Source organism: Phyllostomus discolor, chromosome X (genome assembly GCF_004126475.2).
Source record: "Phyllostomus discolor isolate MPI-MPIP mPhyDis1 chromosome X, mPhyDis1.pri.v3, whole genome shotgun sequence".
In the NCBI taxonomy this organism is placed as follows: Eukaryota; Metazoa; Chordata; class Mammalia; order Chiroptera; family Phyllostomidae; genus Phyllostomus; species Phyllostomus discolor.
This window is the reverse complement of record NC_050198.1, coordinates 61039820-61111908: the sequence shown is the minus strand read 5'-3', so window position 1 is coordinate 61111908 and position 72089 is coordinate 61039820. Positions and strand designations below refer to the sequence as shown.

At 37.7% G+C, this 72089-nt stretch overlaps 1 protein-coding gene across 1 annotated transcript; it reads left to right on the top strand.

Annotated features, from left to right (window-relative positions):
* Positions 1-53111: 53111 nt before the first annotated feature.
* Positions 53112-68624, top strand: TNMD (tenomodulin). The gene is made up of 7 exons (XM_028523229.2): positions 53112-53238; positions 53407-53538; positions 62456-62596; positions 62801-62902; positions 66256-66409; positions 67772-67938; positions 68245-68624. Exons 1-7 carry the CDS (start codon positions 53191-53193, stop codon positions 68452-68454), a joined length of 954 nt encoding a protein of 317 aa, XP_028379030.1. The 5' UTR covers positions 53112-53190; the 3' UTR covers positions 68455-68624.
* The last annotated feature ends 3465 nt before the right edge of the window (positions 68625-72089 follow it).

Sequence of the window (72089 nt, the reverse complement as noted above, 5' to 3'; positions counted from 1 at the left end):
TCTTCTTTGCTTGGCTGGTTATACTATTGTTTGATAGGTTCCCCCTGTTATCTCATTCACAGTGTGTTAATAATTTACTGTCCTTCATTTGTGTTCCATTAGTACACCACTGAAGGTTCTATACTCCTTATTCTTATTATCTACATCTCATAGATTCTGCCACATGATTGTTCCTATAATGTTACTGTAAATAAGACTTAGTTCATACAGTTGTAAATACTACACAACACTCCTCCCAGATCTCAGCCCACTTTGAAATTTCCTGAACTCTATTACTGTGGGGATTGTCCCTATTCTTTTACACACTACTCCTATTTACTAATAATTTATTCCCACCCTACCTCAGAATCTGACCTCCCACAGACTCACAGCTTTCTAAATCCAACTAACAATACTTTGGTCCCCAGTAAGAGTCTTCTTCCATTTCTTTCTAAATTGTGGCTAGTAGGGTAGAAGATCACGGTTAACACAATATGTAACCAAAGGATCTCCCACCTCTTCTCTACTGGCTGGAGTGTGAATATCATAGAATACTGTTTTGCTGCCTTAAAACATTTTGCCGTACTCCTCCAACTGATCACAAAAAAAGAGTAGGGGGAAACTGTGAACACCAGGATACATGAATAAGACTGCATCAGTGAATCTCACAGGTATTCGATCATACAAGTTCACAGCATAATCACAGGGAACTAGAACAGATCAATTTAAGAAACAGAGGCTAACAAGAAGAGTCTCACGAACAAAGAGAAGACAAAGAAAGAATCTCCAAATGAAGGGAAAGGAGGAAGCCTCAGAAAAAATGCTAAATGAAATAGAGACAACTCAACTATCAGATATTGAGTTCAAAACAATGATTATCAGGAAGCTCAATGAACCCACAATGAGCTATGAGAAACTGCAGGGAAGCTACAATGATCTCGCTGAAAATTATATCAACATGAAAAAGGAAATAGAAACTATCAACAAGGGCCAGAGGAGATGAAGAATACAATTTCTGAACTGAAGAACACAGTAGAAGGAATGAAAAGCAGGATTGATGAAGCAGAAGACCGGATTAGCAAATTGGAGGACAAAGTAGAAAAAAACACCCAGAAAGAGCAAGAAAAGGAAAAGAGGCTCAGAAAGAATGAAGAGGGATTAAGAAAAATGAAACACAATATGAACCGTAATGATATCCATATAATAGGGATACCACAAGGAGGAGAAGAAGAAGAACAAAGGATAGAAAACCTATTTCAAAAAGTAATGATGGAAAACTTCCCTAATTTGATGAGAGAAAAAGTCACACAAATCCAGAAACACAGAGAGTCCCAATCAAGAGGAACCCAAAGACACCCACCTCAAGACACATCATCATTAAAATGGCAAAATTTCAACACAAAGAGAGAATCTTAAAGGTAGCAAGGGAGAAAAAGGAAGTAACATACAACGGAGCCACAATAAAGCTAACAGCTGACTTCGCAATGGAAACACTCCAAGCCAGAAGAGAGTGGCAAGAAATATTCCAAGTAATGAGAACCAGAAGTCTGCAACCAAGGCTACTTTACCCAGCAAGGCTCTCAATCAAGATAGAAAGCCAAATAAGAAGCTTCCCACACAAAAGAAGTCTAAAAGAATACACCTCCACTAAACCACCTCTGCAAGAGATGCTACAGGGACTGCTTTCAGGAAAGGAAGAAAAAGAGAGAGAGAGAGGAACACATGTACGTAAATGGCACTGAATAAGTACCTACCAATAATAACCTTAAACATAAATGGATTAAATGCTCCACTCAAAAGATATAAAATAGCTGAATGGATAAGAAAACATGACCCACACATGTTGCCTACAAGAGACCCACCTCAGGATAAAAGACCCGCACAGGCTGAAAGCGAAGGGCTGGAAACAAAATTTCCAAGCAAATGGACAGGAAAAAAAAGGTGGGGTGGCAATACTCATATCAGACAAAACAGACTTCCAAAAAGGGGCCCTAAAGAGAGACCCAGAATGTCACTTCATAATACTCAAGGGAAGAATCCACCAAGAAAACATAAATATTGTAAATACATATGTACCCAACATAGGAGCACCCAAATACATAAAGAAAATCTTAGAGGACTTCAAGAAAGATATTGACAACAACACAATTATAGCGGGTGATTTTAACACCCCACTGTCAAAAATGGATGGATCTTCGAAACAAAACTTCAATGAAGATATTATGGCATTGAACAATGCCCTACATGAAATGGACTTAACTGATATATACAGAGCCCTCCATCCCAAACTAGCTAAATACATATTCTTTTTAAATGTACACGGAACATTTTCAAAGATTGACCACATGATAGGACACAAAACAAGCCTCAACAATTTCAAGAAAATTGAAATCATACCAAGCATTTTCTCGGATCACAAGGGACTGAAGCTAGAAACCAACCCAAAGGAAAAAAAAAAAAACCCAAACACTCAAAATCCTGGAGATTAAATAGCATGCTATTAAACAATGAATGGGTCAAGAATGAAATTAGGGAAGAAATCAAAAGGTTTCTGGAAACAAATGAAAATGAGCTCACAACAACCCAAAACTTATGGGACACAGTGAAGACAGTCCTGACAGGGGAGTTCATAGCAATACAGGCATACCTAAAAAGGACAGAAATATTTCAAACAAACAACCTAACGCTACACCTACAAGAACATGAAGAACAACAACAAAGACAGCCCAGAGCAAGCAGAAGGAAGTAAATAACCAAGGTCAGAGCAGAATTAAATGGCATAGAAACTAAAAGCACAATTTTAAAGATCAATGAATCCAAGAGCTGGTTCTTTGAAAAGATAAACAAAATCGACAAGCCTTTAAGCAGACTCATCAAGAAAAAAAGAGAGAAGACCCAAATAAACACAATCAGAAATGAAAGAGGAGAGATTAAAACTGATACTACAGAAATACAAAGGATGGTAAGAAATTACCAGGAAAAACTGTATGCCAACAAATTTGAAAACCTAGGTGAAATGGACAAATTTCTAGAAAAATATAATATTCCAAAACTCAATGAAAAAGAAGCAGAAAGCCTGAGTAGGCCAATAACAGCAAAATAAATTGAAGCCGTAATCAAAAAACTCCCAAAACACAAAGCCCTTGGGCTAGATGGTTTCACAGGAGAATTCTACAAAACATTTAAGCAAGAGCTAACCCCTATCCTTCACAGACTATTCCAAAAAATCCGAAAAGATGGAAGACTCCCAAACTCTTTTTATGAGGCCAACATCGTCCTAATTCCAAAAACAGATAAAGACACGACAAAGAAAGAAAACTTCAGGCCAATATATCTGATGAACATTGACACTAAAATCTTCAACAAAATACTGTCAAACTGCATCCAACAATACATTAAAAAGATCATATACCTTGACGAACTGGGATTCATTCCAGGGATGTAAGGATGGTACAATATTCGCAAATCAGTAAATGTAATACATCACATAAACAAAAGCAAAGACAAAAACCACATGATCATATCAATAGATGTAGAAAAAGCATTTGATAAGGTACAGCACCCATTTATGATAAAACACTCTGCAAAGTGGGAATAGAGGGAGCATTCCTCAACATAATAAAGGCTATATATGAGAGACCTACAGCCAACATCATACTCCATGGGCAAAAATTAAAATCTTTTCCACTAAGATCAGGAACAAGATAAGGCTGTCCACTTTCACCACTTCCATTCAATATAGTACCGGAAGTTTTAGCCACAGCAATCAGACAAGAAAAAGAAATAAAAGGCATCCAAATCGGAAAGGAAGAAACAAAACTGTCACTGTTTGCAGATGACATGAGAGTGTATGTGGAAAATCCTATAGACTTGGGAAAAAAGCTGATTGACCTAACACACGAATTTGGCAAAACACTGGGATACAAAGTCAATATCCAGAAATCAAAGGCATTTCTGTACACCAACAATGAAACAGCAGAAGCAGAGATCAAGAAAAAAATCCCATTTGAAATAGTGAAAAGAAAAATAAAATACCTAGGAATAAACCTAACAAAGAGGTAAAAGACTTGTATTCAGAAAACTACATAACACTGAGGAAAGAAATCAAGGAAGACACAAACAAATGCAAATATATACCATGTTCATGGATTGGAAGAATTAATATCACCAAAATGTCCATACTACCCAAAGTGATTTACACATTCAATGCAAACCTATTAGGTTACCAATGGCTTTTTTCACAGACATAGAACAAACAGTTTGAAAATTTATATGGAACCATAAACAACCCCAAATAGCTTCTGCAATTTTGAGAAAAAAGAGTAAAGTAGGAAAGATCACGATGCCTGGCACTAAACTATACTACAAGGCCACTGTAATCAACACAGCCTTGTACTGGCATAAAAACAGGTACATGGACCAATGGCACAGAATAGAGAGCCCAGAAATAAACCCAAGTCGGCATGGTCAATTAATATTTGACAAAGGAGGCAGCAACATAAAATGGAGTAAAAATAGCCTCTTCAACAAATGGTGTTGGGAGCTACGTGCAAAAAAATGAAACTCGAGCACCAACTTACACCTTATACAAAAATAAATTCAAGGTGGGTAAAAGACTTAAATGTAAACCATGACACCATTAAAGTCCTAGAGGAGAACATAGGTAAGAAAATCTCAGATATTTCATGCCGAAACATTTTTACTGACATGTCCCCTTGAGCAAGAAACATAAAGGAAAGAATAAACAAACGGGACCTCATCAAAACAAAAAGCTTCTGCACAGCTAAAGAAAGCAGTATCGAAATAAAATGAGAACCAACTTTATGGGAAAACATGTTTGCCAATGATACCTCAGGCAAGGGTTTAATCTCCAAAATATATAAAGAACTTACACGACTCCACCCTAAGAAGACAAGCAACCCAATTAAAAAATTAGCAAAGGACTTGAACAGACACTTCTCCAAGGAGGCCATACAGAGGATCCAAAGACACATGAAATGATGTTCGATATCACTAGCTATCAGAGAGTTGCAAATTAAAACCACAATGAAATAACACTTCACACCAGTCAGAATGGCCATCATAAACAGCTACAAACAACAAGTGTTGGAGAGGTTGTTGAGAAAAGAGGACCCTAGTGCACTGTTGGTGGGACTGCAGACTGGTACAACCACTATGGGAAATAGTATGGAACTTCCTCAGAAAACTAAAAATGGATCTCCCTTTTGACCCAGCAATTCCACTGCTCGGACTATATCCTAAGAACCCTAAAACACCAATGCAAAAGTACCTTTGCACCCAAAGTTCATAGCAGCACAATTTACAATAGCCAAGTGCTGAAAGCAACCTAGATGCCCATCAGCAAATTAGTGGATCAAAAAAACTATGGTACATTTACACAATGGAATTCTATGCAGCAGAAAAAAGGAAGGACCCCCTACCCTTTGTGACAGCATGAATTGAACTGGAAAGTACTATGCTAAGAAAATAAGCCAGGCAGTGAAAGACAAATACCATATGTTCTCACCTTTGGCAGGAACCTAAAGAACAAAACAAAGAAACATGCAAAATACAGTCAAAGACACTGAAATAGAGGGCAGGCTGACAGTGACCAGAGGGAAGAGAAGAGGGAATTTCAGGGGAGAATGGGAAGGATTTACAGGAATAAATTTAAAGGACACATGAACAAAAACTAGTGGGAGGGTGGTAATGGGACGGAAGTGGTGAGGGATGGGGGAGCTGGAATGGGAGTAAAAGGGAGAAAACTGTACTTGAACAATGATTAAAATAAAATTTTTAAAAAAGATCCACAGTGGGCCCAAGCCCTCAGTATCCATCTGGGAGGTATTGAAAAGCCAAAGAAAAATCCTAACTGCCAATTCCTTATTGGTAAGAGGAGTGGATAAACACTCATCACATAAACAAATCCTCATTGAACTGCTACGAGTTGTGCCAGCACTGTGTTAAGTATTGCAGGTTGTACAATCATCCATCAGTTGCCGAGATGCCAAAGGTTCATTTAGCCAAAAATCTACCTTCCCCCAAGCTTGCTGATGCATACAATCCCCTTAAATAAGGAACAAAGGCTTTCATTCCATAGTTGGAGATAAAGCTTAAAGAAAGGTTCCCTGTGAAGGTAAGGAAGTTGATTTAAATCCATTCTGATTTGTAAATGACTGGTATTAGAGCCACTCCTCAGAGCAGATATTAATAGGAAGAAAGAAAGAGAACAGGCAGCGTTGAAGCTTGAAAGGGGGGGAAGGGTAGCACAGATTGAATTGAGGTGGTAGGGAGTGCGGGGAAAGGCAGATAACACATAGGGATAAGCAGACAGAATAAGGAAACCAGGGGCTCCAAAAATCAACTTTGCCAACTGCACCATCTTACCTAAGGCAATCTAGTCTGCACCTCAAGTAAACAATGGTGGAGTCTAAAAGAAAAGATGCTGAATGCAGCTGGTGCCAGACAGACTCTGCAAGAGTTGTATATTTTCTTTTGAATTTACTAACAAATTAAATACCTGAAAGGTCCTGGTTGAAATAAAAATACTGCTTCAAGTGTTAAAGCAGAGTAAAATTCAAATCTTAAAATTGCAAAGAGCATTAAGATATAAATTATGACAAACAAAATAGAAACAGGAGCAGAAACATGGAAACATGGAACAGACTGACAGGTGTCAGAGGGGAGGGGAGAGGTGGGGACTGGATGAAAAATGGTGAAGCGATTGGCAGAAGAACTATATGCATGACACATAGACACAGACAACAGCATGGTGATGGCCAGAGGGAAAAGGGGAGGCAAGGGATGGGTGGAGGCAAGCATAGGGTGGGAGGGACTTCTGTAATAGTGTAAACAATCAAAGTAAAGTAAAAAAAAAAAAATATATATATATATATATATATAAATTATCTATTATTAAAAGTTTTTCAGCCCTGGCTAGTATGGCTTAATGGATTGAATGCCTACCTGTGAACCAACGGGTTGCTTGTTTGATTTTCAGTCAGGGCACATGCCTAGGTTGTAGGCAGGGTACCCAGTGTGGGGCATGCAAGAGGCAACCACACAACTCCTTCTCTTTCTCCTTCCCTTCCCCTCTCTCTGAAAATAAATAAATAAAGTCTTTTTTTAAAAAGTTTTTCAAACTCACCTATACAAATGGTTTATTTTCCCTGGCCCACATCCATCACCTTTTATATTTGTAGCTCCATTTTAGAGTTCATTATCAGATCAGGTTTTGTATTTGTTTTGTTTACAATTTTGATATGTGAGGTTTTGACATTTCCTAACATAGAGTTCAGGCCCCATCCATTCTTGTTACTATGTTAAATTTTAATAGACTATGCAAGGGTTGTGCTTTCACAGCATGAAGCTTCTGCTAGAGAGGGTATATTTGATGTGTGTGTGTGTGTGTGTGTGTGTGTACATTTAGTTAAGGTTTGTCAAGGAACATGTTTAAAGGACACATGGACAAAGTCAAAGTGGGGAAGGATTGAGGGTGGGAGGTGGGGATGGGTGGGGTTGGGGAAGTACTGGGGGGAACCTGGAGAGAATTGTACTTGAACAACAATTAAAATGCAAGAAAAGAGACAAGGACTTTCAGGTTATAAAAGAATAAATTTTTCAAGTGGACACACAAATAAAAGCATAGTAACAGGGCAGAAGACCACATTCTGCATTAACAGAGCAAGTTGTCTGAGGCCCAACACCCTGCCAAAGGGGAGACTGCCCATGGGCCTGACATGTTGCAGCATTCATGATTTCATTCCCCTCTAATCAGGAGGTATTGGGATTATAGTATTCAGCCAGTTTCTTAGAATTATTATGCTCTTTTTTTATTCCTTACTGAGACTTTTACAGCATAGGGTACTTGGTAAAATGAATGTTCATATATAGCTGACAACATGAAGGGTCTTTATGAGCTCCTTGGGAAAGAGACACTTCATATTTAGCAAAGGAAAAATTAGATGAGGTGTTTTTCACTCTTTATTATTTCTCTGACAGTAATGTCTCTCCTGCTGGTGGCTTTCAGGGCAAGGAGATTGAAATGAAATTTAATGAAACTCATTATCATACAGTTATGCTGTAAAATGCAATTGGAGCCATTCTACATGTGTCCCAAATTTACAATAATTATCCTTATAAAATATTATCCATGTAGATGATTAACAAGGACTCCAAGTTGGAAAAGGAATTGTTTTTTCATTATTGGATCATATCTCAGAGCTGAAAACAATCCTGATACAAAAGCCAAATACAGCAGAACTCAGCCTTCTCATCAATAGCACATTTCCCTCTTCACTTAATAATGCCCACCCCTAGCCAAAAGGCATTTCCAAGTAATGTCCATTTGACAAATCAGTTCATAATCCACCCAGAATGCCAACCTTTCATGGTCTTTCACTATGCTGAAGAAACAGCAGAAATGTGGGAGCTAGAGACAAGATCTGTCTCTGTCACCAAAAATGGCATGACCTTAAGGAGTCAGCTTTCTTGTCTGTACAATGAGAAAAACATCACCACTTGAACACAATAGTACTTGAGCTTCTTCTTCCACAGAAGTTCAAATGTGGTAATGAATATTACCAAGCAACTTGAAATGTATAAAATATAATACAAATGCAAGATGGTATTATTTTAACTCTATAGGAGAACGAGGATTCAGTGGGGAAAATCATGCCTAACTTTCTGCCCTAGAAGAAATGCGCAAGACCTTTTATATCATTAAAGTATGGCTGTGGAGGCTTTTGATCAATTCATTTCTCTCTCTGGTTTTCCCTTCTTCCCAGGCTTTTTCTCTGTGAAGGTCTATTCCTCTCACCAAAGATACCCTATTTCTTATATCTAATGTTGACATTGAGAGGTCTGAGATCAACCTGACACTTTTTCCTTTGTAGATGTGTTGTGTGTTTTCTCAAGATGCTTTTAGAATTCTGTCAGTTGATACACTTAATGTTCACTATAAAATATCTAGTATAGGTTTGCCTTACCTCTCCTGTTTGGCACTCTATGACTCTGTTAAACATAAAGTCTTTTATTATCTCAATTCCAGAAAAGTTGTCTTCATTATTTCTTTTATTTTAACTTTCTATCATATTTTTCCATTACCATTTAGTCCCCTTATGCCCCCATCTCCTTAAAATAGCCTCATTGTTGTCCATGTCCATGAGTCCCTTTTACTTTTTGCTCAATCTCTCCACCCCCTAATCTCTCCTGCCTTTAGCTGTCATTTCTTAAAAAAGTTATATTTCTCTACTTTTTAAATTTTTTGTATTTCTTGATCTCATTTTATTTTATGTTGGAATTTTTATTTCCATCTTTCATATCCCATAGCTTTTCTTTTATAGTTTCTATCTCTTTATTTTTCCCTGCTGCCTTTTTGGAAAGTTTCTCATTTTTTTAACTTAATAATTTATTTGTTAGCTATATTCATCCTGCTGTTGATTCCATCAGTCATATTTTTCATTTCAACTATTATATTTTTAACAATTTTCTAAAAGTATTTTATTGATTATACTATTACAGTTGTCCCATATGCCCCCTTCACTCTTTTCCACCCTGCACACCCTCTCCCACCCACATTCCCCACTTTAGTTGATGTCCATGGGTCGTACTTATAAGTTCTTTAGCTTCCACATTTCTCATACTATTCTTGCACTCCCCCTATTTTCTACATACCATCTATGCTATTTATTCTCTGTAACTTTTCCCCCTCTCTCCTCCTCCCACTCCCCTGTTGCTAACCCTCCATGTGATCTCCATTTCTGTGGTTCTGTTCCTGTTCTAGTTGATTGTTTAGTTTGTTTTTATTTTAAGTGTGGTTGTTAATAATTGTGAGTTTTCTGTCATTTATACTGTACATGTTTTTTATCTTCTTTTTCTTAGATGAATCCCTTTAACATGTCATATAATAAGGGCTTGGTGATGATGAACTCCTTTAATTTGACCTTATCTGGGAAGCACTTTATCTGCCCTTCCATTCTATTTTTTAAAGATTTATTTATTTATTTATTCTTAGAAAGGGAAGGGAGGGAGATAGAGAGAGAGAGAGAGAGAAACATCAATGTGTGGTTGCTGGGGGTTATGGCCTGCAACCCAGGCATGTATCCTGGCTGGGAATTGAACCTGCGGCACTTTGGTTCGCAGCCTGCGCTCAATCCACTGAGCTATGCCAGCCAGGGCAGCCCTTCCATTCTAAATGAAAGCTTTGCTGGACAGAGCAATCTTGGATGTAGCTTTTTGCCTTTCATGACTTGGAATACTTCTTTCCAGCCCTTCTTGCCTATAAGGTCTCTTTTGAGATATCAGCTGACAGTCTTATGGGCACTCCTTTGTAGGTAACTGTCTCCTTATCTCTTGCTGCTTCTAGGATTCTCTCCTCCATTTTAATCTTGGGTGGTGTAATTATGATGTGCCTTGGTGTGTTCCTCCTTGGGTCCAACTTCTTTGGGACTCTCTGAGCTTCCTGGACTTCTTGGAAGTCCATTTCCTTTGCCAGATTGGGGAAGTTCTCCTTTATTATTTGTTCAAATAACTTTTCCACGTTTTGCTCTTCCTCTTCCCCTTTTAGCACCCCTACAATTTGGATTTTGGAACATTTAAAGATGTCCTGGAGGTTCCCAAGCCTCTCCTCATTTTTTTGAATTCTTGTTTCTTCATTCTTTTCTGTTTGATTGTTTCTTTCTTCCTTCTGGTCCACTCCATTGATTTGAATCCCAGTTTCCTTCCCCTCACTCTTGGTTCCCTGTACATTTTCCTTTATTTCACTTAGCATAGCCTTCACTATTTCATCTAATTTGCGACCAAATTCAACCAATTCTGTGAGCATCCTGATCACCAGTGCTTTGTGCATCTGATAGGTTGTCTATCTCTTCGACACTTAGTTGTATTTTTTTTCTGGAGCTTTGATCTGTTCTTTCATTTGGGCCATTTTTTTTTTGTCTTGCATGCCTGTTACATATGAGGGGTGGAGTCTTAGGTATTCACCAGGGTGGGGCAACCCACATCATTGCAGTGTGATGCTGTTTGTGGGGAACAGGTCTGAGAGGGAACAATGACACCTGCTCCTCTCCCTGCAAGAACCCAGTCTCTTCCATTGCTTCCCACAAGCAAACTGGGCCCTTCTGGAGCTGATTCTTGGGTGGGTGGGCTTGTGCATGTTCTAGGATCCTGTCAGTCTCTCCTATGATCTCTCCTGTGAGTCTGGGAGTATCTCCCAGCACCTCAACCCCCACAGGTGTTTTCAATTGTTATTTTGATGCTTTATTTCTCAGTGCTGGAGCCCTGGGTTGTGCGATCTGTCTTGCTCCCCAGTTTCATGAGGTTAATCTGCATGTGAATGTGGGACTGCCCAGTTTGCCAGCTGCCTTGTGTGACACACCCATCCACAATTCGCCACCTCTTTGGGTTTTACTGCTGCCACCCTGAACCTGGGGTCTGCCAGCTGCTGCTTTTTTTGCCTCTATTCCTCCCCACCTAGCCACCCGACTATGCCCCTCCTACTGGTCTGAATGAATGTTTCAACTCCTTGGTTGTCAGACTTCCAAACAGTTCAATCTTCTGTCAGTACTGGTTGTTTTTTTTTTCTAAATTGTTGTTGCCCTGATGTTGGTTGTGCAAGGAGGCACAGTGTGTCTACCTACACCTCCATCTTGGCCAGAAGTCCTCAACTATTATATTTTTTAGTAGAATTTTCATGTCCAAACATAAAAAATGTAACTGGCAGCAGACTTGTACTCTTACCTTAAATAAGTAGAAAAGTGGGAGCATATAGAAAACAATTGTTTCCAGACAATAGGGAATAGGCAGTGCAGAACTGTGATCTTTGAAAGAAGGAAAACACCCATGGCTGTTGTGGCTCAGTGGATTCAGTGCTGGCCTGCAAACCAATGGGTTGCTGGTTCAATTCCCAGTCTGGGCACATGCCTGGGTTGTGGGCCAGGTCCCCCAGTAGGGGGCACATGAAAGGCAACCACACATTGATGTTTCTTTCCCTCTCTTCCTCCCTCCCTTCCCCTCTCTATAAATAAAAATTTTTTTAAGGAGAAAAACAAATGAGGTTATCTCTGTTATTGTACAAGTTTTCTGCCTGGATACAATTTCTGGACCACAACATGGAATGGAAAGCCCAAGCAGAGCACAGTGATCTTTCTGAATTGAGGAGAAACAGATCAGAGTGGGAGGCCAAGACAGTTGTAATTAGTGTAGCAGAGTATTAGAGAGGAAAGAGGTATGCAAAGAAAGAACTCTAGAAATTGGTGTAAAGGTTCCCTTGAGTCTCTAATGCAAACTGTGCATGCATACAGTGAAACTTTAATGAAGATGAGCAAAGAGCTACTGCTGGGGTACTGCAAGCTAAACAATTCCCAGAGCTCATCCAGGGCTAGGAATGCTTGAATTCCAATCAACCAAAGTAGAAAAATGTTGGTGAGTACTCAGGAATTTAAATAAAGACTCCAGAATGATCACACCTTTGTAATAGTGCTAACCTAGCCCTTCAGCAAAGTCTATCCTAGAATTATCATAACAAAACTTATAAACAAGATTTGAAAGTGTGAAGCTGATCAGAAAGTGACTTAACAGACTGCCCAAACAAAATTCAACATTCTTTAAACTAAGACAGCAAAATCCAGACACTCAACAAGAAAATATTCACAATGTTCAGGATACAATAAAGAAATTACTAGACAAGTGAAGAAGTAAAATATGATACATAACAAGGGGAACTATCAGAAAAGGAAAAGACACAGAAATGACAAGATGGAATAACAGATAAAATTTTAGAATTGGCCCTGAGGTGTGGCTCAGTGGATTGAGTGCCAGCCTGCAAACCAAAGTGTCACAGGTTTGATTCCCAGTCAGGGTACATGCCTGGGTTATAGGCCTGGTCCCCAGTTGGGGGCACACAAGAGGTATCCATACATCGCTGTTTCTCTGCCTCTCTTTCTCCCCCACTTTCTCTAAAAATAAATAAATAAAATCTTTAAAAAAGAAAAAGAAAGAATAGCTATTAAAATATGTCTGTGGGCTTAAAAGAAAAAAATGGCATGATGAGGAAAGAAGTGAAAACTATAAGAAAGAACCAAATGAAACTACTAGAGTTGAAAAATGTATTTGAAATAAAAATTTTACTGGATGAGTTTGAAAGCATATTGGACACTATAAAAATGAGTAAATTTGAAGACATAGCAAAGGAAACTATCCAAATTAAAGCACAAAGAAAAGGGAAGTGTCAAATAAGATAACTAGAGTATCAATGACATGTGAGTTGATACCAAGTGGTTTAACCCATAGGTAACTAGAGTACAGTATGAAGGTTCAGAGAAAATACTAGAAGAAATAAAGACTCAAAGTTTTCCAATTTGATAACTATGAATTCACAGATCCAAAACACTGTACAAACCCCAAGCAGTATATACAGAGAGAAAACCACATCAGGCACATCATAATCAAGGTGCTGAAAACTAATTACACAGGACAAAAAAACTTAAATATACCCAGAGGAAGAAAAACACCACCTTACATATCAGGGAATAAAGATAAGGATGAATACTGACTTCTTGTCCAAAATAATGTAATACTTTGAAATAAGCATTCAAATACTTTGAAAATAAATGTTAAATATATACTTTATCAAGAAAATCAAAGCTGAGAGAATTAGTCACCAGCAAACCTGCACAAGAAGAAATGTTTCACGCAAGAGCATGATAGCAAGCAAGTGAATGGAAGCCACACTAGCCTCTTCTCAGGACCAATTTGGAATTACAACTACATTGTGGAGAAATCATCTGGAACAAACAACTGAATAATAATAAGACAGAGAAGCCTTATAAACCTCAGACAGACAGAAGAATCAGCTTCAGCATGACCTGACTGGTAAGGAGTGCAGTGGAGACTCTAGAAGGCTGGCTGCACACCCACAAAGGGCAATGGTGGAAAGATAATTAAGCAACCAGTCGGATCTCTGTGAGAAGTGTGGGACTAAATCCTAAGATGGGATCCCCAGGCTAGAGCACTAGAGCCCAAAAAGTACACAGAAAACAACCAGTGGGGAAAAGTGGCAGCATTGGCCTCTGTCAGAGATGGATAGCTGGAGATGCAAAGAGACATTTAAAGGGCCAACACACAAATTTTCTTTCATAGCCCCATACCCTAGGCTTCCACAAAGGTGGGGAAACAGTGTGCTAAAGACGCCTAAGGAGAGACTGGGATGGAAGCTTTGGGGAGAGAGCTGAGAGTAGACACCGGCATCCCAGTGCTGAGTCATCTCCTATTCAGCAGCAGCCATCCTGCTCAGGATGTCTACTCCCCTCTGAGGGAGTATTATTTCCCCTGAGACCACTCTCCTCTGAGGGGCAGCAGCCTGAGGGGAAACAATAGTCCCTACCCCAGGAGGGACTCTCTCCTGGTTCTGTGATGCTTAAGCCTGATTGCTGAGTGCAGAGTGACTAGATTAACAACCAAAGGAGACAGCCACAGACAGTAAAACCCTGTAAGTCTCAGAACAGGCTGCCTAAGGTCAGATGGGGTCAACACCTGACATCACCAGAGGTGAATCCAGAAAGAAAAAACAGTGATAAATACTACACTACACAGATGAAATCCACTCTGGTCTTCTCCATGATTTGTGATATTTTCTTTTTTTATTTTCATATTTTAGATAATATTTTGTTGACTATGCTATTACAGTTGTCCCATATTCTGTGCTTTATCCCCTCTGTCATGCATCCCCATCCTACCCACATTCACCCCTTAGTTCATGTCCATGGGTCATACATATAAGTTCTTTGGCTTCTCCATTTCCCATACTATTCTTAACTTCCCCCAGTCTATTTTGTACCTACTATATATGCTTCTTATTCCCTGTACCTTTTCTCCCATTCTCCACCTTCCACCTCCCAGCTGATAACCCTCCATGTGGTCTCCATTTCTGTGATTCTATTCCTGTTCTAGTTTTTTACTTAGTTTGTTTTTGTTTTTTGTTTTTCAGTTGTTGATAGGTGTGAGTTTGTTGTCATTTTACTGTTTATAGTTTTGATATTCTTTTTTAGATAAGTCCCTTCAACATTTCATATAATAAGGACTTGGTGAAGATAAACTCCTTTAACTTGACCTTATCTGGGAAGCACTTTATCTGCCCTTCCATTCCAAATGATAGCTTTGCTGGATAGAGCAATCTTGGATGTAGGTCCTTGCCTTTCATGACCTTGAATACTTCTTTCTATCCCCTTCTAGTCTGTAAGGTTTCTTTTGAGAAATCAGCTGGTAGTCTTATGGTAACTGTTTTGTGGGTAACTGTCTCTTTCTCTTTTGCTGCTTTTAAGATTCTCTCCTTACCTTTAACCTTGGGGAATGTAATTATGATGTGCCTTGGTGTGTCCTTCCTTGGGTCTAACTTCTTTGAGACTCTCTGAGCTTCCTGGACTTCCTGGAAGTCTATTTCCTTTGCCAGATTAAGGAAGTTCTCGTTTATTATGTTTTCAAGTAAGTTTTCAATTTCTTGCTCTTTCTCTTCTCCTTCTGTCACCCCTATGATTCAGATGTTGGAATGTTTAAAGTTGTCCTGGAGGTTCATAACCGTCTCCTTATTTTTTTTTCCTATTTTTTTTTTCATTCTGTTCTGGTTTAATGTTTACTTCTTCCTTCTGCAGCAAACCATTGATTTGAGTCCTGGTTTCCTTCCCTTCACTCTTGGTTCCCTGTGTATTTTCCTTTATTTCACTTTTCATAGCCTTCATTTTTTCCCTCTATTTTGGGACCATACTCAACCAATTCTGTGATCATCCTGTTTCCCAGTGTTTTGAACTCTGCATCTAATAGGTTGGCTATCTCTTCATTGCTGATTTGTATTTTTTCTGGAGCTTTGATCTGTTCTTTCACTTGGGCCATTTTTTTTTTTGTCCCAGCACAATTGTTACTTTGTAAAGGTCAGAGCCTTAGGTATTCTCCAGGGACGGGCAATCCATCTCGCTACATTGTGGCACTGTCTGTGGGGGAACAATCATGTTTGGTTAGCTGTCAGCCGGCTTTCAGTCACTTCCTCTACTACCCACAAGCAAATTTGGCCCCGCTGGTGCTGATTCTCAGGTGGCTGGGTTTGTGTACATTCTAGGACCATGTGGGTCTCTCCAACGAACCCTCCTATGACACTGGAAATTTCTCCTGCTGCCACAGCACCCACATGTTTTTTTCAGTCAGAGGTTTTGAGGCTTTATTTCCCTGTGCTGGATACCTGGGTTGCCCAGTCTGTCTCACTCTCCAGTTGTTCCTGGTTTATCCACACATAAATGAGGTACCACCAGCTGTGCCAGCTACTATCCACCCCAGTCCTCCAGCTGCTGCCTTTCCATGAGTCCTCTCTGCCCTGCCTGCCCATCTCCGTCCCTCCTATGAATCTGGATGAATGTTTTTTCTATAACCCCTTGGTCGTCAGACTTTCATACAGTTTGATTTTATGCTAGTTCTGGTTGTTTCTTGTTTTGAAATTTGTTGTTGTCCTCCTTTTGGACATGCAAGGAGGCACAGTGTAAGTCTTATGTCTCCATCTTGGCTGGAAGTCCCAATACACCTTTCCTACCTTCTCTCCCATTCTTTGTCCTATGTATCTCATACTCTAGCCACAAGTGGACTGATTCCATTTCTCCAAAGGTGTCCTGTGCTTTTATGCCTGTGTTTTCAATATTCTCTCTGCCTGGAACTTTTGCCCTCCACTCTCATCTTTGACTGTTGAAATCCTGCACACTGTTGAAAGCCAGCTCCTTCCTACCTTAAATCACTCTGTCTAACATTCCTTGAGCATGAGTTCCCACATGTGCACCTTCACCATTATCCAATAACACTCAGCTTCAGACTAATTATGAAGATTTATGAAGCTTTCTAAACCAAAAAAATTTCAAGTGTAATTTCACCTTTCTCCTAGATAAACACAATAACATCTTAATTATTGTACTCAGGGTTGTTTTTGACATCCCATTATCCTCTTAAAGGTTTCAGTTTCATTTCAAAAGCAATTTTGAGGTAAAGCATTGACAAAATATCTATTCTAGTTTGAAATCAAATTTTAGAACTTTATAGAATTTTTAAATATTCCACTCAAGAACCAAATTATCCATCCCCCCAACAGTGAGCTTCCCCAAGAATATTGCTCATCTTCTACATGACTGACACAAAGCAGCAACAGACACATAAAACCAGAAGCCAGAAACTAGTCTCAACAAGTTGCCTAAATTGACAGCAACCTTGTGTGTAATTTTCAGTGGATACTCTAGGTGGTAGCATTGTGCATATTATTCTTTTACTGGTTTGTTTTTTTTTTTTGTTGTTGTTTTTTTGTTTTTTTTTTTTTTGGTTTCCTAATTCATCATCACAGGAAAGGCATGTGAGTGGAGACGAGATAGAAGGTCAAATATTAATTTTACATTAATAAGAATCCATCATGATGTAAGAAGCAATAACAATGTTTTCCAAAATTCTATTGTTTCTCAAGCAAATGTCTCATCTTTTGTTTTTTCTATCACTCGAATTCTCAGAATTGCAGTCCACACCATTTACTAAATTGCTTCAACTCCCATTCATTTGCCAACCAACTTTGCAATCTGATATTACCCCTCTCTCCACCTGGCCCTTCTGAAGTCATTATTTCTTTAAAATATCCATTGGTCTCCTGTTGCCTAGACTCAACTGCCTCTTATTAGGGCTCATTTTAATTAATTTCTCCAGAACATTAGCAAGGTGATTACCACTGTTTTTCAACTTATTCATTTTGAAAAATTTTAAACCCATTAAAACTTGAAAGAATATTACAATGAAGAGCCACACTTAGCTTCATCAGTTAATATTTTACATTTCCTTTATTATCCCTCCTTTGCTATGCCTCACTCTCTATGTTCCCTTTTCTCCCTCTCCCTTTTCTCTTCTATCTCTCTCCAGATATGATGCCACTCTAAATAGTTCAGTACACATTTCCTGTTACAGATATTATTACACTTGAACTCTGAGTTTTTCAGTATGCGTCTCCTACAAATAAGGTTGTTCTTCTACAACATTCTTCTTAAAACCTTTTGCTCTCCTTGCCTTTTCTCGGTTCTCCTTCTATCTCTGACTACAGCATTCCAGATGCATAAGGCAAAGGGGTGGGTGGGAGTAGGGGAGCCATTGAAGAGTCTGATCCTGCTTCTACCACAAATTACCTTCGTGCTTTGGAAAAAAATTGCTTTATTATACAAGTAATATATGCCAATAATAGAAAACAGGGAAATACACAATTTAAAGAAAAGAAAAACTATCTAAACCTACTGTAGGGTAAACAGAGGCAGTCTGGCTCCCTCACCCAGATGTCTAGGCAACTAAGATAAGCAGTGTTCTCATAGCCTTGAAACTGGGTCCAATAGATGTTTCCCATAACCTTGAGTGGGCTCGCATGTGCAAAATCAGTCTGTGTTACACAGAATGTTGGCTCCCTGACAGCTTTGTTTGCGTTTAGTATATAAGGGAGTTAGGGGCCTCCAGATGGAAACAGGTGACATGCAGTGGCACTTAGTGAGACACACAGTTTGCAGTGTGCATGGATTGCCCACCCTTGAATAAATCCATGTGAACATCCCAACAGCTCCACAAATATTCTTTTGTCTGCCTGAATCCCGTGAACCTGTCCAGCCTTGAACAGTCACAACACACCTACCAACCAGAGGCGAATATTCTGCATTTCTTAGTGTTTCCAATACACAGTATATTTTACATAATTGAGTTGATAGGATAGCTACAATAGTCTACCTTGTATTTTTTTTCACTTAACATTGAAAACAAGCACTAAAAATTCTTCACAAAACATTTTTATTGGCTTCATATAATTCCACTGAATATAGTCTTGAAAAAATGAACAAAGGGCTTAAGTAGGAAATTCATAAAGCAGTACAAATAACCAAAATTTCATGAAAAAAATGTGATGAACTTACCTAGTAATCAAAAATAATTTTTAATTAAAATAGGGCACCACTTCACCTACCAAACTAGCAAAGATGTTTAAGGAAAAAAAGGCTGTAAAAAGATAAAGGACAACAGATACTCTGCAAACACTGCTGATTAGAGTACAAATTAGCATATTTTAAGATAAAATTTAGCACTATATAATTTTATTTTATTGTTTCAGAGCTATTTTATTTTAATTACATTTTTGTTGTCTTTTTCCATTATCATTTACTTCCCCATACCCTGTTCTACTTCCACCCACCTTCCTCTTCCTCACAATCACCAAACTGTTCTCCATGTTCATGAGTTCTTTCTCTCTTTTTTCTTTTTTGCTCAATCCCTTCACTCCCTAAACTGCTACCTTAGCTGTCAGCCTGTTCTTCATCTACGAGTCTGTCTCTGTTTTGCTTCTTAGTGCAGTTTGTTCATTAGATTCCACATATGAGTGAAATCATATGGTATTTGTCTTGCTCTGACTGGATTATTTTACCTAGCAAAATGTTCTCCAGGCCCATTCATACTGTCACAAAGGGTAAAATTTTCTTTTTTTATTCCCCAGTAGTATTCCACTGTGTAAATATACCATAGTTGTTTTATCCACTCATCTACTTATAACAGTGGAAAATTGTAATAGTGGGAAATTGTAACCCACACCACTGTTCTTTTGTTGTTGTTTCTGTAAGTGCTGACTATTATTTAGCTTGTAGTTGAACAGCATGTTTGTATAAGAATTCTGGGAATGAACTTCAAAAGATACAGACATCAACCTTCAAACATTTTGGCTCTAGATTTGCTGACCTTCAACCTAGCAGCCAGAATGACATAAACCAGGATGATGCATACTGGACCATCACTTGCCTTATTGGAATGGACTCATCTGCACATAGAGAACTTTGCAAACCCCTCACTTGATCTCTTTGTTCTGTCCACTCTCCCTCTTTATAAAAATCTCTGCCTCCACTGGGAGATAGAGATGGACATTAAGACATGAGTCTTCCATCTTCCAGGTTGCCAGCATCAGGAAATAAACCACTTTCTTTTACATTGGCACCTACCTCTCAAGTATTCACTTTTATAGCTGCAGGCAGCCACACTTATTTGTGATTACATGTGGATGAACACTTGGGCTGTTTCTAGATCTTGGCTATTGTAAATAATGCTGCAATGAACATAGGGATGCATATAGTTTTTGAATCAGTGTTTTGGGTTATTTTTTTATCAATTCCCAGAAGTGGAATCACTGGATCATAAGGCAGTACCCCTTTTAATTTTTTTGAGGTAACTTCAAACTGCTTTCTACAGTGTCTTCACCAATCTGCATTCCCAAAAACACTGTATGAGGGTTTTCCCTTTTTCCACATCCTTGCCAACACATGTTGCTTACTAAATTATTGATGATAGCCCTTCTGACATGTGTGAGGTTATAGTTCATAGTGGCTTTAATTTTCATTTCTCTGATGATTAGCAACAATGAGTAACTTTTCTTTTTTAATATATTTTATTGATTATGCTATTACAGTTGTCCCATTTTTTCCTCCTCTTTATACCCTTCTACCTGCAACCCTCTCCCACTAGCATTTCCCTACCATAGTTCATGTCTGTGGGTCATACATGTATGTTTTGGGGGTTCTCCATTTCCCATACTATTCTTGACCTCTCCCTGTCTATTTTGTACCTCTAATATATGCTTATCATTCCCTGTACCTTTTCCCCATTCTCTTCCTCCCCCTCCCCACTGATAACCCTCCATACAATCTCCAATTCTGTGATGGTGTTCTTGTTGTAGTCATTTGCTTTGTTTGTTTTTATTTTTGTTTTTTTTTTAGGTTCAGTTGTTGAGAGTTTGTTGTCATTTTACTGTTCATATTTTTTATCTTCTTCTTTTTCTAAGATAAGTCCCTTTAACATTTCATATAATAATGACTTGGTGATGATGAACTCCTTTAACTTGACCTTATCTGGAAAGCACTTTATCTGCCCTCCCATTCTGGATAGAGTAATCTTGGAAAGGCATGTACTTGCCTTTCATGACTTTGAATACTTCTTTCCAGCCCCTTTTTGTCTGCAAGGATTCTTTTGAGAAGTCAGCTGATAGTCTTATGGAAACTCCTTTGTCGGAAACTGTCTCCTTTTCTTTTACTGCTTTTAAGATTCTCTCCTCATCTTTAATCAGGGGGAATGTAATTATGATGTGCTTTGATGTGTGCTTCCTTGGGTCCAACTTCCTTGGGACTCTCTATGTTTCCTGGAATTCCTGGAAGTCTGTTGCTTTCCCCACATTTTCTCCTTCATTATTTTTTTTAAATAAGTTTTCAATTCTTTGCTATTCCTGCTCTCTTTATGGTACCCCTATGATTCAGATATTGGAACTTTAAAGTTGTTCTGGAGGTTCTTAAGTGTCTCCTCATTTTTTGAATTCTTATCTTCATCCTGTCCTAGTTGAATGTTTATTTATTCCTTCTGCTCCAAACCATTGATTTGAGTCCCAGTTTCCTTCCTTTCACTGTTGGTTCCATGTCTATTTTTCTTTATTTCACTTATCATAGCCTTCACTTTTTTCTCTATTTTTTGACCATACTCAACCATTTCTGTGAGCATAATGATTATCAGTGTTTTCAAGTCTGCATCTGATCAGTTGGCTAATTCTTCATCGCTTAGTTGTATTTTTTCTGGAGCTTTAATCTGTTCTTTCATTTGGGCCATTTTTTTTTTTTGTCTTGGCACACCTGTTACTTTGTAAGGGTTGGAGTCTTAGGTAATATCATGGTAGGGCAACTCACTTACCTGCATTGTGGCACTTATGTGGGGGAGAGGTCTGAAAGGGAACAATTCCACATGTTTGAGCTTTCAGTCACTTTCCCTGCTTTCCAAATGGAAATTGGCCCTTCTGGTGCTGATTCCCCTGTGTGTGGGCTAGTGTCCATTCTAGGACCCTGTGGGTCTCCCCAACAAGCTCTTCTTTGAGGCTTGGAGTTTCTCTCACTGCCATGGTTCCCACAAGTTTTTTTAGTCACAGGTTTTATGCTTTATTTCTCCACTCCAGAACCCTGGTTCATGCAGTCTGTCTTGCTTCCCAGTTGTTCCTCCCAGTTTATCTGCACATAAAAGTGGGACTGCCCAGTCCACCATCTGCAACCTTGCCATGTGCCCATCTGCCCTGGCTGCCTGTCTTCACCACTCCTACCAATCTGGATAAATGTTTCTTCTTTAATTCCTTGGTTGTCAGACTTCAATACAGTTCAATTTTCTGGCAGTTCTGGTTGTTCTTTGTTTTTAAATATGTTGTCCTTGTTTTGGTTGTGTGAAGAGGCAAAGTATATCTACCTACCCCTCCATCTCAGCCAGAAGTTGAACACCTACTTCTTATAGAGAAATGTGAGAGATGAAAAAATGAAAGTAAATAAAAATAAAATCAAAAGTAAATAAAATAATGCATTTTTGAAATGAAAATTTATTGACCAAATTGTAAGCTACTTGGAGGCAGAAACCATACCTGATAGAGAATACAAGAAAACTATTGTAACACAAGGGAATTTCATAGGTACTCTCATAAAAATTACAAAGGCAGTCCTTTTAATTCACAAACATGAGGAGAATAATTTTAGATGGGAAAATGAACAAGATATCTCAAAATAGGTAGTACTGAGCTAGCAATAAAAATTGGATGAGGGTTCTCATTTTGGGTTCTCTTGCTCCATTCAAAACACATTTCTGCAGATGTTTCTGGTGCTTATTTTATTTCTGATTCTATTTTTATTTGTTTTTCTTATTCTTTTTTTCCCCACAGGGTTAAGATGTTACTCACCTAACTAAACAGTCAGAGTTAGATAGGGAGTAAATGGTGGCTATGTAGGAAAGAGCAGACTCCACTTCCCTTCCCCCTACACACGGGAGAAAAACCTAGCTGATCTATGGAGGAACAGAGCAAACAGCCAACAGTACCTCAGCATATATGAAAATAGGAAGCCAAATATTGTAGCAGACATTGCAAAACCAGATGGTAAGGAAAGTGCTTCAGGACAATAAGGTCCCAGGGACCAGCACAGAGACCAGGGCAGCTGCAGCCCAGGCCCAGCGCTTATGGGATCTGCCACAGGGATCTTTGGAGAGAGCTGGGTCAACTGCTATCTCCCCAGTCAAACAAGGTTTGAGCTGCACCGGGAGAGACTTGGTTGCTTGAAGTCGCAGAGAGGAGGAAAAGGTAAAAGTGGGAAACACACAGGGGCTGTGAGCACCCACAGAGTGTGTGGTTGCTCACTGGGGAGAGTTTAGACTCATGCCATGATGGGCACTGACTCCAATAGTCCCCGGTCTGCCTGGAGAATAGGGCTCGGCAAGAGGCCAGGCCATGGTACAGAGTGTCAGGCTTGAGCAGGAGGAATTTCTGAAAAAGAGAAAGTGGAAAAAGAGACACTGTTTGGAGAATTCTCCTGCAGCAATCACTCCAGCCTCTTCCCCACCCAGCAGGGCATTGTTCCTGAGGTACTGCAGGAAGCCCTGTGCACCCCTATAGCACTGGTAAGGGTGCACGCCCGAACCATGGGGCTGGAGGCAGTCTGGCCAATGCATGCATGCCCACAACCCAGGGAGAGTGTGTTCTGCAGAAGGCCCAGAGCCCACAGTGGTAACCCCGGGGACAGTGTACTCTGAGGAAGGCCTGGGTCCTGCACCCAACACCCCATGGACAGGCACCAGGCTAGCCCTGAAGAGAGTGTGAATGAAGCTGACTAAATGCATATTGGAAAGGGAAAAAGGTTCCTCAGCCTGCTGCAGCCAGAAAGACCAAAAAAACTGGTGTGGCCAGTTTGAAACAAGCAACAGGCTTTTTTTTTTTTAAAGTTATTTTTTATTTTAAAATTTCTATTATTTTTATCTCTCATTTTTTTCCACTCTCTCCTTCTTTGTTTTATTCCTTCTTCCTTTCTTTCTGATTTTATTTTGTCTTCCTTCCTTCTTCTGTTTCTTTTTTATTAAATACCCACAAATGAGACAAAAAAAAAAAAAAAAAAACCTGAAACTGTAAAAACACGAGAGTTGGACTCAAAGGGGGGGGGATCCCAACAGCTGAGACAGTAAGACAAATTTCACTTTGCTGTTACAGAGAACCCACAAGTTATTGCATATTTGTATTATTATTTTTCATTATACTTACATCTTTTATTTTGACACTATTTTTGTATTTCTTCTTTGTGTATAGTCTTCTTTGCTTGGCTGGTTATATTGTAGCATTTGACAGGTTTCTCCTGTTCTCTCCTTCATAATGTATTGCTAATTTACTGTCCTTCACTACACATGTTCCATCAGCACACTATTCAAGGACCTATGTTCCCTACTCTTGTTATCCAGATCACAAAGATTTTGTCATATGATTGTTGCTCTAATATTACTTTAAATAATAGCTGTTCCATACAATTATAAATACTACACAACACCCCTCCCAGATCTTAGCCCACATCACAATTTCCTGAACTCTATTACCGTACTAGTTAACTCTATTTTCTCACACAGTACACATATTTACTATCCTTTACTCTCACCTTACCACAGAATCTGACCTCCCACAACCTTGCGGCTTTCTAGATCCAACTCATAATCCTTCCCTCCCCAACAAGAGTCTTATGTTCTTTCCAACCTTTCTAACAAGTGGCTTGTTGAATGGAATATCCTGGTTAACACTATACATAGCCAAAGGATATCTCTTCTCTACCAGCTGCTACTGTAAATATGATAGATTATTCTCTTGTTGTCTTAAACCATTTGGCTTCCCCCTCCAACTGATCACAAAAATAGTAGGTGGAACCTGTGAACACCAGGATACCCAATGGAAGAAGAAACTGAACAATAAAGAAAGCACCAAAAGAAAACATCAGAAGATGAGGGAGGGAGTGGAAGCCCCACTAACCTCAATCCAAGACCTATCTGGAAATACAACTAAATAGTGGAGAAATTACCCAGAACAAACAACTGAAGAAGAGCAAGAGAGAATCCTTAAAACCATGACACATGGAAGAACCAGCTTTAATACAACATGTCCTCACCAGCACAACAAAATACAAGAGGTGCTGGACAGAGTGACCCTCAGTTAACCAGCTGGTGGGAAGGAGCCAACAACAATCAAAACCCAAAGACAAACACAGAGCAAATTTAAATAACAGCCTAAGACTAGTGAGCTTGGGAGATCCAAGAGACTGCACAACTGAATCTCACAGGTATTCTACCACAGAAGTTCACACCATAAACCCAGGGAGACAGAACAGATCAATTTAAGAAGCAGAGGCTAACAAGAAGAGTCAGAAAAACTATGGGAAGACAAATAACAACCACCAGATGAAAGGAGAGAAGGAAGCCTCAAAAAGAATGGTAAATGAAATAGAGGCAACTCAACTATCAGATATTGAGTTCAAAGCAATGGTATTCAAGAAGTTCAATGAGCTCACAATGAATTACCAGAAACTACAGGGAAACTACAATGAACTCACTGCAAACTATATAAATATGGAAAAATAATTAGAAACTATCAACAAGGACCAAAAGAAAATGAAGAATACAATTTCTGAACTGAAGAACACAGTAGAAGGTTTCAAAACTGGGATCAACTAAGCACAAGATCAGATCAGCAAGCTAGAGGACAAAGTAGAAAAAACACCCAGAAAGAGCAAGAAAAAGAAAAGAGGCTCAGAAAGAATGAAGAGGGATTAAGAGAAATGCAAGACAATATGAAACATAATAATATCCATATGATAGGGATACCAGAAGGAGAAGAAGAGCAAGGGATAGAAAACCTATTTGAAAAAGTCATGATGGAAAACTTCCCAAATTTGATAAGAGAAAAAGTCATACAAATCCAGGAAACACAGAGTCCCAATTGGGAGGAACCCAGAGAGGTCCACTTCAAGACACATCATAATTAAAATGGCAAAATCCCAAGATAAAGAGAGAATCTTTAAGGCAGCAAGGGAGAAACAGGAGGTAACATACAAGGGAGCCCAATAAGGCTAACAGCTGACTTCTCAATGGAAACGCTTCAAGCCAAAAGAGAATAGCAAGAAATATTCCAAGTAATGAGAACCAGGTGCCTGCAGCCAAGACTAGTTTACCCAGAAAGACTCTCAATCAAGAAAGAAGGCCAAATAAGAAGCTTCCAAGACAAAAGAAGTCTCAAAGAATGCAGCTCTACCAAACGAGCTCTGCAAGAGATGCTAATGGGACTGATCTAAGGAAAGAAAGGAAAAGATAGAGACAGAGAGGAACACAGGTATGAAAATGGCAATGAATAAGTACCTATCAATAATGACTTTAAACATAAATGGCTTAAATGCTTCAATCAAAAGAGATAGAATAGCTGAATGGATAAGAAAGCATGACCCACACATATGCTGGCTACAAGAGACCCACCTCAGGACAAAACACCTGCACAGACTGAAAGTGAAGGGCTGGAAACAAATTTTCCAAGCAAACAGACAAGAAAAAAAAAAAGCCAGGGTAGCAATCCTCATATCAGACAAAATAGACTTAAAAAAAGGGGCCATAAAGAGAAACCCAGAAGGTCACTTCATAATACCCAAGGGAAGAGACCACTAAGAAGATATAAAAATTGTAAATATACATGCACCCAACATAGGAGCACCCAAACACATGAAGAAAATCTTAGAGGACTTCAAGAAAGATATTGACAGCAACACAATTAGAGTAGGGGATTTTGACACCCCACTGTAAAAAAATGAACAGAACTTCCAAACAAAATACAAACAAAGATATTGTGACATTGAACAACGGCCAGATGAAATGGACTTAACTGATATTCATAGAGCCCTTTATCCCAAACAAGCTAAATACACATTCTTTTCAAATGCACATGAAACATTTTCAAAGATAGACCACATGATAGGACACAAAAAAGCCTCAACAAATTTAAGAAAATTGAAATCATACCAAGCCTTTTTTCTCACCAAAAAGGACTAAAACTAGAAACCAAACCCAAGGAAAAAAACCCCCAAACACACAAAATCATGGAGATTGAATATCATGCTATTAAATAATGAATGGGTCAAGAATGAAATTAGGGAAGAAATCAAAAAGTTTCTGGAAACAAATGAAAATGAACTCACAACAACCCAAAACTTACCGGACATGGCTTTATGAAGGCAGTCCTGAGAGGGAAGTTCATAATGATACAGGCCCACCTAAAAAAGATAGAAACATTTCAAACAAGCAACCTAACCCTACGTCTACAAGAACACAAGGAACAACAACAAAGACAGCCCAGAGCAAACAGAAGGAAGGAAATAACCAAGATCAGAGCAGAATTAAATGACATAAAGACTAAAATCACAATTCTAAGGATCAATGATTCCAAGAACTGGTTCTTTGAAAAGATAAACAAAATCGACAAGCCTTTAAGCAGACTCATCAAGAAAAAAAGAGAGAAGACCCAAATGAACACAATCAGAAATGAAAGAGGAGAGATTACAGCAGATACCAGAGAAATACAAAGGATTGTAAGAAATTGCTACAAAGAACTGTATGCCAACAAATTTGAAAACCTAGATGAAATAGACAAATTTTTAGAAAAATATAATCTTCCAAAACTCAATGAAGAAGAAGCAGAAAGCCTGAACAGACCAACAACAGCAGATGAAATTGAAAAAGTAATAGAAAAAAACTCCCCCCACACAAAAGCCCTGGACTGTGTGGTTTCACAGGAGAATTCTACAAAACATTTAAGCAAGAGCTAACCCCTATCCTTCACAGATTATTCAAAAAAATCCAAAAAGATGGAAGACTCCCAAACTCTTTTTATGAAGCCAACATCATCCCAATCCCAAAACCGAATAAATACACAACAAAGGAAAACTTCGGGCCAATATCGCTGGTGAACATAGACACTGAAATCCTCAACAAAATACTGGCAAACCTCATCTACCAATACATTAAAAAGATCATACACCATGACCAAGTGGGATTCATCCCAGGGATGCAAGGATTGTACAATATTAACAAAACAGTAAATGTAATACATCACATAAACAAAATGAAAGACAAAAATCACATGATCATATTAATAATGTGGAAAAAGTATTTGATAAGGTACAGCACCCATTTATGATAAAAAACACTCAGCAAAGTGGGAATAGGGGGAGCATTCCTCAACATAATAAAGGCCATATATGAGAAACCTACAGCCAACATCATACTCAATGGGCAAAAACTAACATATTTTCCACTAAGATCAGGAACAAGACAAGGTTGTTCACTTTCACCACTTCTATTTAACATAGTATTGGAAGTTTTAGCCAGAGTGAGCAGACAAGAAAGGGAAATAAAAGGCATCTGAATCAGAAAGGAGAAAACAAAACTGTCATTGTTTGCAGATGACATGATAATGTACAGAGAAAATCCTACACACTCCATCAAAAAACTTCTCAATCTAATAAATGAATTTGGCAAAACACTGGGATACAAAGTCAATATCCAGAAATCAAAGGCATTCCTGTACACCAACAATGAAACAGCAGAAGCAGAAATCAAGAAAAAAATCCCATTTGAAATAGCAACAAGAAAAATTAAATACCTGGGAATAAACCTAACCAATGAGGTAAAACACCTGTATGCAGAAAACTACACAACACTGAAGAAAGAGATCAAGGAAGACACAAACAAATGTAAACATACACCGTGTTCATGGATTGGAAGAATTAACATCATCAAAATGTCTATGCTATTCAAAGCAATTTATAGATTCAATGCAATACCTATTAAAGTACCAATGGCATATTTCACAGACATAGAACAAACACTTGAAAAATTTATACGGAATCATACATGACCCCGAATAGCTGCTGCAATTTTGAGAAAGAAGAGCAAAATAGGAGGGATCACAATACCTGATACCAAATTCTATTACAAGGCCACTGTAATCAAAACAGCCTGGTACTGACATAAAAACAGGCACATGGAGCAGTGGAACAGAACAGAGCACCCAGAAATAAACCCAACTCTCTAGGGTCAATTAATATTCAACAAAGGAGGCAGCAGCATAAAATGGGGTAAAAATAGCCTCTTCAACAAATGGTGTTGGGAAAAGTGGACAGCTACGTGCAAAAAAAAAAAAAAAAAAAAAAGAAAGTCAAGCACCAACTTACACCATACACAAAAATAAATTCAAGGTGGATAAAAGATTTAAATATAAACCATTAAAGTCCTAGAGGAGAACATAGGCAGGAAAATCTCAGATATTTCATGCAGCAACATTTTTTACTGATATGTCCCCTAGAGCAAGGGACATAAAGGAAAGAATAAACAAATGGGATCTCATCAAAATAAAAAGCTTCTTCACAGCTAAAGAAAACAGTCTTAAAATAAAAAAAGAACCAACTTTATGGGAAAACATATTTGCCAATGATACCTCAGACAAGGTTTTAATCTCCAAAATATACAAAGAGCTTACATGACTCCACTCTTAGAAGACAAGCAACCCATTTACAAAATGGGCAAAGGACTTGAACAGACACTTCTCCAAGGAGGACTTAGAGACAATCCAGAGACACACGAAAAGATGCTCATATCGCTAGCTATCAGAGAAATGCAAATTAAAACCACAAGGAGATACCACTTCATACCAGTGAGAATGGCCATCATAAACGAAGCAACAAACAACAAGTGTTGGAGAGATTGTGAAGAAAAGAGGACCCTAGTACATTGTTGGTGGGATTGCAGACTGGTACAACCACTACAGAAAACAGTATGGAATTTTCTAAGAAAACTAAAAATGGATCTGCCTTTTGACCCAGCAATTCCACTGCTGGGATTATATCCTAAGCACCCTGAAACACCAGTTTAAAAGAACCTGTGTACCCCGATGCTCGTAGTAGCACAATTTACAACAGCCAAGTGCTGGAAGTAACCTAAGTGCCCATCAGTAAATGAGTGGATCAAAAAACTATGGCACATTTACACAATTGAATTCTATGCAGCAGAGAGAAAGAAGGAGCTCCTGCCCTTTGGGACAGCATGGATGTAACTGGAGAGCATTATGCTAAATGAAATAAGCCAGGTAGTGAAGGACAAATACCATATGATCTCAGCTTTAACTGGAACATAATCAACAAAAGAAAAAACAAACAAAGTATAACCAGAGTCATTGAAAATAAGAACAATTTAACAATAGCCAGAGGGAAGGGGGAAGGGGACAGAAGGGAGAAGGGTTTTCAGGAACTGCTATAAAGGACCCATGAAAAAAACCTAGGGGGAAGCTGGAAGCCAGGGAGGGAGGTGGGTTTGGATGGGATGTGGGGAGGGGTGGGGAGAAAATACAGACAATTTTAGTTGAACAACAATAAAATAATTTTAAAAAACATAAATAAATAAATATACTTTTACCATACAATTCAGCAACAGTACTCCTTGGTATTTACCCAAAGTCATTGAAAACTCATGTCCACACAAAATCCTGTACACAGATGTTTTTGGCAGTGTTATTCATAATTATCAAAAATCTAGAAGCAACTAAGATATTGTTCAGTACCTGAATGAATTAACTAAACTGTGTTCCATCCAGACAGTAAAATATTACTCAACACTGAATAGAAATGAGCCACTATCTATGCAAAGACATGGAAGGATCTTAAATGCGTATTATTAAGTGAAGGAAACCAAACTGAAAATGGTATGTATTATATGGTGCCAAATATATGATACTCTCAAAAGGCAAAAGTACAGAGCCAGCAAAATATCAGTGATTGAAATGGTTTAGTGAGGAGAGAGTAATAAACAGGTGCAGCAGAGAATATTTTTAGGGCAGTGAAAATCTGTGTGATATGATAATGGTGGGTATATATCACTCTACATACATTTGTCCAAACCTGTAATATCTGAAACACCAAGAACATACCCTAATGTAAACTATGAACTTTGGGTAATTATGATGTGTCCATGTAAGTTCATCAATTATAACAAATGTGTCACTCTGGTGGGGGATTTTGTGAGTGGGTGAGGCTATGTGTGAGGACAAAGGGATATGGGAACTCTCTTTTTCTTCCCACTCAATTTTGCTGTGAACCTAAAACTGCTCTGAAAAACAAAGTGTGTGTGTGTGTGTGTGTGTGTGTGTGTGTGTGTGTGTATTATAATATGTCTTATAAAATAATATATACTATTTTTAAAGCAAAATCAAAAGGTAAAGATACAATAAATGGAAGTGAAAAGATAATAAAATTAGATCCAGAATTGATCTGGGGTGAGGGAGGGCATCTATTATCCACTTGAGTTCAGAAAGAGAGAAAATGTAGGGGATGAAATTACCAAATAAATGATACAAGAAACTTTTTCAGAATTAAGAGATACAAGGGATACCTAGAGTATTTGGTGAACCTACCAATGTCCAGCAAAATGCACAAAAATAGACTCACCACTCTGAAGTGATTTGCTTACTATCAGTGGGAGATGTTCTGTAGTAAGGTCATGTGAAATATATTACTTTTTTTCAGTACCTCTCATTTAAGGCTTGGAAATCCCATCACAGCCACTTCAGTGGAGCTTTCATTAAAATCAGTTCACTGAGCTACGATGCTAATGAGGCACCAGTCATGGGCGTAACCCCTGGGTAAGACATTTAATTTATCTTGTTCCCTGGCCAGCCTCTTAGCATTGAACATGATGGAGGTAGGGTTCAGAATTACAGTATGATATTTTGAAAAAAACATTCCAAGTACCTGTTCAAGTGGAAATTCTGTATCTTTATATATAACAGGAACCCTTCTCATTTTGCATAACCAAAATTTACAAATTTTTATATAGTTGATTACTATCCACACACTAGGCTGAATCTGTGCCTTGAAATATTCTCTGCAGAAGAAAATAATTGGTTTCTCTGTGTTTTTGGTGGCTTGTTAGTTTTATTTATTCACATAAAAATTCAAGCAAGAGTCCAAAAGTAATTTTTCAGGCTACTATTTGCAGACACACGAATTTTATATGCCAGTCAGATTTATTGTAATAGGAATAGAATGAATTAAGCCAGATGTCTCTAGATGTTTGTGATTGATTTTCCAGAGCACTTTGGAGACTGCCCGTTTATCTCTTACTGTTCTGAATTTTTTAAAAATTAAAAAGCTCTTTGGCCAGGCACATACTATTTTCCACCTATCCTACTGGGTTCCTAATACTACTGCACAGCACCACCTGTTCTTTTCACCCAAACTGCTTAATTTTACCACATCTGTCTAAAGGTGTTTTTTACCTCTCTATAGCCACTGTTCTTTTGTCAAATTCTCTTTGAATGATTTTATTGTTTTCTGGATTTCCCTTTCATGTTCACTTTCTAATGACTCTTTTGGTAATATGCAAAAAGCTTATTTAGAAAGAAAAAAGATCAGTAGGAAGAAAAACATCTCTTACTCCAGCTTTTCCCCCATTTTAAACTACGATATTCTATTCATCTTGGAGATTTTTTTAAGTTTTCAAAAGTGAATATTAATCAAGTCACAAGATGAGGCAGTGAAGAATCCAGCCACCTAGCTATGCCTCAACCTTATCCTTTGTAAAAAGCAGTCATTAAGTTGCCTAGAGATAATACCTCTCGAATATAAATAACTTCTGTTTCCTTAAACCACTGCTTTCTCATTGGTTTCTACCTAAGCATTCTGAGTAGAGTCCTCCCTGTAAAATAAAGAAACTGAGTGACAGAGCCTCATCATGATTTGATGAGGGTCACATGGCTAATCTGTGGCATTCAAAAATAGCCTGGTACATACAGTACACCAGTCTTCCCACTCAACCGTAAATCATTTAAATTCAGATTTAAGTATAATACCTTCCCTCGGTCTCATTGCCACGGCAGTCATTTTATTGTTTCTGGCAGGGAAGAAGGAAAAAATGAAAACTAACACAGTGGTTGAAAGAAATCTCTTTAACAGACTAACCTTAAAAAGAAGCTCACAATTTTCCTTCAGTTCTTCCTTTTCCACCACAGATTTGGTCCTGCTTAAAGAATGTATGACAAATTATTAGTTTATCTTCTCTGAGGATAACTATCCTTGTTATAGTGGACAGATGCCTGCAAAAGGAATCAGAAGTCCCAGAGGCTAGTCCTACCTGGGTCATTAACCAGCTACCTGTGTTATTTTAGTCAGTTTTTTCATGGCTCAGGTCTTCAGTTCTCCTATCTGTAAAAATAAGGGCTCTAGCAGAAAATCTCTGTGGTAATTTTAGTCCCAACTTTTCTGTATGCTATGATCAATAAAAGAAAACATACTCTGTGAATGAGCACATGAAGTAAATAAGGATGCAAAAAAGAGACTAACTGGTTGGTCAAGACAGAAGACAGTACACAAAGAAAAATTGAAAGAAGCATGAAGCTAAAAAGTATGAGATGCAGTTATCAACCTAGGAATAGATTTAGATATTGTTAAACATAGGTCAGTCATTTTACAAAAGACCTGAAAACTTGGATTAAATGGTCAATTTCCACCCTTGAACTGTCTTTTTTTCAGGTCAATATATAGTTACTGATCAAAGGGGGTACAGAATGGGCTGCAAGGAGTCTTTTTCATTAAATATTTTATTGTTTATGCTTATAGTTGTCCCAAACTTTCCCCTTTACCTCCCTCCATCCAGCCAAACTCCCACTTCTATAGTCCATCACCACACCATTTTCCATGTACATGGGTCATTCATATATGTTCTTTGACTAATCCCTTCACCTTCTTTCAATTGGTTCTCCCCTCTCTCCACCCCTCTTACAACTGTCAGTCTGTTCCGTGATTCTGTATCCTCTGATTCTATTTTGATCATTAGTTCATTTTGTCCATTACATCCCACTTATAAGTGAGGTCATATGGTATTTGTCTTTCACCAACTGGCTTATTTCACTTAGCATAATAGCCTCTAGTTTCATACCTACTGTCACAAAAGGTAAGAATTCCTTAGAATTCCTTCTTTTGCTGCTTCATAGTATTCCACTGTGTAAGTGTATCACAGTTTTTTTACCCACTCATCTACTGATGAATACTTAGGCTGTTTCCAAATCTTGGCTATTGTAAATAGCACTGCTATAAACAGAAGGGTGCATCACTTCTTTTGAATTGGTGTTTCAAGATTCTTAGGGTATATTCCCAGCAATGGAATCACTGGATCAAAAGGCAGTTTCACTTTTATTTTTTTAAGGAAATTTCAAAGCAAGGAGTCTTAACCTTAATGGATGAAAAATATAAAAAGGTGTAATCTCACCAATGAAAGACCTTAACACCATGCAGCAACCTACACAGGATAGGCACCATTGTTTCAGCCAAACACTGATGATATCATTGGTAACATAGCAGAATGTTTGACACTTAGCAAACATTTTATAAGGGCCTGCACCCATCCATATACACAAAGATAGCCAAATAAACTCATTTTGCTATAACCAGCATCTCTTTTGGGAAGGTCTGTTCTCTGTTACATTGTAGTAAATGAGCCAGGTTAACTAAGTATTAAAAGATGACTCTTTCATAACCAAGCTTCTCAAATTTAGGTATGCATAAGAATTATCTGAGGGAAGTTGTTAAAATGCGGTTCCCACAGTACCATTCCTGGGGTTGTGATCCAGTAGATCTGTGATTACACCTAGTAATCTGTATTTTTTTAAAGTATTGATGGTGATTCTAATGCAAATCAAAGCATCCTTTGAGAAACTCTGGGGTAGAGAGAATAGATCAAGCCTCTTTTATGACCCATTAGAACAAAGTCCTTCAATCAAAAACTCACCTACAGCAAGTTTTCTACCACATCAAAAGGACATAAACAATATACAGAGAAAATCCAGGTATAATCCAAATCCAAAGATACAATTTATTGACCAAAATAAATATAAACTTCTGATTATTCCCTCTGTCTTTAGTATCCTCACCATCAATTTTATTTATTTGGTTCCTTGAGCATTTGAACATGCTCTAATCTACCCCAGGCATTATTTTACTAAACCTTTCAGTAACATTTAAAACATTTTATATCCTCCACACTAGCGACCACTTTTACTTTTTTGAAACTTTTTCCCTTGATTTCCATGACATCATGTTATCATGATGTAACTCTTCATTTTTCTGGCACTGACTACTCAGTTTCCTCTCTGATTTCTTCTTCCTATCCCTATTACTTATGGGGTATTAATTTCTGTTCCAGGCCCTCTTTTCATTCTAAACACTCTTCTTGAGCAAGGTCATCTTTTCAAAAGGCTTCAACTAACATCTCTATGTTAATATCTACTAAATCTCAATCTCCAGATCAGATTTCTCTTCTGACCTGAATAATCAATCATCTACTTGACTTCTCCATTGAAATGGTACCCAATCACCTATAAATCATTATGTCCCAAGCTGAATTTGCAAACCTAATAGATCTACTGGAAGATCTAGCCAGGAATATTAGGCAAAGAAAAAAAATAACAGGAATCATAATTGAAAAGGAAGACTTTAGACTATATTTGCAGGTGACATGATCTTATAATGGAAAAACTTTAAATGTCCATTAAAATTATTGGAAATAATTAACAAGATTAACAAAGTTTCAGGATATAAAATAAATGTACAAAAACCACTTGTGTTTCTATACTGGCAATGAATGATCTAAAAATGAAATTAAGAAAACAATTTCATTTACAATAGCATCAAAAAGAATAAAATCCTAGGAATAAATTTAACCAATGAAATGTAAAATTGTAGGCTGGAAACTAGAAAATTATAATTGAAGGCTTTAAAGAAGACCTAATTATATGTTCATGAATTGGAAAAGTTAATATTAAGAAGGCAATACTACCCACATTGATCTATTGATTCAAAGAAACCCCTATCAAAGTCCCAACTGCCTCTGTGGCAGATATTGTAAGACTGATCCTAAAATTTATATGTAAATTCAAGGAACCCATAACAGACAAAACAATCTTTAAAAACAAGAACAAAGTTGAAGTACTCACACTTTCTGGTTTAAAAATTACTACAAAGTTACAGTAGTCAAAACAGTGTGATACTGGCATAAAGAATGGGCATAGAGGCCAAAGGAATAAAATTGAGAGTGCAGAAATAGACCCAGACCTGTATGGTTTATTGATTTTTGACAAGGGTGCTAAGTCCATTCAATGGGAAAGAACAGTCTATTCAACAAATGGTGATGTGAAAATTCCCTATCTACAAGCACAAGTAATAATTTGGATCCCTTCTTCACACCATATACAATACTAACTCAAAATAGATCCAAGGCCTCAATGTAATAGCTAAAACTATAAAAATTTTAGAAGAAAACATAAAGATAAATCTTTAAGACCTTGGATTTGGCAATAGAATTTTAAGGGGGACACAAAAAGCATATGCAATATATATATATATATATGTGTGTGTGTGTGTGTGTGTGTGTGTGTGTGTGTTGGAATTCATAAAAATTAAATATTTTAATTTCTTTTTATTTTATTTGAAGTATATTTTATTGATTATGCTATTGTAGTTGTCCCATTTTTTTCCTCCTCTTTATTCCCCTCCACGCTGTAGCCCCCCTCCCACCAGCATTCCCCCACCTTAGTTCATGTCCATGGGTCATATATATATGTTCTTTGGCTTCTCCATTTCCCATACTATTCTTGGCTTTCCCCTATTTTGTACCTAAAATTTATGCTTCTTATTCCATGTACCTTTTCCCCCATTTCCCCCTACCCTTCCCCAATGATAACCCTCCATGTGATCTCAATTTCTGTTACTCAGATCCTATTCTAGTTGTTTCTGAAGTTTGTTTGTTTGTTTGGGTTTGTTTGTTTGTTTGTTTGTTTTTTAGGTTTAGCTGTTGATAGTTATGAGTTTGTTGTCATTTTGCTGTTCATATTTTAGATCTTCTTTTTCTTAGATAAGTCCCTTTAACATTTCATAAAATAAGGGCTTGGTGATGATGAACTCCTTTAACTTGACCTTATCTGAGAAGCACTTTATCTGCCCTTCCATTCTAAATGATAGCTTTGCTGGATAGAGTAATCTTGGATGTGGGTCCTTGCCTTTCATGACTTTGAATACTTCTTTCCGACTCCTTCTTGCCCATAAGGTTTCTTTTGAGAAATCAGCTGATAGTATTATGGGAACTCCTTTGTAGGTAACTGTCTCCTTTTCTTTTGGTTCTTTTAAGATTCTCTCCTTATCTTTAATCTTGGGTAATTTAACTATGATGTGCCTCGGTGTGTTCCTCTTTGGGTCCAACTTCTTTGGAATCCTCTGTGCTTCCTGGACTTCCTGGAAGTGTATTTCCTTTGCCATATTAGGGAAAACTTCTTTCATTATTTGCTCAGATAAGTTTTCAATTCCTTGCTCTTCCTTTTCTCCTTCAGACACCCCTATGATTTGGATGCTGAATACTTAAAGTTATCCCAGAAGTTCCTAAGCCTCTACTCATTTTTTTTCAATTCTTGTTTCCTCATTCTGTTCAGGTTGAATGTTTTCTTCCTTTTGTTCCAAATCATTGATTTGAGTAACGGTTTTCTTCCCTTCACTGTTGGTTCCTTGTATATTTTTCTTTATTTCATTTTGCATAGCCTTCACTTCTTCCTTTATTTTGCTACCATACTCCAACACTTCTTTGACCATGGTGATTCCCAGTGTTCTGAACTCAGCATCTGATAGATTGGCTATCTCCTCATGACTTAGTTCTTCTTCTGGGGTTTTTATATGTTCTTTCACTTGTGCCATATTTCATTGTCTTAGTGTACTTGTTACATTGTAAAGGGAAGAGCCTTAAGTATTTGAAAAATTGGGGCAACTCACTTCACTCTCTGTGGGGCAGGATTCAGAGAGGGAACAATGCCACTTGCTCAGCTCTTGCCCCACTTCCAGTCACTTCTTCCACTACCCACAAACAAATTGCACTGTTCCAGTGCTAGTTTCTGAGTGGGTGGGCTTGTGTACATTCTAGGTCCCAATGGGCTCTTCCAATAAACTCTCCTGTAAGACTGGCAGGTTTTCCCACTGCCACAAACCATGGAGATTTTTACAGACAGACATTTTGAAGATTTCTTTTCCCACTCCAGAACCCTGGGTTGTTCAGTCTGTCTCACTCACCAATTGTTCTTCCCCATTTATCTTCATGCAAAGGTGGGGCTGCATGGCCCTCAAGCCACCACCTTGCCTGCCCCGGTCAGCCAGCCACTGCCACAACTGCTTGGTCCTCCTGCTGCTGCCTTGCCATGTGTCATCTCTGTCCCAGCTGCTCATCTCTGCTCCTCCTATCAGTCTGGATGAATATTTCTTCCTTAACTCCTTGGTTGTTGGAATTTCTCATATAGTCAATTTTCTGGCAGTTCTAGTTGTTTTTTTGCTTTTAAATTGGTTGTTATCCTTCTTTTGGCTATGTGAGCAAAATGTATGTACCTACACTTCCATCTTGGCCAGAATCAAAATTAAAATTTTTGTGTAACAAAGGATATTATCAAAAAAATAATAAAGCTAGCCATAAAATGGGAAAAATATTTATGAATCATATGCCTATTAAAGTATTTGTATTCAGAATATATACAAAAATCACTTAAAACTAATCGAGCTCTGCCCGAGGATGGTTAGGGGATTTTGCTGTAACTGGGTTGTTCTTCTCTTTTCACCTGCTGTGGTTAAATACAGTGCCATCGCTATTCTTATGAGGCCAAGCCTGAGAATGAAAAGCAGAGTGTCATTATGAACATTGAGTTTCCTAATGTAGAGGTAATGTAGGAGCTGTTGGTATGGTCAGGCATAAGTATGTGATCCCAAAGAGGCATAAATGAGTCTAATAGGAGAAGGTGTCAACTTTTAATTCAACAGACACTATTTTTTGCAAGACCCTTTGAAACAATGATGGAATTAAGGAAATAAGCATACAAGGCTCAAGATAATGATTCGAACATTTTCAAGCAATATTGCTTCTTTCTCCTCTTTTTGTTTACTTTGTCCAGATTCCAGCCAAAAAGACTCAGCTCAAGGAATTACATTCTTGGAGATGTCAGAAAAGGATTTCTGGGTCTTGGAAAATGACTCAAAATATGCAGAGGAGGAATAAAATTGTAGGGTGTTTTTCTTAATAAAAACATTTGTCTGCTCTATTTGATCAGGAATCAAAGATTTATTTAATAAGTGATAAACCTGTATGACATTTTATAAAAATGGATAATCAAAAGAGGGAATTGGTCAACAAAGGTGACAGCAGTAAGGAAGCAAAAAGTGACAACACTGGAAGTGAAAGTGAATGTAGTTAGATTTGGAAATGGTGATAGCAAAGCAAAGGGCAAGGAGAGACCTAGGCCTACATGAAGCTACAATACAAACCATATTTTAAAAGCCTGATGAATATAACACATAAGGCAAAGCTTCTTTTAGTATAAGTTGCACTAGGAAGAGAAAGCTGCTTATGGTTGAATTGGAGCATTTTCTTCTACTTTAGATTGAGGACAGTAATGAAAAACAAATCCCAACTGGTTTCACTAGCATTCAGGTCAAAGTATCTTAGTGCTACATTGAAGGAGATGGTAATTACAAGGAGACAAAAAGAACATTGTACTGCCAGTAAAGGTTGGTTGTATCCTTTCAGAAATCTCCATGAATTCATTAACCTTAAAGCATCTGGTGAAACTGCAAACTCAGGTTAAGGGGGCTGCTACTGTCAAATTTGCACCCAGATTCCAAGAATTACAGATAGTCCTGGCCTGCACAGTAGTGCAAGACAACTGTGCAAAAAAAAAAAAAAAAAAGCTGCAGGATGTGGATGGTATGTAAATGGAATTCTAGAAGATGTAGATGACTATTGGAATTTGACACTGCCTCTATTCAAGAAGTAGTGCTGGATATGCAGCCAGAGGAACTAAGTGAGGAAAGTGGTTGTGTCATGAAGGATGAATGTGCCTCAGAGGAAGTGATGCAGATGAAAAACTTCACTAAAGTAACTCTCAGATTTTCTGGCCATTGAAAGCACAAATAAAACTTCAGAAGCTGGTCCACACCTGCCATGACATAAAAATGATGCTCATAAGGAAATAAAACACTATAATTTTAAAAGAAAATTCATTGAAATAAAGATAGCCCAATTTAACAATGGGTGGGATATTTGAATAGACTTTGAAAAGGATATACAAATGGCCAATAAGCACATGAAAAAATGTTCAACATCAATAATAATTAGGGAAATGCAAATCAAAACCACAATGAAATACCATTTCACAACCCTATGATGGCTGTGATAATAATAATGAAAAAGACAATAACAATTTTTAGTAATGATGTGGAGAAATTGGAACCCTCGTACATTGCTGGTGAGAATGTAAATGGTGCAACCACTGTGGAAAACAGTTTGGTGGTTCCTCAGAAAGTTAAACATAGAGTTACCAAATGACCCAAATTCCATTCCCACATATATACCCAAGGTAATTTTAAAACATATATTCATACAAAATCTTGTACATGAACATTCATAGCAATATTATTCAAAATAACCAAATAGTAGAAACAAAACAAATGTCCATCTACTGATGAATGATTAAACAAGATGTAGTATTTTCATGCAATGGAATATTGTTAGGCAATAAAGAAGCATGAAATGCTTATACATGCTACAATATGAATGAAACTTCAAAACATTATGCTAAATGAACAAGTCAAACACAAAAGGTCACTTAACATATACTTTCATTTATATGAAACATCTAGAATAGGCAAAGTCATAAAGACAAAAAGTAGATTACTGGTTGTTAGGGGCAGGGAGAACTGGAAAGTGATTGGTAATAGATATAGGGTTTCTTTTGAGGGTGATAAAGATGTTCTGGAATTAATGATGATAGCTGTACAACTCTTGAATATACTAAAATCACTAAATTATACTATTTTAACTGCTATACTTTTATGGTCTGTGAATTATATTTCAATAAAAAGATAAAATTTAAAAAGAACAGGCCCTGGCTGGCCTGGCTCAGTGGATTCTGTGTCGGCCTGTGAACCAAAGGGTCACTGGTTCGATTCCCAGTCAAGACGCATGCCTGGGTTGTGGGACCGGTTCCCAGTAGAGAGTGCTCAGGAGGAAACCACACATTCATGTTTCCCTCCCTCTCTTTCTCCCTCCCTTTCTCTCTCTAAAAATAAATAAATAAAATCTAAAAACAAATTAAAAAATAAAAGGACAATATTTTTAAGGACATAGTAATTCTTTTAAAATTTTATTTTATTGTAACTTTTTTCTTACCATTGGTACTCTTTACCCTTCTTCCACTTCAACTCACTGCCCCCTTGCAATCACCACACTGTTGTCCATGTCCATCAGTCCTTTATCTTTTTTGCTCAATCTCTCCACTCCCTAACCACCCCCTAAGCTGTCAGCTTGCTCTTTATCTATGAGTTTTTCTGTCTTAATTTTGCTTGTTAGTTTAGTTTGTTCATTAGGTTCCACATATGAGTGAAATCATATTGTATTTGTCTCTTTCTGACTGGCTTATTTCACTCAGCATGATGTTCTCCAAGTCTATCTTTGCTATCACAAATGGTAAAATTTTCTTATTTTTTAAGGCCAAGTAGCATTCCATTATGTCTACTGATGGAGACTTGGGCTGCTTCCAAACCTTGGCTATTGTAAATAACACTGCAATGAACATAGGGGTGCCTATATTCCTTCAAATTAGTGTCTTGGGTTTTTTCAGATAAATACCCAGATTTAGAATTGCTGGATCATAAGGCAGTTCCCTTTTTAATTTTTTGAGGTAACTCCATACTACTTTCTACAGTGGCTGTACCAATCTACATTCCCACCAACACTGCATGAAGCTTCCCTTTTCTCCACATCTTCCCCAGCACTTGTTGCTTGTTTATTTGTTGATGATAGTCATTCCGACAGGTGTGAGATGATATCTCATTGTGGTTTTAGTTTAGATTAGGGATGTTGGGCATCTTTTCATATGTCTATGAGCCATCTGTATGTCCTCTTTGGAAAAGTGTTTATTCAGGTCCTTTGCCCAATTGTAAGTTGAATGGTTGGGAGGGTGGGGTTCGGTGTTGAGTTTTATAAGGTTTTTTTTAAGATTTTATTTATTTATTTTTAGAGAAGGAAGGGAGGGAGAAAGAGAGAGAGAAACATCAATGTGCAGTTGCTGGGGGTCATGGCCTGCAACCCAGGCATGTGCCCTGACTGGGAATCAAACCTGCGACACCTTGGTTCACAGCCTGAGCTCAATCCACTGAGCTACACCAGCCAGGGTGAGTTTTATAAGTTTTTAATAAATTTTGGATATTAACACTTTATCAGATGTATCAGTAAATTTGCTATTCCAATCAGCAAATTGTCTTTTTATTTTGTTGATCATTTCTTTTGCTGTGCAACAACTTTTTTTAATTTTTTATATATTTTGTTGATTATGCTATTACAATTGTCCCAGTTTTTCCCCCTTTGCCTCCATCTGCCCAGTACCCCCCTTTCTGCAAGCAGTCCCCCGTTAGTTCATGTCCATAGGCCAATGCATATATGTTCTTTGACTTCTCCATTTCCTATACTATTATTGATATCCCCCCGTCTATTTTGTACCTACCAGTTATGCTTCTTAAGCCTGCATAAAGCTAAAGGAGTTCATCATCACCAAACCATTATTACATGAAATGTTAAAAAGGACTTACTGGTACTTAAGAAAAAGAAGAAGATCAAAACTATGAACATTAAAGGGTAACAAATTCACAACTATCAACAACTGAACTCTAAAAAAACATACTACCCCAAAACTTTTTAGTTTGCTGTAGTCCCATTTGTTTATTTTTTTTGTTTCCCTTATCTAAGGGTATATATCAGAAAAAATATCGTTACAAGCAATGTCTGAATTTTACTGCCTACATTTTCTTCTAGGATTTTTTATGGTTTAGAGTCTAACACTTAAGTCGTTAATCTATTTTGAGTTCATTATTGTATGTGGTGTAAGAAGATGGTCTAGTTTCATTTCTTTGTACATATCTGTTCACCTTTCCAAGCACCGTTTATTGAATAAACTAACTTCAGCCAATTGTATATGCTTGCTTTCTCTGGAAAATATTGATTGACTATAAAGGCAAGGGTTTATTTCTGGGCTCTCTAATCTGTTCCATTTTTCTATGTGCCTGTTTTTGTGTCAATACAATGCTGTTTTGATTATTATGGCCTTATAGTATACTTTGATATTAAGTAGCATGATTCCTCCAGCTTTCTTCTTCTTTCTCCATATTGCTGTTGCTATTCAGGATCTTGGTGATTGCATATAAATTTTTGAAATATTTATTCTATTTATGTGAAGTACACCATTGGTATCTTGATAGGAATTGCTTTGATTGTATAGATTTCTTTTGGTGGTATGGATATTTTAATGATGTTAATTCTTCCTATCTATGATCACAGTATGTGCTTCCACTTACTTGTATCCTCTTCAATTTCTTTCTTCATTGTCATGAAAAAAAAAAACAACAGATTTAGGCAAGGGATATTAACAAGCAATTCATAGAAGACATACTAACATGACTACAGTTAAAATAAGATATAATTTTTCAGCATAAATTTAATGACTGCCATACTTGTAAGATAAAGGAAATTTGGAGATACACAAACCCACAAAGAAGGAAGAAGACCATGTGAAGACAGAGGCAGAGATTGCAATGATGTAGCTATAAGCCAAGGAATAGCAAGGATTGTCCAGAGCCATGAGAAGCTAGGAAAGGACAAGGAAGAACTGTGAGAGAATAGATTTATTTTGTTCTAAGCCACCATGCTTTTTGTTATTTATGGCATCCCTGGGAAACTAATATACCCTACTAAGACTCTATCCTATAGAAATACTTGCAGAAGAGGGCAAAATATTTATAAAGTACTAGTAGACTTATTGCAGCAAAAAAAAAAAAAAGAAACCCTAGAGGTAACCTAAATTCATCAATAGGTAGCCAGTTTAATAAATTACAGTATGTTCTATTGTATACATAACATTATTTACCTATAAAGAATTGACAAGGAAAGATGTCTGTGACAATTTTCCAAGTGGCAAAATCAAGCAGCAATTGTGTGAATGTTTTTGTAAGATCATGTATTTTTTCTTTTTTTCTTTTTAATTATGTTTATTGATTTTGCTATTACAGTTGTCCCAATTTTTACCCCTTTGCCTCTTTCCACCCAGCACCCCCCATTTCCTAAGGCCATCCTCACACAATTGTTCGTGTCCATGGGTAATGCATCTAAGTTCTTTGGCTATTCCATTTCCTGTATTGTACTTTACATCCCCATGGTTATTCTGTAACTACCTATTTGTACTTCTTAATCCTCTCACCCTTTTACCCTTTAAACACAGAACCAAGACCAAACAACTTAGGGAATTTTAGGTGGAGAACAAAATGTCAATGTTTTAAAATATGGGAAGGTAAAAATAACAATATAGCTAATAAAATCAGGAGGTGAGAGGAGAGAAGCACAAGGGAGCTTAGTCCTCATATTTATAATAATAGTTTATTATATACCAAGCAATGTGCTAAATATTTTATGTGTTTTAATTTTTTATTCCTCACAACAACCCAATGAAGTAGGCACTTTGTAATCCTTATTCTAGAAATGAGAAAACTGAGGCACGTAGAAATTAAATAATTTACCTACCTTATAGATAGTAAGTGGCAGGACTTAAATCCACGCACACTATCTCCAGGACCTATGCTCTTAACTATCCAGGGAATCAGGCAATGCTATAAAAAATTGAAACATAGAGATAAAAATATAATGCCTACAATCTCTTTTACAAATCTTTTAGCTTAACCTTAAAATATTCTTTTGGGAACTACATCTTTTTGAGAAGAAACATTTATCTGAAATTTACCAGTTTCTTTACTTTCACTTTGATTTTTATTTAGTTTAATTAAAGTGGTTAAAAATATACATTTTGAAACACTATGCATATTATTGCTATTAAATTTTCTTATATCTATCCATTTACTAATTTTGTATAATGTAACTGATGTCCAGAATAATGTTTATTAATCTTAGCAAGCAATGTTTAGAAAGGGTTTACTCTCTGGCAGGTAGCAGGGTAAGCACTTTAAATGGATTATCCCATTAAATTAACACAACAATCTCATAAAGAAGTACTATTTTTATTCTTTACTTAGATAAGGAAACTGAGGTTTGATAATGGTTATTCCTGGTTGGGGCCAATTTGAAGGGATTTTTTTTTCTCTTTTTTGCACTTTTTAAGTATTGCTTGCTGTTTTTAAATAAGTATATACCTTTTTTATACCAAACATGAAAGTCATTCTCAAAGTATGTTTTTAAATATTCATATTTAACTGAAGATTCCCAGGGGCTTGAGAACTCAAATGAGGGAAAATTCTAGTTTATGTAATAGCTAATAAGCTTAGTAATCAATGCATGTAAAAAGCTATTGTTTCAGGAACTGAAAGTATGAACCACCTTGACTCCAGGAGACCACAGCAGTTCTGCCTTTGTGCTTCAGGAGGACTTCAAGCAATCAAGATGGTATCTGAGCCATTGTACTCCAGGTGAGATGTCCACCACACAAGACACAGATAAAGACCACTGCTCAGGACACAGATGAAAGAATGCTGCAGCTTTCATCTAATTAACTTTTCCCTGAATTCCAAACTCCTTACCTACACTTTTCTTCTCATAAAAGGGTCGGTTTTTGTTTGGTTGTTTTTTTTTATTTTAAAACACATTTCAATTTTTTATTGTTGTTCAAGTACAGTTGTCTCCATTTTCCCCACACAACTCCTCCTTCCCCATCCATCCCCACCTCCCACCCTCATCCTATCCCCCTTTAGCTTTGTCAATGTGTCCTATATACATGTTCCTTGACAACCCTTCCCTCACTCCCCTCAGGTTCCATCAGTTTGTTTGATAGGGGACTCAAGAGTTAGATGATTTTGGTTTAAGGTAAATGGTTAGTACGCCTAGTAGGTAATGCATATGTTAAAGCTATTGTTTCAGGAACTGTAGATAAGGCCCATCCTGACTCCCCAGAGACACAGCCAACCTCCTGGGGCACAGCTAAAGACCACTGCTTGGGGCACATTTGGAGACAGCTGAGCCATTGTGTTCCAGGGAGAGACATATACCCCCTGGGGGTGAGGGGATACTTAACTTCCCAGGACCAGAATGCTAGTTTTTTAATCTAATTTTCCCTGAATTTCAAAACCCCTCACTGCACTTTGTTCTTTGTTATGAAAAGGCTGGCTTGAAAGAAAATGTAGGACAGTCCATTAGAGTATGATCCTCCATCTTCTAGGATTGCCAGCCATCTGAATAAAGGACCTATAAAGATTCAATCCCTGCTTCTGCTTATTGGGTTCAGTGTGTGACAGGCAGCATGAATGCTGGTCTTTCCTACTTTCATGTTCTTTATTTCAATGTCTCTGGTTCTATTTTGCTTGCTTGTTTCTTTTGTTGATTAGTTTCCATTTATAGGTGAAATCATATGGTATTTGTATTTCACCACCAGGCTTATTTCACTTAACATAATTCTCTACAGGTCTATCCATGCTGTTGAGAAGGGTGGGAGATCCTTTTTTTTTCTCTCTGCTGCATAGTATTCCATTGTGTAAATGTACCATAGTTTTTGATCCATTCATTTACTGATGGGCACTTAGGTTGCTTCCAGGATTTGGCTATTGTAAATTGTGCTGCTAAGAACTTTGGGGCACATGGGTTCTTTTGAATTATTTTTTTCAGGATTCTTAGGGCATAATCCCAGCAGTGGAATTGCTGGGTCAAAAGACTATTCCATTTTTAGTTTTCTGAGGAAATTCCATACTGTTTTCCACAGTGGCTGCACCAGTCTGCATTCCTACCAACAGTGTACAAGGGTTCCCTTTCCCCCACAACCTCTCCAGCACTTGTTTCTTGATTTGGTTATGATAGCCATTCTGATCAGCATGAAGTGGGATCTCATTGTGGTTTTAATTTGCATCTCTCTGATGGCTAATGTTGCTGAGCATCCTTTCCTATGTCTCTGGGCCCTCTGTATATCCTCCTTGGAGAAGTATCTGTTCCAGTCCTTTGCCCAATTTTAATTGGGGTGTTTGTCTTCCTGGAGTGGAGTCATGTGAGTTCTTTATATATTTTGGAGATCAAATCTTATCCAAGGTATCACTTGCAAATGTATTTTCCCCTATGGTTAAAAAAAGAGAAAAGCAATGGAGAAAATTCATGAAACCAAAAACAAGCCCTTTAAGAAGATCAATAAGGCAAGCATTAACCTTGAGAGCTTCTTTTGAAGGTTCTAGCAGGGGAGCATAGCTACTTGTATACCCTTGACCAAAGACTGGTCCTCTCCTCTAGTTGGGAAGGTCGTCCTCTTTGACTGAGCATGCAGCTTCAGGAGGAATGCACATGGATTGGTGAGGAAGGAAGGGGTCACCCGCCTAGCCAGCCAGATCAGCAGAACCAACCCTGGCAATCAATGGAGTAATAGATGTTGCAGCCAGATCTCCCTCACATCCTCAAGCATTAATCTGATACCTAAATCAGAGAAAGAAATTAAATTAAAACAATAATTCTTCATAAATCTTCTTGATGGAATATTTATCAGATATGTGATTTGCAAAGTAATACATAATGAGCAATTGGTTATGCACAAAAGTATGAGTGAATCTTAAAATAATCATGCTGAATGAAAGAAGCCAGAGAAAAAAAGAGTATATGTGTATCATTCCAATGTGGAGTAGAAGATAGGGAGGTAGTAAAAGAAAAGACTGCAGAGGTATGTGGAGACATTTGGGTTTGATGAATATATTTATTATTTTGATTCTAGTGGTGGTTTCCTGAGTGTACACACATGTAAAAACATCAAATTATACAGTTTAAACACACACATATATCATATGTCAAGTATAACTTCATAAAGTCATTAGAAATTTTAAAAAATAAAAACAAAAAGGGTCAATTTAAAATGGAATTTAAGTCGGTGTGTTTGGGTACAAACCTGCCATCTTCTCAGATCACCAACCATCTGAATAAATTGCCCCTGAAGATTCAATCCCTGTCTCTGCTCATTGGATGTGATAGGTAACAGGCAGCATGAACACTGGCTTTTCTGGTTTCAGGCTCATCCTTGAGCCTCTTTTTCTTTCTATTCTTCAATCTCTTTCTAGGCCCTATCATCAACTACCATAGCTCTGAACACTGCCTATAGCAAATGGCTCCCAAATATGTATTTTCACTTCATGCCTTCCTTCTTAGCTCCAAATATATATGCCCAACAGTTAACTAGATGTCTCCTATTGTAAGTTTTATGCACACTGAAATTCAACATGTACAAAACCATACTCACCACTCTAAACTGGTCCTCCTCTGTATTTACTAATCCCAAAGAATAGCACCACTTTATACCCTAATGTATAAGCCATAGATACATGAGTCATTTTCATTCCTCCATTTCTCTCACCCTGTATATATAATCTATTAGCAAGTAACTTAAATTCATCTGCTTCTCTCCATTCCATTACCACTTCCTTAGTTCAAGCCACCATCATCTCTTGCAATTACCTCCTAACTCATCAACCTTTTACAATTATTGCACCCTTACAACAGCCACAGGGATGCTAATAAACATAAAAGGAACCATGTATTCTCCCTGCACCCTTTAGTGAATTCCTATTGTTCTTAGAATAAACTTTAAGGCCCTTCCCATGGCCATTGTGAGAGAAACTGGAAATTGCCTACTCAATGTTTTCCTCTTCTATAATAAAACCAGTAGGTTTTTTTTAGGAATAGTGATAGGCTGAGTTGAAAATAAAACTTCCCCAAACTCCATGATAACTAGGGGTGGTCATCCAACCTAGTTCTGACCAATAAGAGGAGAAGAATTCTATGGGATAAGGGTTCCAGGAAAACTGTTTCTTTCTTGATGCAAAGAGACAGACTCAGCAGTCACATGTCTTTTTGCCTTTTGCATTCTCCCCTGAAGGTCTAATAATCATCTTAGAAGCATGAAGAGAGAAGCCGTGCTCAAAGGATTTTGGAACAAAAAGATGGAACTTGTGTGAGTTCTGGACTGCTGACATTGAAACTACATTATGTCAGAAAAATTAACTCCTTATTTTTGTTAAATTACCATAACTTGGTTTCTGTTACATGCAGCCAAAAACAGTCCTAATAGATACAATTGTGTGATATGGTTCCTTCCTCCTCTTCAGCTTTATCTCAAGCAATTTTTCTCATTTGCTGCATTACAACTCTACCTTTACTCTTCAAACACAACCTCTTTTCTGCTCTAAGCTATTTTTATGTATTTTTCTCTCCGCCTGGAATAATCTTTTCCCCACTCTTCACTAGCTAACTTCTACTCATTATTCTGGTCTAAGCTTAAGGGACAGCTCCTCAGCATGGGCTTCTCTGACCTCCCCAATCCAAATTAGGTATTTTCATAGCACCTTGAACTTTTTCATTTTAGTGTGTTTTATAATTTATGTTTTTTAAATTTATTTACAGTATTTTCTCCCTTTAGTTTAACTTCCATTTCCCAAACTAGACTCTGAGCTCTATAATGTCAGGGACTATGTTTGTATTTTCCAATACTAAATATGTAACCAAACACTATAACAGTGCCTGCCACAGAGAGGGTACTGAATAAATAGTAGTAATAATGTATAATCTACTGAAATTTCATGGGCTTTGTGCCATTTTCCCTGCTCTCCTGAATCAAAATTAATCACTTCTCCCTTTATGCTTCTATGGCACATTGCTTTGACATCTATTTTAATTTAACCCTTTTAACAAATAAGGGATGTTTGAAAACATCTCAAACTCTGTTGAAAAGGAAAACACATAAAACTAATTTTATAAAAAGTACAATTTGGGGTATGAACAAGATACAAAAATAGAATACGGGAAAAGGTGATGAACTTAATGAAGTGGTAGAGATGAGACCAGGGAAGGGTTTCAGGAAATGGTACATCTAGGCAGCATTTGAAGGCTAAATGGGATTTCCCATGTAGACAACAGGAGGAAGGGGAATCCAAACAGAGTATAGCATGTGCAAATGCCCTTAGTGTGAAAAAGCAGGGGGTGCTCAGTATCGATAAAGTATAAGGAAGGCATTGGGAACATGGTGTGAGTATGCTGTTGAGGAGGATCCACATAACATAGTAAATATAGGTTTTCCATGAGATTGCACTCATAATTCTTAAAAAAAAAAAAAAAAAAAAAAACTTGGCCAAAGAATTGTACAACAAATGGAATCATAACATATATAAGAAGGGACCCAAAAAGACCCAGAACTTATCTATAAAAATGTTCTGTATTTATTCTTACATGCTTAAACTCCAGTCACCTTCCAAATACTCACCATTTGATGCAATATACCTATTGAGACATTTTCTCCATTACTCAAAACAGTTTGACTTGTCAATTTTGATGCTTTTTAGTGTTTCTGCCATTTTTTTTTGTTTCACCTCTTCCACATCAGCTAAACATTTGCCTTTGAAGATGTTTTTTAACTGGGAAATTTTAAAAAATGGTTACTCTGGGTGAGATCGAGTGAATAGGGAGGATGTAACACAGGGGTCATGCTTTTTTTCATCAAAAATGGCTGAACACTCACCATGGTGTGGGCACGAGCACTCATAAATTACCCATCATGAAAAGGGAAAATACATTGAAAGAGTCTTCAAAAAATATTCACTGAAGCAGAATGCAGCCTGTCACAACAATGCCAGCTGGTACACTGATACAGATGGGTTCCTAGAACACTCACCTAGCCAGGGAAGCCTGTACTACAAGAGGCCCACTCTTCAGAAGAAAATTAGTTTTTTCTTTGGGTCCCCCTCATATCTCATGAGTTGTATAATTAATTTTATTCATGATTATGTCTTCAACAATTAGAAAATTATTTTCCTTCAACATGTGAGGATGTGGATGAAGTCATATGTATATGCTCCATGGCCCTGCCCAGCTGTGAGAACCATTTGGCTCCATCTTTATGAACAAAATTATCCAAAATCAGGGCTAGAAAGATAAGCAGGGTCCAGGCTGTGAAATGACTATGATGTTACCATAAATAGCTTTGATTTTATAGACAATAGACATGAAAGGATTTTAAACAATGGAGGGATTATACTTAGATTTTATTTTTAGTAAGATCACCTTGAAGGCAATGGATGGAAGGCAAGGAAATCACTGAGGCTTCTAATGCAACAGTAAAAATAACTATGAGAACCTCAACTAAGGTAGTGCCAATTAAGGATGGAAAGAATAGGATTGGTGACATAATTCAGAGACAATGTTTACAATGGATTAGGCATGAAGGTGAACAAAAAGAGGAAGAAATTAAGGGTAATTTGGAAGTTTCTAATGTAAAGACTAATCATTTTGTCTTTTAGTGAGAGAGGTAATACAGAAAGACTGCATTTGGAAATGGAGATAATTACTTCAGTTTGGTAATGAAGCTGCCTGTGGGCTATTTAAATGGAGACGTCAAAAGGTTAGATGAACACATGGGTGTAGAGCCCTAATAGAGCAACCTGGGTTAGAGATATTCATTTGAGACTTGTCATAGAAGATGACAACATAAACTAAGGCTTTAGCAGCCAACATAGAAAAGAAGAACGGCCCTGGCTGGCATAGCTCAGTGGATTGAGCTCGGGCTGTGAACCAAAGTGTCGCAGGTTCGATTCCCAGTCAGAGTACATGCCTGGGTTGCAGGCCATGACCCCCAGCAACCGCACATTGATGTTTCTCTCTCTCTCTCTCTCTTTCTCCCTCCCTTCCCTCTCTAAAAAATAAATCAATAAAATCTTTAAAAAAAACTAAAAAAAAAGAAAAGAAGGACTTTGAAAACTATAAGAACTTTGAATCAACACAACTTGGTGACTTATTGGACAAAGGGAATGTGGAAAAGAAGGGGGAGTTCAGGACAAACCTCAGATTTCTCATTTTGGAGCCTTGGGTGGGTGATTGTTCCACTGTTATGGGATAAATTGTACACCCCCCAACAATTTCATAAGTTAAAGCCTTAGTAACCATTATGTAAAAATGTGACTGTATTTGGAGACAGGGCCTTTAAAGAGGTAATTAAAAAAATAAGGGCTTATTAATGGACTACAATCCAATATGACTAGTGTCCTTATAAGAAGAAGAATTAGAACATAGACATGCATAGAGGGAGAATGTCATGTGAAAATGAAAAAGGCCATCTACAAGGCAAGGGTAGAGGCCTCAGAAGAAACCAACTCTGTTGACACTTTGATCTTGGACTTCCTAAGCTGTGAAATATAAATTTCTGTTGTTTATACTACCTAGTCTGTGGTACTTTGTTATGCAGCTTTAGTAAACTAATATAGTGACCAACCAAGATTAGGAATATAGGAAAGAAATTAGGGTGGGAGAAGGGGTTATTGAAAAAAAAGAAGTTTGACACAGGACATGTTTGTTGCATTTGAGATTTCTGAGGCACACCCAGGTAGAGATATTCAAATGACTTTGAAATTCAAGAGATAAAATGGGCTGCTAAACACAGATTTGGAAATAATTGATACATAAGTGATATTTTAAACTATAAGAGTGACTGAGATCATCTAAGAAGTGTATAAGATCATCAAGGATAGAACCACAATGAATATCAACATTAAGGAACAGATTATGGAAGAGAACCTAGGAAAGGAAAATAATCTGAGAAATAGGATAAAAGAGAGGGAAAACTTATATTTAACCTTTTTAAGACTGTTTTTAAGTATAATTAGTTGAGTACATATTGATCTCAGTCCTCAAAGAGCTTTAACATAGTGGAGGAAATAATATCTTATTCATTTCTGACTCTCCAATGACAAGCACAGTTCCTGACATTTAATATCCCTGCAATAAATATTTACTAAATTGAATGGAATTGAAATCAGGATATCATTACTCTTCTTGTTTTGTTTGCTTAGTTCTGGAGTATGCAGAATATATTGCCACTGATATTTTAAGCTCATAGTGAAAAATTATTTCAACATGTCCTAGACTTGGTCCCCTTCCAAACCAACCCCTAGAACAATAGTTTTCATTATACCTCCTATCTTTGCCATTCTGGATTGAATTGTGTGCACAGAATTTATATACATATGTGGGTATATCCATGTAACAAATTGCAGCACAGGAGCCCCCTGGGCTCCCTCAGGCTCTGGTATGACATATTTGAGCCATATAAATTCAGCTTCTTCTCTGGCATCAGTTAGCCGACTCACTTGCAACTCCACCTCAGCAGTGGTCTCAGTTCTCTCAAAGCCGGGAAAGCGTACTGTGTGCTGAGAGACTATGGCCAAGAATCCTCCAGAGAACTGTGAGGACTGTCACATTCTAAATGTAAGTTGATTAATATTTATTCCATTTTGAGCAGAAGTATGGCTGCGGAGGTTATTTATCATATAGCAATGTGAACATTAGAAAGTGCAATCAAAGGTGACTTTGAATTACGGCTTGCTATTCTAAGGATTATTGTGTATTGTTTTATTTTCTCTGTTCTTTGTTTAGGCAGAAGCTTTTAAACCCAAGAAGATATGTAAATCACTTAAGATTTGTGGATTGGTTTTTGGTATCCTGGTCTTAACTCTAATTGTTTTCTTTTGTGGGGGCAAGCACTTCTGGCCAGAGACACCCAAAAAAGTAAGTAAATGGACATTGTAGTCCAATGCTTCTCTGTTTTGAATTTGATTGAATTTAATGACATATATATTAGTCTGAAAATGAAAATTATTAAGTCTCTTTTGTGTTTATTTTCTGGTGGTATGAAAGACTGAATTGAAGACTTTGCTCTCTTTTACTTGCCTAATTATTTTGGTAAAGGAAAAATGTGTTTTCTGGATTTTAGCTAGTAATTACAGAATGTAGAATTTCTCATTCTTTTGTAATGCTTTGCTTTAAGGAGTTAAGACTCTTCCTAGGAGCAAATTTTTACTGTAAAACGAAAATACTTTTCATCTTTCTTTCAATTGCCTGGGCAGAAACTTATGGAAAAGCAATTATACCACCACATAAGAAGAAACCACCAGAAATGGCAGCAAAGAATTTTCAGGGATTATGTTTCTGAATTACTGCATCTTCTGTAAGGACAGGCACCAAACTCCTTTTCAGAAGGAGAAATTCTCATATCTGAGTTCACATTTATTTACAACTTAAGAAAAATTAACTAGAGCTTTTCAGCTTCTAAACAGCCACAATTGTCATTATGTCACTGAGAGAGTAATGCCAGAAGGTAGAAACAAGTAATAAATTACAGGTATCTCAGAAAGCTTCTGATATTAGGGTCATTTGGTGAAGCTTGGCTGGCCATTGTAGTTGGTATTAGTTTACCCTAGTGTTATTGTCACTTCCAGGCTCACAAGCAATGGACAAGTCTAGATGTGATTTTTTAAAAAATCATAGTCCCTTCATGTCAACAATTTTCATTTGAAAGAGAATTAATAAGTGTACAAGCTACAAGGTGTCAAGATGGTTTTCTGGTTTTGCCACATTTTTCTTTCTGTGCGTGGGTTGCTGTTGTTACTATTGTTATTAATTTATTGTCATGAGATTCTCATTTCTATTTGATAACAGATGTAGGAAGGGAAAAGCACAAGTGTGACAGGGAGGATGAAAGGCAAGAAGAAAATGGGCTGGCATGGACCAGTAGGAGCCAAAGGAGCAATAGGAGCAAAGAGGAAAGATTATGGATTGATGCAGAAAGTTAGTGGGGGAGAAAATGGAAAATCAATTGAACAAGTGTCCAAAAGAAAACAGAGAAATAAGGCAAAGCCACACCTTGGAGTTTTCATCTCTGCTGCCATACTCACTTTCATTTAGTTTCAGAGGCTACCTTATTTTAAGGAGGGAGAATAAATAGTGAAACAGCCAACTTTGTTCCAGAAAAGATTTCAGGCATCACCCAATGCCTATAGATAGCTTTCTAAATAGATAATGATGATGATGATGATAGATAGATAGATAGATAGATAGATAATCACTCTTCCCTGCTTCTGAACTATTTACTGTTCATGTGTCTTTCTAGAGAAGCCACATATATTAAGGCTAGCAAGGTGCACAAAGTAATAGAGATCAGAAAGAAAACAGCAAATGAATAAGAGTGCCAAAATGCATCCCAATCCAATTCTGCTACCACTTAGCTAATTCACAATGTGATATGCTGCCCCACAAATTGAATCTCAATCCTCTTGACAATTACAGATGAGCTAGAAGACAATAAATCCTTTTGTTCTCCACGTACTTAACTAAGTGTTGTAGAGAGCTAGCCCTTTGGACCACCCATGCATGCCTACCTAAACATGGGGCCAGATCACCTTTCGTGTTTTATTGTAGCCATTGATACTGGCAATGCTATTCTGAAAGAGTTTAGGTGTTTTTCTAAACCTACATGCTATTTGCCTTAGGGCAACTATAAATGGCTAAGTAGGGGCCTTGCTTTTATTTTGCCAGGTGCCAAACTCACTAACAGTGCCCATGGACCCCTCCGCTTCAGTATTATACCATATTTGCTTCTCACTCTAGTTCTCTTTTTTGATGGATTAGAAGAACCAATCCCACAATACTTCAAACCAAAAGTAAAACTTAGTTAGTGCATGCTTAGAAGAGGTGGGTTACGGTCCTAAATGAAGTTTATCAGGAATCATATCTCTTGTGAAGTAATCCATCTATGATTTAATATATATGGTCTAATTATTGGCTAATACTATCAATAAGCCTTCCTTGGAGATGACTTATGAATCCTAAGAAGAACAGAGCAGTCAATGGGAGGAGATTTAGTCTTGGGAGGAGATTTGCAGAGGAAAAAGATTTGGTCATTTTGCACAAATTAAAGAACCTTTACCCTTAAAAACATGGCCTAGCAGGAACTAACAGTTAGCAGATTAAAACCCAGGCTCTTCTGGACTTTCCTTTACAAACCTGAAGGATCTATGAGTACTGTGGGGTCCTTGGTGGAAAGAACTATTGATGCTCTTGTGCTTATAGACGGCAGTGACTTATTTGCTGTCCTGGGGCTTTCTGCAGGCTCTTAGTGTTTGCTCCTCTAACCTCTACCACACCTTCCTTTTATTTTGTTTTTCAATATCTGTTTATAAACAGTGTTTATTTAACATCCCACATCTGATGTTGACATTTCCATGCCAGTAAGGCCTCCCCTCTTTGCATTCTTTCTTGCTTTGCTGAACAAAAATACCCAAATTCTTGATCCCAAATGGGGATAAAGCCATACTTGACTGCCTCCCTCTCTCTATGCACCTCAATCATGAACATATGTGCATGTGAATGCACATACGTGTCAAAGAGAAAGGGATCAAAATAAGGTGAAACAAGGAGGAATAAATCTGGGTGCACTGTTGCACTCACCTGTGGACTAACAAGCCCCTTAGACTACAGCCACATACAGAAGCCACTTGAGGTGAATGAAAGCCAATCCATCAATCTCTTGTTTTCAGCTTTCTTAATCAAAGATGGGAACTATTCTGACCCAGAGATTTTGAGAGAGCATTACAATAACGCTTCACTTCCAGGCAATGATTGCACAGGAACTTTGGAGCGTATTCTCTGGTCTAACATTATTGCTTAAAGCTCCCTGTATTGCACATTCAACTTGAAACAATTAGAAGCCAACTCCCCAGTTAATTAATCCAACAACAGAAAAAAAAGTTAGAAAAACTCCAGCTCTTGAACTGAAAGATTTTAGGTATAACACAGACCTTATAGCCTATTCCCTCCAATCTTTTCTAGAATGAATCAGAAGAATAATAAATTAACTACATGTTGTTCTCCTTGCCATATCTAGGAACTTTCTTGTGACTTTAGGGCTGTTTGGAAACCATAACTTCTAAGGCACACACAACAATCAGCAAATTCCTGGGGACTTCCCCTCAACTTCTACATACCATCAACATAAGATGAGATGTAATAGAAATAGATGGGCATCCTTCTGTAATCCCCACCACCTCAGCTGCAGAAAACCATGAAAACAGTCTCACTTAGGATTGTGAGCCCAATATCATTCTAGGATGAAAATCATCATCTCAGAATAAGCACCTTCTGGCTAAGTCTGGGTCTAAATAAGTAAGTTGTGCCTACTTATCTAATACTTATATGGACAGAAACCAACTTTTTTCACTCTTCTTTGAGACACACAGGATATGTGACTTTCCTTTCTGAGTTTTCTGGGCTCTCCTACACAGTATTTTGGTAGGTGCAATGTGGGTCTGGAGAAGCATTCATACCTTCAAGGAAAAAGTTGGAGTTTTAGTTGGAATCTCCTCAACAGGTCAACTTGTACCATGTCATCATTTTAAAAAAGAAGACTTCTCTGAATTGTATCTTCCTCCTAACCCATTGTGACAAAAAGCCAACTTTTCAATCAAAACTCTCATTGGGCCAGATTTTGCTCTAGAATAATCATGGCCTCTCCAATTATGTATATCAGGACTGTGGCTACTAGGTGCACATTCTTTTTTTTTAAGATTTTATTTTTACTTCTTTTCAGAGAGCAAGGGAGGGAGGGAGGGGAAAGAAAGGGAGGGAAATGTCAGTGTGTGATTGCCTCTCCCATGTCCTCTACTGGTGACCTGGCCCACAACTCAGGCATGTGCCCTGACTGGGAATTGAACTGATAGCCCTTTGGTTCACAGGCCAGCACTCACTCAATCCACTGAGCCACACCAGCTAGGGCTAATGGCACATTCTTATTCAGTTCCTTCATTCTTATAAGGCAGCATATGCTAAGCAACATATTTGGCACCAGCAAGGAAAGCCTGGGTCATCAGTGGGAGCTGTCCTTTAGTAGCTGAAAGTGGAATTGGAGCTGTAAGGGGAAAGCAACCCAAGTGATCAACAGGTAGTGTTAGTTCACTGGTCAGTCTGACAATGTATCAGCCCACACCTGAGCAGAATTGATTTTGTCAGCAATTAAACATTGTATCTGGCAAGGGGTGAAAGGTAAAAATGACAACTGAGCCTCAGAGACATTTGGTGACTTTCCCAAAGTCACATAGCTTATAAGTGGCAAAGCCAAGGCTAGGAGTAGAATCTGGTCTGAGGATTCCTTCAACTATTTTTCAACTAAGTTTCAGAATAATGGGTAGGTGGGGGGAGAGAGTGAATAGGGGAAATTTTCCCAGCCAGCTTGAGTCTATGGATGAAAGAAATGGTATTTTTCTTGTTGAAAAAGAGGAATGTCTGCGCTGCTTATGCCAATTTTTTTCAGGGCTGAAAACTGGTGATTGAAGATGCAGAAGTCCAACTTTGCATAAGAAACAATCTGTCCGCTCTGTGTTGGTAAAGAAATACCCAGAGGCCCTTTAATTCCCACATGCTATGTTGGTAATAATATAGTATAATGCATTCCCTTCTCTTTCTTCCAGTTTAATACTTGCTAGCCAGCAATTCTGAGCATGTATTTCACCTTTGGAGAGTGTACCTCATAAACAGACAGTAAAGGATGAAGATGGAGAGTAAAACAGCTAGATTAATCACAGATTCCAAAAACACAAACCTAAGCCAAATGCCCTCAAATCCCTTTCAAGACAGGATAAACTTATTTGCCCCCTACACCCCCAAACAGCTCCATCTCACTGAGGTCTGAGGCAGATTTATTCTTTTTTTTTTACCAGGATGATATTATTTTAATTGGAACAAGTATGTGACTTCACATCACTTTAGCTTTATAGTGGAGAAGCTAGTTCAAAATTATTTAGCATTGACACAAAGATATTCATATTGGCAGACAGCATCCATGGGAAACCATTGGGGAGGCTGCTCACCATGTAGACCCACATGAGCACAAGGTCTGATTCAAAGTATAACAGGAGTCCATGGAAAGTTTTATGGCAGAAATAATAACATTTAGGTGTTTTCTGTTTTAATATAGTTTATTGATTATGCTATTACATTTGTCCCATTTGCTCCCCATTATTCCCTTCCACCCTGTACACTGCCTCCCACCCACACTCCCCCCTTTTAGTACATGTGCATGGGTCATACTCTTGACAAAAAGCTTTCTTTTCTGTCCTCAAAAGTTGTCATAAATTGAGGCAAGAAAACTGGGCAAACTGTGAAAGGGGGATGTTAGGGCTCATTTTCAGCCTGAGTAGAGGACTTCACTAGTCCAAGGAAAGAATTCCTGGGCAAGGAAGCAAAACAAGTTTTTTTCTCCATGTTTTGTCAATGTGAACTTCTTACATTTCTCACTGCCTGGTGCTTAAACACGTATCTATCTCATTTCACTTCTGAGTCATATTTCACTCCATTGGCTCCCCTGTCTCACTCCAGTGGGCTAGCCGTTGTAGTTAAAACCAGCCTTATGTGTGGCTGGGAATATGTCCTGGCCCCTCAAATATCACCTATTTCTGGTGCTATTGTACTTAACATCCACCATTGTTAATTCAGTCTTTAAAAAAAAGGATCATATTTATTTTTAGATAGAGGGGAAGGGAGGGGGAAAATGAAAGAGAGAAACATCAATGTGTATTTGCCTCTTGTGTGCCCCCTACTGGGTACCTGGACTTTAACCCAGGCATGTGCCCTGACTGAGAATCGAACTGATGACCCTTTGGTTCACAGGCTAGCACTCAATCCACTGAGCCACACCAGCTACAGCATAATTCAGTCTTTTGAGTATTTCACTGAATTATTTTAATAGACAAACACCTATAGCTAACATCTTAGTGTGAAATCATTTGTAAGATTGATTTTTTATTTAACATAAGCTATTTGAAGCACCACAAGATTCATAGGTGTCTAAACAGGAGACAAAGGGTTAGAAGGAAATTGGAAAAGGAGAAAGGACTAAGAAAATATAAAGTAAACACAATATGAAAAGAACAGAAAAGGGAAGCTAGAAGCCTTCCTGGATTAAGTTTTTCAATGTGCCAATTCAACAGAAGTGTTTGTCCTTGCTCTGTCCTTTCTGGAATAAAGCTGAGTTGGGGGCACTCTGAGATGAAATATTGGGAGCCCACTCACGCCTCTCTTAGGCCAGCCACTTTGTCTCTACTTTAGTTTATGCCTGAAAAAGACAAAACTACTTATTCTTTCATCTCCAGAGAGACCCTCAGCCCTTGATCTAATGAACTTAGTAGAGAGAAAATTACTTCTGAGGCCAAAGGCATGAGCTCAGTCTTCATATTGGCCAGTGAAGCTTGTATAACCATTACCCAGGCAATGTGCTCCACAGGGACCCAGGCGAGACAGTATGTCTGGATTTGCTCAAACTCATCCCCATACAGTTTAAAGTGAGACACCATCATCCTCTTCCTAGACAAAAGACAGTCTGCTCCAAATGGACACCTTTGATAGTGGAATTCCATCTGGGTGAATATATAGCTCATCACCCTACCCTTACCCGCCATCCAGAATTCACACATAAATGAAATCCTTCTGATCCTACTCTATTTAGCAACCTACCATTGCTAACAAAAAAGCCAACAAGCTGGTCAATAAATACAATCAGAATGGACCCCTTCTCCTCCATCAAAACTTAACAAAACTTCGAAAGAATGTTGAAAATAATCAAGATCTGCTGAGCTTGGCAGTTTCCAATAGTTTTCATCTAGCAAGGTGTCCAAGTGAAGCACATTGCCAACAACACAGGAAAACTCATTCCACAAAAGTACACTGAAATTCTAAATGTCACCAGTATGATTCCATAGTTTTCTGTGAGTGATTGAAAATACAGTCTGTATTTTCTCTTTTGCCTGGGTAGGCAGCCTTCCAACATCTCCTGGTCTCTAACCTCATTTTTCCATGAAATAGTCCATCAGTGGTGCTACTGATGAAACAAACACCCCACCCCACTCCCAATGACTAGTGGTGTCAACATTTGTCTCAACAATTGATAGTATTTCTATAGACATTGTCCTCTGCTGGGAGATCTGACAAGATTGGACTGAAGTAGATGCATCATAGGTCAGGTCAACTGAGAGCTCAATTTGTTGCCATAAGTAGAAGTTTCCCAAGCTGCCTGCAGAACTGTAACTGAAAACATATTTATAACTAGAAGCAAATAACAAGCCCAAAGGAATTAGCTACCTGTTACAAACCAGGCCACACTTCCTGAGTTAACCCTGCAATTGCTGGAAGGTTCTAAATACTGTTTTCCTTTCCCTTTTAAAATACAGTCTCTTAGAAAACCTTGCCAATGCTCAAAATCTCTATTTAAGAAGATGTGAAATCACCATTGGTGGGAAAAGCTTATTGAACAAATACTTAAGTACTGGCCATATCCAAGGCACTGTAAGGTTACTAAAAGGTAAAGGACATTGTTTTTTGTTCTATTCAGCAACTACACAGATATTTCATGTTTGAAGTACCATTGTTTCTATAAAACCTTCCAACTTGTTTTTCTACTTGAGTTGGGGACAATTTGAACAAGTTAAACTAATATTCAGTCACAGACACTGGCAGATATTAAAAAACAACCTCAACTAGTGGAAGCTCTAAAAACCTGCCACTGTGAATTGTATCATTAAAAAGCAACATTGTTTCTGTAGATAGCTTCTTTTTCAGGCTTTTAGTTTACCAAATTGTTTTGGTAACAAGAAATGAGCACAAAGAAACTTGATAGCTGAAAGCCTCCTAACAAGATAGAATTCCACATGGCACCATCAGGTCTAGCTTGGTTTGTGATAGGGAACAAACATGTTTAGGCTTGTTATTTGCTTTTGGTTATAAAAACGTTCTCAGTTATAACTAATGGACTTGCTGCTAAACTTGGACATTCTTTAAGACTTGTCTTTTTCATCCTTAGAAAGAGAATTGCCTCTTTCAGAGGGCAGGAGAAAGTCCAGGGTTTCATTTCAACCACCTAAGTATGACCTGATAAACAACCTTTCCAAGGCACTCTCTTTGGTAAACTCCAAGTTACTTATTGCAAAGCACTTGATACAGTTGTTGAATTCTACATATAGGAGAATCTGGAGAGCTTGAAACCAACTAAATCAGGTTTAGAAAACTGAATTCAAGAATAAACTGAGGGGGGTTGGTTAGGCCATAAAAGAGAAGGTTAGGGGAAGGTGATAAATGTTTTCTGGAGTTTAAAGGGAAAAATGAAGTAATTGAGACCAGGGTAACATTATTACTTAAAATTGGCCAAAGAGTGAATGTGTTCAAATCTTTGTCTCAAACCTAATGAATTTCATGGGGAGTGAGGGGGGTCACCATTGAGTGCTTAGAAAGTGCTTAGTTTAAAGAAACAGCATAGGTTTGAGATGATTCCTCTGCTCAACACAAGGGTAAGTACTTTACAGGTTGTTTTGCAAAATATCATTTGCTATTTAGTCAATGCTACCAAGAAAACTGTTGGAATTCTTAGTAAGTAGTTCAGCAACTTGGCTTGAATACAAAATACGGGCTCCAAATAGATCCCCAAATCAGCTCCAGCACCAAAAATCATCTCACTTGAGTCTCAGAAAAATCACAGTGGCAAGCTACTGAAATGGCACCTGGCTACAGATTGTGGCAAGAAAATGCACCCCAGATATTACTCAATTGAAGTGTCATATGAATGGACACATTGAGTATCTTAGAACTCGTTTCCTTGTTTTCCCAGACATATGACATGGAGCACACATTCTACAGCAATGGAGAAAAGAAGAAGATTTACATGGAAATTGACCCTGTAACCAGAACCGAAATATTCAGAAGTGGAAATGGCACTGATGAAACATTGGAAGTACATGACTTTAAAAATGTAAGTTGGATATTTCTCCACAAAGGCTTCTCACTTAAAATATTAGAACATTTTAGTTGAGTTAAAAATAGCCTGTAGCCTTCATTTAATTTATAAGACAAAGTTTTCCCTTTGAATTCAAATTTTGCCAGCCTAGGGCCCTGACAGACCATGGAACTCATTAATCCCAGCTCTTTCAGGAGGTTTTTTCTTTTTGTTTTACAGGGATACACTGGCATCTACTTCGTAGGTCTTCAAAAATGCTTTATCAAAACTCAGATCAAAGTGATTCCTGAATTTTCTGAACCAGAGGAGGAAATAGATGAGGTATGTATGAATAATAGTGGCAGTAAAAGCCACCATTTATTGGGTGCTAACTATGTGTCAGACATTGCACTAAATGCTTTACTTTCATTTGATTCTCACTTGGACCCTACAGATAGGTGCTACTGTTATCCCCATTTTCAGAGGAGGAAACTGGGACTCAGAACTGAAAAGTGACTTTCCAAAGGTCACACAGATAGTGAGTACCAGATTGCAATATTGAACTCAGACCTTTCAAAAAAATAAATTCATGCCTTTAGGTGCAACACTGTACCTGTGTGGCCATTAACATTATATACCTTTGCTCCCAAACCAAAGATTTCTAATAAAAGGGGTGAGCAGGAGAACAAAATCAATCCTGCCCAAGATAAAGACCTAAAAAGAAAAGTTCCAAGGCCACTCGGTATCCTTGCCATTTTTGTCACACTATCGCTTACCTATTTCAAAGATTTCATTCAGTTCATTCACCTTTCCATTTTTTGCTGGGATGCTAATGGAACAATCTACATTTAAGCACTAAGAAAGGCAAAAGCAAAGAAGGTAAGAACCACAGTGTAATACAATTTATCTGAAAACACACTGCTAGGCCAGGGCACTGGTGAGATTATTATGTAGCCCATGAAGGCCTAGTGGGAAATGAAGGATTATTGCCTAAAATATAGCCATCTGTAAAGCCCTTGAGGCTCTTAATTTTTCCTCTATATTCTGTTTGTAATTACACTAAGTTGCTTTAGTAGAGGAAGAAGGGGAACATGAGCTAAGGCCATATTTTGACAGCATACCCCTACTGTAGCCAGGAAGAAACAAATGTGTGTTTGGTTAGATTGGTTTTGTTTTAGAGTTTAACTGGTAAATCTAAAGTGAGATTATGGCAATGGTACACTGGTCTCTCTGTATACTGTAAATACCTCTTTCTCTTTCTTCTCTTTCTCCCTCGTTCTTCAATTTTCTCCTTCCCACTTTCTCCATCTTAGTGCTCATCTACCTATTCATCTTTTCTTTTCTTTTTTCTTATTTTTTGGACTGAGATGGGGTGGGACGTATTTTTTCCTTTCCCTTACCCAAGTCTCAGAGCTGTCATCAGCTCCCATAGACATGCTACTGCTCTCTTCATGGCCACAGAAATTATAGACACTTAGTACTAGAATATCTAAGGAAAAAGATTTCTTAAGGTATATGGTAGTAAACAAAAATTGTATATTTTTTAAATAAGCAGAAGTTAGATGCATCTGAAGAACGGAACAACTTCCAGGATATTAGAAATACTATAGGAAATAAGGGTAAGATGAAAGAAGAATGAATAGTATAAAAAGTTCCTAAACCCAATGTGATATGCTGCTTTTACAGAAAATAATATAAGCTTTTGTATAGTGCCAGCCAGCAATTAGAGTCAAAACTGACACAACAGGATTTATTTTTCTGAAATAAGTAAGTAAATAAAGGTAAAGACCCATAATGGCTCATTTTGACCCTAATTTATCCTTCAGTTAATTTTTCTGAATCTTTTAAAGAACACAACTATTCATTTCATTACAGCAAGATTACTTATCTTCAAGAAAAACCTATTTTTTATATTCAGGCTACAGATATTTTATGAGATAAATTCATGGTCCTGAATGACAAAGACCCTCTTATTCTATGTTTCCCTCACCTCTGTATCCATAGTTTTTGCATGTTAAACATGCAGAGCAGGTATAAAAAATAGTGCTGATTTTGATAACAAAGTTAGTCAGCATGCCAACCTCCTTTTGTACAGTCCATTTCAATGCCTCCCAAGATTTTTATAGATAATGGGCAAAGGAACTAAGACTTGAGAGTTTTAAATGACTAAGGAAAAATTATACAAAACCATATTTCACAGAATAAATAAAAAAGCTAAAATCATAAAGCTAAAAACAAAAGAGAAAGGGGAAAGCCTTATTAAGAGCGGGGGGGGGGGAATGTTGGAGTCAAAAGACAAATGAGTACGAATGAGGTATTGTTGACGTAAGAGACATACAAACCAATAAGAAATGTTATGAGTTTATTTGAGACATACTGACAATTGCCAGGAAGCAAAATGTCAATGGATTGAGAAAATGCTCCAGAGAATGGCAGTTTATGACCTTATTTTATATATTATGATCAAAGGAGGAAGCCTAAGGGGTTATATGAAATCCATTGGTGATAGATCAGGGAGGCAGGAGGAAGCAAATTGGGGATCTCTGGGACTGGCTAAAAAGTAAAACGTATAGGCACACACTTCTTTTACTTTGGTGGGTAAAGGATAGTTAACAGTTAAAAATTAACATAATAATAAAAAATGAGGGGTTTTGTGGTCTCTGCCTTGTTGGGAGATTGTGTCCTGAGGAGTGTGTAAAAAGAAAATTACCCTGACATTCCAAAGGTATGTTATCATAGGTGCAAAAAGATAATAGATGGCCTTAGTTAAGTAAAGACTGACCTTTGTTAGGGAAGATACCAGCCTGGGACATGTCTATGCACCATGACTTGCTTTTGGTTAGAAAGTTTTATGCTCAGACCTATGTGGTTCTTTTTGGTCTCTGAGTTAATAAGGCCTCCATGCAAGCCTCACTTGAGCTTGTCACATTTAGTATTTGACTCTTTTTCATCCACAGTATACAAAACAACTACTTCCAGTACTAGAAACTAAGGAGAAGGTGGCATTCTTGACAATATAAGAAAAGCTACCTAAAGAAAAAACACTCTGAGACAAACTCTAAGCATCTAGAATGAAAGGAGTTCTTTAGTGGTAAGGTCAATCAAGCCACAAGCTGGAGACTTGACTTTAAAATAAAAAGGACATCTTTTGCCCTCCTCCTAGCTACCATTAATAGGAAAATCCTATAAAACTAAAATATTACATTTGGTTGGTATTTCACTGATCTCACCAGTTTAAACTGTAGCAGGTTTTTTTCCAGTTTCAGATCAAATCCTACTTGCAACCCTAGTTGAAAACAAACAAACAAACAAAAATGCCAGGCACTTAATATATCCATTGAAAAGAGAGAAAACAAATGCAAATCACGTAGGATTTCAGAAACCCACATTTAAAAATGCATGGTCCAGTGGGTGGTCCAGGTATTGATGGAGAGCCTTCTCACATTTAAGTGAAATGGTAGCAGAGAAGGCTCCTATTTCAGTGAGCAACCTTACCAGTTAGAAAGAAGGATTGGTTGTTAACTCTCCCAAGGGGCACCTACTATATGCAAAGCACAGAGCTACTTCACTGGCAGCCCTGGGACTGAATTGTTATTCAGACTCAAAATATAGCATTGTTTCAGTATTCCATAATGCCTCACTCATTTTATTAATTTTTCTGCCTATCCCCACTCTAAACTACTTCCTCCTCTCAGAATGAAGAAATTACCACAACTTTCTTTGAACAGTCAGTGATTTGGGTCCCAGCAGAAAAGCCTATTGAAAACCGAGACTTTCTTAAAAATTCCAGAATTCTGGAGATTTGTGATAATGTGACCATGTATTGGATCAATCCCACTCTAATAGCAGGTATGGTCTTTTCCTCCTCCTCTTCCTCCTCTCCTTCCTCCTTTTTTTTCTCCTTCTTTTTCCAAAATCAGTAACAGGTTAATGTTTCCAGCATTTAGAGACTACTTTTCTATGAAAACAAAGGATCTGCTTTTATATCTTCTTAGATGAAACTGTATATGCTGACTGCCAGTGAACATTTTTCACAACCAAGCTATAAATCAGATAAATTAATGCTGACAAGCTTTTAAATATCCCCAAAAATGTAACACCACCTTAATGTGACCAGTGGTAGCAAAAAGTTAATCTTTCTTTGCATATCTATGTTCATTGCCCTTGGGATAACAGACTATTTCTCAAACTACTCACTATGTGTTCAATTCAAGACCAGAGGAGGGAAGAGCAAAAAAAATGCTCTGTTGTCTCAAGAATGATTTTCTATGCCAAATGGTGGCATTCTCCCTAGATGATAAGACAGCCACTGCAATACAAATGTCTTTGTGGCTGTTTTAGGAATCACTATAAAAGTAATTGAGGGCTAAAAGTCCAGAGTAGAGTCCAACTCTCAACTTTCAGTCAGTCCACAGGGAACACAAAGGTCTTTGGACATCTTTTTCTGCTTGACTAACATAGGACTTAGTCTCTCTCATTCTGGGCAGCATAGATTACTATATTACCTAAGAAGGGCCACTGTAACCAATTCATGCATCTATTGGTACTCTGACACCTTAAAAAAGACAAATAAATGCACCGTAGTATCCTGGATTGGATGCTAGAACTTCTGCTTCAACATTATTTTTCTAAAAGACATTAGTGGAAATAATGATGAACACTTTACAAAGTCTGTAGTTTATCTAATAGTATTGTACCAATACAAATATCTTAGTTTTGATAATTGTATTATGGTTATTTAAGATTAGGAGAAAATGGAACTCTGTACTGGTCTTTGCAACTCTTCTGTGAATCTAAGATTATTTCTGAATATAAAGTTTAAGACAGGAAAGAGAAGGGAAGAGGGAGAACAACAGAGAGTACCAACTAAAATCAGACAACATAACAAAATTTCATCTACCATGGGTGAAATCCTTGTAGAAGACACGAAGGTTCCCTATCCTCAATTTCTAATTTGGTATGCTAATGAAGCAAAGCAGTAAGTATTTGATGTCAAATGAGCAAAGAATAGGTCTGTTCACATGGGAATAGTCATATTTGTTTTGGAAAATCTCCTTAGAATATCAGCTGTAAGAGCTTGGAAAAGTGATTCATGCATGCTTACATGGTGACACAAGGATAATCTCCAGCTCCATATGCTATCTTCCCTGTCACTTCTTTCAGAAATATTTGCAAAGCAGTCATATCTCAACTTTGTATTTGTTACCTTAGTTTCAGAATTACAAGATTTTGAAGAGGATGGTGAAGATCTTCACTTTCCTACCACTGAAAAAAAGGGCATTGAACAAAATGAGCAGTGGGTTGTCCCTCAAGTGAAGGTGGAGAAGACACGTCACACCAGACAAGCAAGTGAAGAAGAACTGCCAATAAATGACTATGTGAGTTATGTTTCTGTTTTCTTGTTAGAGGAAAAACAAAGCCCTCAAACATTTCACTATCCCTCAGATCAAAGTCATTGAAAGGAGAATGATAAATTTTAACAAAAAATATTCAAGAAACTTGAAATCCCCAGGGGACTCATTTAAAATCAGCCTTGATCTCTATTGAGGTAGCTCCATGGTTAGGCTAAGGAACTTAATTTTTCAACAGTCCCCAATTCATATAGTCTTACAGTCCTTCCCTGCTTGCTGGACCTCTTCCTAGTGAAATTTCCCTTCCAACACTGACTCCTTCTTTTTTTTCAGACTGAAAATGGAATAGAATTTGACCCCATGCTGGATGAGAGAGGTTATTGCTGTATTTACTGCCGTCGAGGCAACCGCTACTGTCGCCGTGTCTGTGAACCTTTACTAGGTTACTACCCATATCCATACTGCTACCAAGGAGGGCGGGTTATCTGTCGTGTTATCATGCCTTGCAATTGGTGGGTGGCCCGTATGCTGGGGAGGGTCTAGTAGCAAGTTTGAGCTCATTGCTTAAACTTCAGACAGCCAACATATAATAAATGCATGCTATTCAATAAATCTCTGCCTATGAGGCATTTGCCTCCTGGTAGTCAGTACCCCAGAATTACTTGTTGGTAATTCCTCTCTCATGTTTTAATAAACTTCTATCTCATCATCAATGGCCTGATTGCTGCTGAACACACTGAGTAAGTGTTTGCTAAGAATATTTTCTGCAACTGAGATAGAGCACATCTGTTTAACATGGAGGACAACAATGGAAACTTGCATTTCATCATGTTTCAGGAGTAAGAAAGTGCAAAGCATAAGAATTCTCAAATGCCATATTTTACACTGCTCTATTGAGAAAGTGGAAATGAGAGGCTAATGATAAAAATGCCCCTGTAACTAATGTATAAAAAGTGTCCTTTTATGCATAACCCCAGTGTTTAAATACATGAAAGACATATTGTGGACCCACTCAAGCACCTATTAAGCCTCTAAACAGAGAATGAGTCACAGCAGGTCAACACTAAAATATTCCAAGTGCTCAGACACAGCAAAGGAGAATGCTAACCTAAAAAAAAAAAAAAAAAAAAAAAGGCCCCAGGCTCTCCTGTGAATAGGAACTTCACTTGGGACAAATTTAACATTTCATAACCTTTAAGCCTGCCCTGACTTTAGATTAGTGTCTGGCTATATAACTTTCCAAGGAAATTGTCTGGAAAATGTAGATTCATAAATATCATTCAAAGAAACAGGCATTATAGGAAATTACTGAGGTGAAGAGTCAAATGAGACTTTTCCTCCCTCCAAAACCATAAGGAACTAGCAATATGCCACTTTCTTAAAAAGAAGGGTAAGGCCTAATTCCTGATCACCTGTTACTTTGCTGGGGAAAGGGAAAATGAGCAAAGGGGAGAGGAAAATAAGTGGTTAAAGAGTAGTGTTAACCTTGATGTCCCAGCTAGTTCTAGTTCCAAAATTCCTATTTGACCAATCTCTCACCCCTTCCAGTTTCATTTGAAGGTGGCCCCTTCATTTCTGAACTTCAGTTTATTGTTTAGGACAGCATCTGTCTGAAACTTTACATCAGAAAAGCATTTTAAAAGAATAAAATCTTCACCAAGATGCCTGTGGAGCAGGAGTCATTTACCCCCATTTAATTGAGGAAGCAAATAGAACTGGATTTGTCAAGGATGTCCTATTTTGCCAAATAACACAAGGATGTGTTAAGATTAGCCAATCATTAATTGATAATTAGCATACATGCTATAGTTGAATTACCAATTTTCACAGAATGACAACACAATAAGACATAACTGACTATGCAACATCATTGAAAATATTTTCTTATTATTAATGATTTAGAAGACATATGAGAATTTTGGAGTACTTCAATGATCATAGCAGGCATTAACTTAGAGTTGAAATAGAAAAATGTAAAATATATGAAACTAATTTGAGGTTGTGTGAAGTTTATGGTGTTCTCTATCATTTTTTATTAATTAATTATTTATTTTTAACACTGATTTTTAAGATGAGCCAATAATTTAAAATTCTTGACATGCATTTATACAGTTTACACTGTACTATATACATTGTACTATGCTTTGTGGGGGATAAAAATGAAATAGAAGGTATACTTTTTATTTCCTAAGAAAAATGAGACATCCAAAATATATGAAGTTTGTCCAGAAAGTATCTGGCCATGTACTATGAAAAATAGAGACATGTATTGAAAAAGATACAGGACACAAGAAACATTGTATATAGGACAATGATGCCCCTCCAAAGTAGGCACCTTGGACCTCACACAGTTCTCCCAATCACCATCAGCTGCCCTGTCATATTTTCCTGAATCTCATTGACAGTCTGAAATCTCTTCCCTTTCAAAGGTAATTTTAGTTTTGGGAAAAGCCAGAAGTTGCAGGGCACCAAACCTGGGTTACAAGAGGAGCTGAGTCACCTGAGTGATTTGATGGTTCATCAAAAAACCTCTGCACAAGGTATAATACATGAGCAGGCACAATGTTATGATGAAGCTGTCAATCACCAGCTGTCCATAGCTGTGGCTTTCTGAATCATCCAAATCATTTCTGCAGATGAATGTTCAAGCTTAACGCAAAATTTGTCCCACATTCATTGCTTTACTTACTCATTTTGAATGGGAAAGCCACACAGTACACATGCTCACTCAACAGTGTGTACCATCCTCACTGACTAGTACAGTGAAATCATCATTGTTTACACATGTGCATTCTGTCTACTGTCCTTGACTGCCAGGTTACATCGGTGTCATATAAGCTGTTCTCATTATATTAACAATGGTTGGATTTTTCCAGACCGACCTCCTATAAGCTCAAGTGAAGAAAGTTACACATAACATCTAACTAAAGTTGTGTATGGCATGATGTATATATCATGCACACACTCACACACACACGAGTTATAGGAGTTTCCATGCCACATTTTAGGGCTAGGAGTTCCTAGTAACATTTTTAATTCAGGAAGTATTTCTTGCTCAAATGAGATACCTCAACTGCCACATAATATCATATTGGGAAAGTATGATCTCCTTAATTAGGCAGACCAAGAGTTCAAAAGAAAATACAAGGACATGCTTAAAGAAGCATTCAAGTCATCTCAACCTTTAGGGAAAAAAAAATCAAAACAGCAAACAAACCCAAACATATTAGTCTGTCACTTCATTATAGGCCCAAACCAAGTTGGAGGAAGTATATCGTTCACTTGTTGTAGATTTTTGACTGTCGAGTGTTGTACAGCGTCCTTACATAAGCCCTTGCACTCCCTTCAAGCTAACCCCACTGAAGCTAGAGTTGTCTCTCTTACTTCCACCACCATTCCCTTAACCAAGCCTCCTCATCACAAAGAGTGACACCAAAGTAGCTTTGACCTCCTAAGCCAGAGACATTATAGTAATTCTAAGGTATCTCTGTCCTCTGCTCTTCTCATGCTAAATACTTTCAGCTTATTCTCCTAAACCACTCTTCAATTATGCTTATGATCCAGGCCACAGGCTATTTCTTAGCACATCTGTTACAACCTCCTCCCTGCTGAAGTGTCCAGGCTGTAGACTGAAAATACAATGAATGTTTTAACATAAAGTTTATTTTTCACTTATAGATTTTATAAATGCAATTTCCTTTCCTGAAAGCCTGTAATAGCTACTCACTACATTAGAATCATGTCTATCTTGCAAACAGTCCTTCCTCAAACCACCTTTAACCACCACCTCATATCCCTTTTTTCCTCCTATTACACTACCCACTCCCTTTGCTTATCTCAGGGACCTTAGCTTCACACTCTATTTGTGTAGTCATTCCATCTCATTTACAGACTTTTCTCTCACTAATTTGAAGAGGTTAAAAGATTTCATTTTCCTCTTACCTAAAATGAAACAGAAACCCTCTCTATTTCATTCCCTGCCTGTATAATACATCACTCAATGCACTTATAATTTATATGAGTTTATTTGCAAATCCTAAAAGAGAGCCTATACACTCTCCCTTTTGCTCTGTCCAGTACCTAGCACAGTAGCAAAAGCATATAAGTAGCCTTTAATTTTTTTAGTAAAGGCAATGAGAAAGAAGAGAGGGAAGAAGATAGAGGGAATATAGGTGATT

What these genes read in the sequence shown, in the direction of transcription:
- TNMD (XM_028523229.2), top strand. Translation starts at nt 53,191, where the DNA reads ATGGCCAAGAATCCTCCAGAGAACTGTGAGGACTGTCACATTCTAAAT. An exon ending in CAGAGGAGGAAATAGATGAG is followed by an intron (nt 62,903 to 66,255) that starts GTATGTATGAAT and finishes TCCTCCTCTCAG; the next exon opens with AATGAAGAAATTACCACAAC. An exon ending in CAATCCCACTCTAATAGCAG is followed by an intron (nt 66,410 to 67,771) that starts GTATGGTCTTTT and finishes TTGTTACCTTAG; the next exon opens with TTTCAGAATTACAAGATTTT.